The 72,089-nt window shown below is 35.2% G+C and overlaps 1 protein-coding gene across 3 annotated transcripts; it reads right to left on the bottom strand.

Annotated features, from left to right (window-relative positions):
- Positions 1-44,521: 44,521 nt before the first annotated feature.
- Positions 44,522-47,859, bottom strand: IZUMO3 (IZUMO family member 3). Of its 3 annotated transcripts, none has more exons than XM_034929774.3 (7): positions 47,277-47,744; positions 47,065-47,139; positions 46,825-46,914; positions 46,596-46,613; positions 46,056-46,136; positions 45,528-45,618; positions 44,522-45,247 (listed from the first exon to the last, which is right to left on the bottom strand). In XM_034929774.3, exons 1-7 carry the CDS (start codon positions 47,500-47,502, stop codon positions 45,109-45,111), a joined length of 720 nt encoding a protein of 239 aa, XP_034785665.1. In that variant the 5' UTR covers positions 47,503-47,744; the 3' UTR covers positions 44,522-45,108. The 3 variants fall into 3 exon arrangements, with proteins under 3 accessions (XP_034785665.1, XP_003830742.1, XP_054948052.1); XM_055092077.1 differs by having other exon boundaries at positions 45,095-45,247; positions 47,736-47,859; XM_003830694.4 differs by lacking the exon at positions 46,596-46,613.
- Between the last annotated feature and the right edge of the window lie 24,230 nt (positions 47,860-72,089).

Raw genomic sequence — 72,089 nt, 5'->3', positions numbered from 1 at the left:
CCATGTACAAAATTCAAGATCAATTTTTAAATTACTCACTCTGAGTGAATAAAGACCACTAGAAATCTGGGTAAAAATTACAATGTGGGAAATAGAGACAAAAACAAAAAGAAGCTCAGTGAAAATAGTCCACACTATGAAAGGGAGAAAGCATCATAAAGCCATGATTAATATTCTCAGGGAGATAAGGGAAAATGTCGCGCTCATCAAACAGAAACAGTATGCTATTAATCAAAGAAATTCTCAGGGAATAAGGAGGATTCATTTGAAATTGAAAATATAATAGTTAAAAAATCAAAGTGTTAAAAAGTTAATGTAATCTTCTAGACTGTAGAACAAAGAGACAAAGAGATGAAGTTCAGTACTCAACTAATAAGAGTTTCAGAAAGAGAAAAAGAAGGAAAAAAAATCAGGTGATGCCAACATCAAAGAAATGAGAAGAATTTTTCAGGAAGTGGGAGTTAGAAGTTCCTATAATGAAAGAGCCCGCCAAGCTCTCAGAAAAATGGGTGATAAAAACCCACTTCAAGGCAACATAACATGGTCAAATGTCAAAACTAATGAGTTTTAGATGTTTTCAGAGTTAAAAATGGGTTACACATGATGGATCATGCTACAGAGCATATAGATTATGATATGGATCATGATGTAAGCACAGAACTTCTCTACAGCAATACTGGAAGCTAGAAGATTGTTCTTCAAAATTTGGAATAAAACATTTTCCGTGAATAGTTCTATATGCAGCCAAACTTTCAACTAATTTGAGGACAGAATAAAGACATTTGCAGACATACGTGATGATAAACAGTTACTTTCCATGCACCCCTTCTTAGAAAGCTACTATCACAAAATATTAGTGGCATAACATCATCTTCTACCACCTGTATTTGAAAGAATAACTGCTTATTGAAATCAGAGGGTTGGTTTACAGATTACCTATTTTAAAAGTCCAGGATACCTCATATTTAATAAATACTGGGTGTTAATAGTGCTGAGTTACTTGTCAGTTCAAATTGTTAATTCGCCAGCCAGCAAGACCCTGAGAATTCAGCCTCTTACCTCTGTCAGAATTGCACTTAAATGTTCTAGACAAATTAAAATCTGCTTTTTCCAAGAAAATTCCTTCTTCCCTGTATGACCCATTCTAACACTTAACAATTTCCCACTGCTAAGAATTTCTTTGTCATGTCTCAGTTAAATCTCTTAAATTGCTACTTGAGTGCATTTATTATTTTTTCCATTTTGGTGCTTTGTTATGGATAGCAACTAACCAATGCCTGCATGTGTGTGCGCTCTCTCTGTCTCTCTGCCTGTCTCTGTTTCTCTCTCCCTTTCTAATCAAGCTTGCTTCAAATTCAAAGTGAAAATTTTTTGTTTGTTTTTTTTTACCTTTTTTAAATTTTATTTTATTATTATTATACTTTAAGTTTTAGGGTACATGTGCACAATGTGCAGGTTAGTTACATATGTATACATGTGCCATGCTGGTGTGCTGCTGTTTTGACATGGTGTCTTTAAAACAAAATGAAGGAGACTATACTCTGAAAGCTAATTTAGGGCAACTCATGGCTTTCACCAATTGTAGTCCTCTGATGCATAATTCTGTAGCATAATGTTTCTCTGAATATTGTAAATATGAAGAGAGTTTGACTATTTACTGACCTTTGGAAGTCTTACTAATTTAATTTAGCTTTCTATCCCTTGGAATGAACTACCTTCCTGGAACTTCCTATTGTGTTGTCATTGCCATGTATATGGGACTATATTGTTAACCACTCACTCAGTCAAACTGTAAGTTTAATGTTAAATGATTTTAATATTCACTGTTGATTTATTTTCTCTCCTATGTAAGTAGAAACAAAAGCATATATAGAAAGACTTAAAAGACCTGATTTTCTGAAAAAAATGGTTAACTTTTGAACACAGGTTCTTGTAGAAAATATTAACATAAAATTTAAATATATAGTAAAATATATACATATATTACACAAATATTAAATCACTTTCTATAATACAAGCAATTTATGAAGCATAGATAATGTGTATTTACCCTTTATATTAAATAATGAAACATTTTTGTTAATGTGTTAGCCTTCAAGGATAACTTTCCTGCTAGCAGTAGCTGATAATGATGCTACTGAGAAGACATCTTCAAGAGAGATTTATACTCTAAGTAGATCACAGACAAATCAATGCATAAAATGTAAATAGGCTGCGTGTTGTATCATTCGTGATTTCTGCTTTTCTTTAGACGATTTAGGTGACTACCTTTAAAGTCTTTGGCAGTGTGTGGGTGGTCAAAGAATTTCTAAGCTACTCCCTCTTGCTTTCAGATCATTGAACCAATTTAGCTCTAGTTAATAACTCTATTAACTGGATAATGGTTACTGTCCTTTTATCAGCTCAGTAACACTACATCCCCATTATAAACAACTGGTCAGTAACATAAATCTCTTTATATAGTAATACACAAAATGCTTTGTCTCTTAAGGGCAGTCTCACAAACAGTAACTAGCACTATATTTTTCATTGGGAAAAGCTGCCTCAGGCTTCTGTGGGGCTGCAACTGGGTAGCATCTTCTAATCTCTTCTCCAGAGTTGAACAGATGGCAGCTCCCTGATTGGAAACTTGATTCAATGCTGCATTTAGTGTGATTAAAACAAATGGTGAGCCTGGAGCTGGGTCTATACACGCCACAGAACAGGTGGCAAAATGGAAAGTGAAGGTAACCTGTTTATTTGTCTACACAACACTAAAGAAATGGCTTGATGAGTATTCTCCTTACTAGTGTGAATCTTTTTTTTTTTTTTCCTTCATCAAATGAATTGAATTGACCAGCTGTATTGGCGTCCTGTAGACACAGCCTGAAAAGTCTCCTGCTCTAACAGGCTTCAAGCTAGTAAGGGTCTGTAGTGACGCAGCAGGTGCAGAGAGATCTAAGCCCTTGAATGTAATGTATACACAGAGCTCTGCAGACAGCCCCATGGAGCTACCACATAAGATGGTTTTTCATGTGTAAATGAGAAGGTCTTTTCATTTTTCAAGCTATTGCATTATATCCCCTTCTGTTGAAAGACAAATACAGGAAATCAACCAACACTGAGTTAATTACAGAGTGACCAGTTCTATAATCAGGATTGCAGATTTCAGTCTTGAGGTTTAAGTGCACAAGCATATTTTGCACTTTGGTACTCATAGTTCAAGCCATCTTGGGAAGTCATGGTTTTCATGATTTTGCTCCCTAGGACATCAGTGCTGGGAGCCTATTGGCTTTGAATGAAATGACTACCAGAATGGGGGTTGAAAACAGGAAATACTTTTAGGGTGAAGAATTATGAAGAGCTCAATGGCTGATTTACAGTGTGAGAAATTACTTGGAGTGGTGTTTTAATAGAAATTTTTCTCCTTGAAAGTTGCTGCTAGAAAGCGATGTTGAAGTCTTCTAGAATGAAGAGAAGAAAATAAGCGAGGATAAGATATATCTTTAATGATTCTCAGTGATGTTTCTTAATTGTGGAATGAAAAACTCTATTTAAAATTATTGTAAAAAAACAAGTCTTTTTCTACTTTCAATATTTTGGCTGTGTAATTTAGCTGTTGAAAGAGTAATTGTGATTTTTAGTTACGTATCAGTAATTTTTTAATATATTTGATATTCCTGGTCCTATTATATAATGGAATCCTAAAATATTTAAAAAAGAAGTTGTCATGCTACTTGCTTATGTACATGCTTATGTATGTATGAGTATAGATGCATACACATATATCTTTTTGCTGTGTATGTATGTATCTATATATACATATATATATAGACACACACACATATATATACACATATGCAAAACACACTATGTACTATTCCCTCTGAAACATTCAACAATTTATTTCTAATGTGTTAAGTGAAGACTTAATAATGAATGCTAATACCTTTCCTATATGAAGGATTTTTCATGATAGACATTGAAATATGAAATTTTGATGGTACTATTATTCCCATTTTATAAGTGAAAAAGCTGACTCAGTAAGGTTTGGTAATTTCCCAAGGTCACACAGCTCATACATTACAGGGTCAACAATTTTAACTTAGGTCTTAAATCTTTTAATCTGACATGTACCTTTTCTTGTTAACATATATATTAATATAAAAGCTTAAAGTACATTGAAATATGTAGTAAAGTGAATATTACATATACATGTGCTAAAAAATTTGCATGTTTAACATTTCTTGAATGAATACATTTTTTTCTGGCAGACATCTAATGTAGGAATAGTTCATTACAATCCAGTTTTTGTAAACAAGGTAGAGATGATGTATATCTTTGTTTCCTTTAGTGACATACGTCGCCTAAAGTTGTTCTTCTATATATGGATCGCATTTATGGTTTTTTTTGGTAAGCTTAGCCTCAAAAGATTAATATCAGAAACATAATTTTAATGCCAGGTTTTTGTTTTCTTATTATTGTTAGTAGCCTCTGAAAATAGAATTTATCTCTTTTCCATATAGTACCTTCATATGATGTAGCTCTCTGTAATGACAGGTGGCATTTTTTTGTATGTTTGTTTGAACAAAAGAGCTCAAGAAAAATCTGAAACAGAAATATTTAATATGTATATACTCAAAGAAGGCATCAAGGACAAGCCTTAAAGACTCTTTGGCAAAAGCTCATTACTAAGCTCCATGTAGCCAGAAACTTACATCATTTGGGAACTTAATGTTTATAGAAGTACTGACAGAACTGTGCCAAATGTTCTGGATAATGTCTCTTGGGAGAGATCAGGTGGGTTCAGATTCTACTACTCCATGTATTTTGCAATAAGACTCGATTCCAGCCCTTGACTTCCTGAGTACAAAGGAGTAAAAGGAAAGGGTATCAGTTATTCCATAGCAGACAACTTCGGCACAATCCTGTTGGCTTTTCAACAAGTGTCTACTATTGGTCAGCTCTGTCATTGACAGCTGGGGGATCGATGCATGCAGAACAGCCACTAATGCTAATGGAGCTACACATGTTAAATCCCACTGCCCTGACAAAGGACAGATTCTGGTGTTGAATGTGAGACTTCTGTGAAAAGCAAGATGGGACTGATCTCACTAAAATAACTCTTCCTTCTTGCAAATCTATAGCTTTTTACAAGACAAATTGACCTTTTTTTCTCTCTGGTATTTGCTGGGAAAGGAAAAATGGAGGAAAAATATAACTGTTCTTCTTGGTGGTGCTTTACCAGTATGACTAGTTTTAGAAAATGCAGTTTTTAAAATACAGAAATATTCTTCGAATAGTTCTAGTCATTGTCTCTGCATAATCTCATTTATTCAGGTAAAAATGATGGAGCCAATAACTTCTCCAGATGTTTCTATTAATAAATATTTCGGTATTCCAGATCCTATAAACAAGGAAACAGGATGACTAGATTTTTTTCAATCTTTTCTTCTGAAATCATAAATTCTTTTCATGATTTGAATGTGGATACTGATAGGGAGTTATACATTTTAACTGTGAGGTTTGGATTATTTAACAACTTCTCCTAAGTATTATCATTGCTCTTGGATTTATTCTACTTGATACTACAATGATTCCTTAATAGAATTTTCTCACTTTAGAGGAAACATTGAGTTGATAAAGGAATTTCTTTCTTATAGAGACAAAGATTGGGTTCGTTTTCTCCTATTTCATGAAAGTGTTCATTAATGTCTAGATGTCTATTGAATGCCTACTTTTACTGTCCATCAGATGTACATCTGGGGACTGGGACTCGCCTTTTATTGTGGGAAGACATAAATTGAACCAAATTATTGCATAACATGTCTAGTGATAAGTGCCAGGAAGGAATACCAAGCAGCACAATGGAGACAGACTTGTGGGTAAGAGGGCTGCTATTTTATATGTGGTGATGAGAGCTTAGATGGTGTTAGAGGTAAGGAGCTTGATGCTAAATGTTTACTATTGGCTTATTTGGAAAGCCAGACCTAGAGGAATAACAAAATGGGTAACCTCTATTCGTTTTAGAGCACGACATTTTACAAAGTGGCATAATCTGACATTTTTCTCTCTCTAATATGGCATAATTTTGAGCGACGGAGCCTTGAGCAAAGAAATCTGTCACCAGTTCCTTGTCACATCAGTTACAGGCAACAATTGGGAATATTGAGATTCAGAATATTTCACAGCATTAAAGAAAGCCTGGAAGAATTTTGCCATCACTTTATTGAGCTCAGGAACAATATTGACTTCAGAGTCCTTGAGATACTTCAATCTCTACTTCTTTGCCTGTTCCCTGTGCTTTCTTCTCCTCCTCTCCACCCCCCACCCCTTACTCTCCAAGGTGGATGCAGTCATCAGTCTGCAGAATTCATCATGGCATGCTTCTCTTCGAGTTAAAACCTGAAATCTGTCAAGTCACAGTGTCGATTATTGTTTTGAATTCTATGCCTAATTGTGGAACTACCGAATTAGCATTCTGCACATTTTTTCCAAGGGTTTTCTCTAGTTTCCCTACCACCAAACCCTAGGGTTGCTTGCTGTATCTACCTGTAAAGAAATACACAATCTTCCATACAAATAGTTAAAAGTTTTGTGGTAATTTAATCTTCAGTTGGAACATGCTAGGTAGTCTTGCACCAGTTGCTTGTACTTGGTGAATAGGCAGGCGTGGAGCTAAAGCCTTCAAAAAGGTAAGGAAGAAGTCTAAGGACATGTATATGTGCATCAGCAATTATTTTTTAAGCCAGATTGAAAACTCTTACGAGAGGTAATACTTCCCTTAGTTCCCTGATGAAGCAATTGAGGCTCATTTGGCCAGTCTGCCTCTCAATGCAGGGTTCTGAAAGATTATCTGAGTTACTAAAATTCAAACATCAAACACATAATTTTACCTTTTTGTGTTTTTAGTGTGTATGTGTAGGGGGTAGGGTAGTGTAGCTGTAGGTATGTGTGTCATAATTATATAACAGATTTCACTGGCTTTTGCAGTAATATCTCTCTTAATACATTATAATATCCTTCAATTCTATTTTAAGTTCTCATTGAACTGATAGGATTTTGCTATTTTAATGATGTTTACTAAAATCGATAAAATGCTGAATCGTTTTTTAAAAAAGCTTTGTGCAACAACAAATAAAATTTATTTCATACTATCTATTAATCTTAATCTTGTAGTAGATTTATCATACATTTAAATTCTTCACATGCTTGCTAAGATTACCAGAAAAAAAATAACAAATTGTAGCTGGGCAGATGAGGAACGCATTTATCATTGCATTCTTCTCATTTTTTACTCAGAACTTACACAATGATTATTACTGTCCATACATTTAAAATATGATAGTAAAATATGTAATAATTACACCATATCCTAGGACATAGGCTAAAAGCTTTGTGTTCCTTATCTCATTTCCTCCTCTTTGCACTCCTATGTGGAAGATCCTATGATAATGCCTATTAGAGAGAAAATAAACACATGGTTGATCAGGTTGGAAAACTTGCCCAAAGTTACATAACCAGAGGTGGGCTTAAGATTAGGCAGGTGACTTGAGAACAGACACCAAACTTATGCCATTTCTAGAGATTAGTGGAGAAAACATGAAATTCAGAATTGGAAGTTCCTCATTTTAACAGCATTATAATTTTAGATATTGTTATTTGACTCACATATTAAGAAAAAAATAGACAAATATGTGCAAAAGTGCCTTGAAAATGTTCATACTAGCTAAATAGATATAGTTTCATTTATTATTTCCTTAAAAAACAATTTCTAGCCAAGCTTTTTTGTTGGACACAGTAGGCTATAATTTAAAAAGTAAATGAGAAACAGATAAAGTTATTTAAAAATTTTTAAAAATCAATGCATTGCTTTTTAAAAGTAGCATTGAAAATTTCACAGCTTTAATGCAAGGACCTTTATGTTATAATTTTCATCTAACACAGGTATATGTAGGAATGCAAGAGACTTGATCTTAAAAAATAATGTAGAATATCATAAATATTTATCATATGGGGCAAATATATTTTCTTTCTTAGAGCTTTCAATAGGTTAATATGATGTGAAAAACAGCAAAGAAATTTTAGCCAAACTTTGGAAGAACAGCAATGACTGAAACACTTCTATTCATATTTTAATAAAAATACCTATTAAACTATTAGAATGTAAACTTTTTAAATAGCTGTCCCTGAAAACCGAGAGTCCACTGAAAAAATATAAGAATTTATGTAAAATTCCAGCAAAATGGCAAATTTAAACATTGTTGGTTTATATAATCAGATGGAAACTGTCTTAAGAAACGTATTGTATTCAAATTAGCAATAAAATACATAAAAATGCTCAGAAATATACTAAATAAAAAAGAAGTAAAACTTTGCATGTGATATGAAACTTGACTTTCTGGATCAGTGTAGAAACAGACAAGTCACTGATATTAAGTATTATAAATACAATGATCATAAGCCAGTTTGAGAAGACTAATGAAATCACCATAGTATTTTGGTATTTTTCACTGGGTTCCCTACTCTTCTATGTTGTTGTAGCTTAACTTTTTAAAAAACAGCTTTCTTAGTGTATAATTGATATGAATAAATTGGCATGTTTAATATGTACAATTTTGTTTTCCAATATATACCAATAATGCTATCACTGGAGTCAAGATAAACACATTTATCCCTAAAAGTTTCCCCATGCCTTTTGTAATACTAGCAACCATTCCCTTCTTGACTGCTTCTACTTTCTTAAGCACCTTCTCATTTGTTTTCTGTCACTGCAGATTAGTTTTCCTTTTCTAGAATTTTATTGAAATGGAATCATACACTATGAACTCTTTTTTGATATGGCTTTTGCCAAGCACGGTGGCTCACACCTATAATCCCAGCAGTTTTGGAGGCCAAGGTGAGTGGATAACTTGAAGTCAGGAGTTTGAGACCAGCCTGGCCAATATGGTGAAACCCCGTTTGTACTAAAAATACAAAAATCAGCTGGGCACGAAGGTGTTCTCCTGTAGTCCCAGCTACTCGGGAGGCTAAGGCAGGAGAATCACTTGAACCTAGGAAGCAGAGGTTGTAGTGAGCCAAGATCATGCCATTGCACTCCAACCTGGGTGTCACAGTGAGACTCTATCTCAAGAAAAAGAAGAATATAGCTCTTATCACTATTCATAATTGAGATTAATCTATATTGTGTATATAAACAGTCATTTTTAAAATTGTTGATTTGTATTCCATTGTGGAAATATGCCACAATTTGTTTATCCAGTTACCTAATGGCCACTGGATTGTTTCCAGTTCTTGGCTATTACAAATAAACATCAATGAACATTCGTGTATAAGAAGTTAAGGCATGAATCGGATATACTCCTCCCTAGGTGGTAAGTTATATGGTTTGGCTGTGTTCCCACCCAAATCTCATCTTGAATTGAGGTTCCCATAATCCACACATATCATGGGAGGGACCTGGTGAAAGGTAATTTAATCATGGGGGTGGTTATCCCCATTCTGCTCTTCTCATGATAGTGAGTGAATTCTCATGAGATCTGATGGTTTTATAAAGGGCTTTTTTTCCCTTTTGCTCAACACTTCTTCCTGCCATTATGTAAAGAACGACAAGTTAGCTTCCACTTCTGCCATGAGTGTAAGTTTCCTGAGGCCTCCCGAGCCATGTGAAACTGTGGGTCAATTAAACCTCTTTCCTTTACAAATTACCCAGCTTTGGGCAGCATAAGAATAGACTAATACAGTAAATTGGTACTGCAGAGAGTAGGGAGCTGCTGTAAAGATTTCCAAAAATATGGAATTGACTTTGGAACAAGATAACAGGAAGAGGTTGGAACAGTTTGGAGGGCTCAAAAGAAGATAGGAAAATGTGGGAAAGTTTGGAACTTCCTAGAGACTTGTTGAATGACTGTGACCAAAATGCTGACAGTGATATGGATAGTGAAGTCCAGGCTGAGGTGGTCTCAGATGGAGATGAAGAAATTGTTGGGAACTAAAGTAAAGGTCACTCTTGCTATGCAAAGAGACTGGTGGCATTTTGTCCCTGCCCTAGAGTTCTGTGGAACTTTAAACTTGAGAGAGACGATGTAGGGTATCTGGCAGGAGAAATTTCTAAGCAGCACAGTATTCAAAAGGAAGCAGAGCATAAAAATTTGAAAAATTTGCAGCCTTATGATGGGGTAGAAAAGAAAAAACTCATTTTCAAGGGAGAAATGCAAGCTGGCTACAGAAATTTACATAAGTAACCGGGAGTCAAATGCTAATCAGCAAGACAATGGGGAAAATGTCTCCAGTGCATGTCAGAGACCTTATAGGCACCTCCTCCCATCACAGGCTCAGAGACTTACTGGGGAAAATTGGTTTCCTTGGCTTGGTCAGGGACTTTTTGCTGTGTGCATCCTCAGACTTGGTGCCCTGCATCCCAGCAGCTTCAGCTCCAGCCATGGCTAAGAGGGGCCAAGGTACAGCTCGGGCCATTGCTTGGCAGGGTGCAGGCCCCAAACCTTGTCAGCATACATGTAGTGTTGGCCCTGTGGGTGCACAGAAGTCAAGAACTGAGGTTTGGGAACTTCCACCTAGATTTCAGAGAGTGTATGGAAATGCCTGCATGTCCATGCAGAAGTTTGCTGTGGGGGTGGAGCCCTCATGGCGAACCTCTGCTAGGGCAGTGTAGAAGGGAAATGTGGGGTTGGAGCCCCCACACAGAGTCTTCACTGGGGCACTGCCTAGTGGAGCTGTGAGAAGAGGGCCATTGTCGTCCAGGCTCCAAAATGGTAGATTCACTAACAGCTTGTACTTTGCGCTTGGAGAAGTTGTAGACACTAAACGCCAGGCCATGAAAGCAGCTGGAAGGAGGACTGTATGCTGCAAAGCCACAGGGGTGGAGCTGCGTACAGCCATGAGAACTCGCTTCTTGCATCAGTGTGCCCTGGATGTGAGACATGGAGTCAAAGAAAATCATTTTGGAACTTTAAAGTTTAATGACTGCCCTATTGTATTACAGACTTGCATGGGGCCTGTAGTCCCTTGTTTTGTCCAATTTCTCCAATTTAGAATGAGTGTGTTTACCTAACACCTGTTCCCTCATTTTATCTAGGAAGTAACTAACTTGTTTTCAGTTTTACAAGCTTATAGGCAGAAGGGACTTGCCTTGTCTCAGATGAACCTTTGGACTTGGACTTTTGAGTTAATGCTGGAATGAGTTAAGACTTTGATGGATTATTGGAAAGGCACAATTGTGCTATGAAATGTGAGGACATGAGATTTTGGAGGGGCCAGGTGTGTGATGATATGGTTTGGCTTTGGCTATTCATGAATTTTAGTGCCCATAATCCCCATATGTCATGAAAGGGACCTAGTGGGAGGTAATTGAATCATGACGGCAGAATACCGTCGTGCTACTCTTCTCATGATAGTGAGTGAGTTATGAGATCTGATGGTTTCATAAGGGGCTTTTCCACTTTTGCTTGACACTTCTTCCTGCCATTATGTGAAGAAGGACGTGTTTCTTTCCCCTTCTGCAATGATTGTAAGTGTCCTGAGGTCTCCCTAGCCATGCAGAAGTGTCAATCAATAAATGTCTTTTGTTTGTAAATTACCCAGTCTTGGGCAGTCCTTTATAGCAGTGTGATAATGGACTAATACAGTAAGCATTATATTGATGATGATGATAATAATGGTAACTGTCATTAAGTAAGCTTTTGCTGTATCAGACTGTATCACATTCTATGTGTTAAATGTATTTTATATGTGTAATTGTAACAAGATAAATTTAAAGTTCAGCTCAGTCACTGAGACAACAAAATTGTCAGATCCTTAAGAGTGTGTGCATATCTTGGAATGGGATATCATGAAATGGGATATATGAGAATGGCTTTCATGGCTCTTGCATAGAGTTTTCTGTGAATGAAGCATTGATAGCACACCATTGTTTCATCTTGAAACGTAGAGAGCTTCAACTGGACTTACTAGAAGGCTTGCTATGCATTCCCTGCAGTTGAGGAACCCTGCTGTGATTCCTGAATGTACCACTGAAAACTAAAGCTGAATTTGGTGAAGAAAGATGTGAAAGTAGGAAGCTGCACTCAAGAAGTAAACACACTTACACTGAATGCAATACATAGTAATTTGAACAGGAGTTTAATCTAGTCAATGGGGACCCTATGGAGGGTCAGAGGACTCCAATAGCCAGTGTGAGTTGTAGACAACTAGAGAACTAAGGCTGAGGATGGAGGAGTGGCCAGGAGGCTGCAGTGCTAGAGGCTGAGCAAGAGACTACTGTGGAGCTCCTGGAAGGCGCATAAACATCTTCCTCACCCAGAGAACAAGCAAGTACTTTCCTCTCCTGACATCTCTTTCTTGTACTCTTTGACCTTGGTGAGATTTAAACAGTGGCAGATAATTTGAGGAAAAGGTGAAAAAGCTGAGCAGAGAAAGAGAGTAGGAGTTTACTACATCCGCTCCCTGAAGACCAGCAGGTTACCAAGTACAGGATTTGCTCCAGAAGAAGAAAATAAGAGCAAAGGGATTAAAGTGATGAATTAATAACTTTGATGGGATGTAGAAAATTACTGAATCAAGACAGGGCTTTGTAACATAAAGTTATTGTATAACTATTTATTATCAAAATGTAAAGGGAATTGCTTTTCCCACTAGATAGTTTTTGCTTCCCAATGTCCATTTAAAATTTAAGTTTCAATTTGATTGCATCCCAGGTGTCATTCTTGTGCAAGTTCTGAGTACATGTGAATTATTAGCTCACATAATGCATTGGTTTCGATGTTCACAGATGTTCATGTGAAAAGCAAAAAAAAAAAAAAAAAAAAAAGTAGCTAATAGACGAGGAATTCAGAAGAAAATAATTGTTGCCCTTCAGATTGCCATTTAAATCAGGATCGCAAACAGCTTAGTGTTGACCTGTTCTGGAAGATAATAACTGTTTGTACCTCAAAGAGCTAGATTTTAGAAAGCTCTTTGCAGAAAAAATATTTAAGGTGTGAATCCTTTCAGAATTGTTTACTTCATTTCTCAGCATTCCATTGTTCTAGTCTAGATTCATATCAGCTAAATGCATGTCTTTCTCTGAAGCACACTATTTGTTTTTAAGCAGGAGACATGAAAAATGAGAGTTCTATATTGAGATGTAACTTGGTCACAGCAGAATGATCTCCATCTAGTTATATCACAGAGCTAGCAGAGCCTTAAGAAACTAGAGACAGGGCTTTGAAATGACAGTTGCAAGTATAATGAAATAGTCACTCTCTTTACTCAAAGCTTATGAGTAAAGACTTTTTTTCCTGGCAGGTTTATCTTTTTTTTAAATATCAGCCACCAGTCAGACACACACACACACACACACACACACACACACACACACACACACACACACACACCCCACTCCCACAACACACACACAATCCCACTCACAATTTTTTATTGTGTATGGTACATTTAGCAGTTGGGGAAGAATGTAACTTTAAATAGAAGTCAATCTTGGCAGTTTAACTTTTAACTTTGTACTAGGATTTTGTATTGTCTTTTCTAAAAATGAACTGTGAGTGCTGAGAGAGAAATTCTAGAACATCTTTGATCTGAATAGCAATGCAAATCAAATTCTAGTAAACTTATTTACTTACACTTAAAATGTGTTCAGTTTTTAGTCCTGCACATATTTTAAGTAGAAAAATTTTCAGCATACATTTTCCATTCTAACTTTCAATGTTAGATAATCAAAAAGCAAATTTTAAGAAATCTTTTATATGAAGCATCTATGATTATAATCATTTAGAAAAAGGTTTCCTATTATATTTGGTTAGAAAATACTTCAACATAGGTAAATTGAATAATTATCTGGAAAAAAAATCTTATAGTGCTGTAGTTTCCAGTTTTAATTGCTCTTCTTGTATTTTTAATGAGTATTCACTAATTTTGTAATAAAATTTTTATGTGATTACTACCAGAAAAAATATTTTCAGTCCCAAAACATCACAATTAGTCAAAGTATTTGATTGAAATACTCTCCCATTTAACTAGACAAAAGTAATAAATTTACATTTTCATTGGCAAAATATTTAACACCTTGAGAAAAACAGTTATAATTCTAGTTAAAAATCTAAGAAGCTAACTTCGAGGTTCCAAACTCATCATTTTCCAAATGGTTGAATTGAGATCCAGAGCAGTAAACTGATGGAGCCTAAATTCTTTTGTGTCAACATATAGTTCATCAGACTGATGATAATATTTATTGTTTCATTCTTGAAGCAGTGCTTTAAAATCAGTGTGAAGGGGTTTGGGTGATGAATTTAGATAAGTATTTGTCTATATGCATAATCCTTTCATATTTGTGTGTGAAATAGTAGGGTGACTGTACAATTCTAAAGGACAGTTACTTGCAGTTAAGCAGAAAATGTTTTCCTATTTTTTCTTCATTCTTCAGCAGTTAGTACTATGTTGTGTAAAACTGATTCCCGTTTTATATTTACTGAGTAAAATTAAATCAGATTTAGAAAATATTTTTTGGATGGCAAAGTATGGATGAAAATCACTTATATTATGATATAGATTAAAGTGATATAGGTTAAAAACAAAGAGCCAAACTTAAAACTACATTTTCTAATGCATGTGTTACTTAATGTCGACATAGCTGTTGGATGCAATAACTTTTTCTACTCACTGTTTGACTTATGGTTAATGATTTTTGGATTCTATTAATTCATTTGGTATTTATGGACTTATTATTTTTTGTAATTTTACAGGTTGTATGTACCTTAGGGAAATAGAAGTTAATATATACATCTATAAATATATATATAATATTTATAAGTATCAATCATGTTATAGACATTGTCTCATTTGAGACAACAGCTGCATTAGGGAGGGAATATTAACATGTTAACATTAGAGAAATTGAGGCTCAGTGAGATTAAGAAAGTTGGATGTATTTCACACAAATATTAGAATCCAAAATTTTAACTGAAATCTGCACATTTCCAAAGCTCCATACTCTTTCTCATTGACTCTCTGCTGAAGAAATCGAGCAGTGAAGAGGAGTTCTAGTACATTCATTATCTATTGGCAAATGTTGACAGTTTCAAAATATAAATGATCTTAATCTATTCGTTTGAAAATTATGATCAGCCTTAGTCCATGGTAGAACCTGAGCTGTGTACATGAAGAACTAGCTTGTCTGTAGTAGCAGCTTGACAGGAAAAAAGGTATCCTTAAAGGACAACCTGCCTTAAGGAATTACCAGAGTATGGTGGTGAATTTTGATAAGAGTTTTGACAGTTGCTAACTTTAATATATAAATATGTAGCTCCTGCCTGGTAACTACAAAGCACACCAAAACTATTGTACTTTGAGTGTTAATTGTGGTGAGCAAATTGAAAAACACATTTCTTTGGGATACAATTTTTTCCTTACATACAAACAGTATCCTCCTCTATTCTCTCTGTTCTCTCTATGAGAACAGATGGATGAAGCCTCAATATACTTACTGCCCATAGCAAAGGATGCTTTTATGAGACTTTCAAATTAGGCTTAGACAAGAGTTATGACTTAGTAGATCTGCTTAGCTTGGTATTTTTATTCTGACAAATAATAAGAATTTCTATAAGGGTGAAGCTGAAAGGGCAACTGAGACTCCTTTGAGTGAATTAGTATTCCTATAGCATTACCTGTGTGGATAATATATTTTTTACCTCTGATGTGACCCTTATGAATTTAATTAAGTGTGATGGCTGGCCAGCATGTAGATAATTCCTTGTATGGACAAAATTTAAATGTTTTTTTCTCACTGTGGGCGAAATGTTTTTGGAAGTCCATGCCAATTTATGTCACTCAGGTAACTTTTCTAACTTTTAGGTATGTGAGTTGAGGAACAAATTATGTGTGTTGTCTTGCTGTTATGTTGCATGTCTGTTAACAATAATCAGATGTGGTAGTACAGCATGGTCAGGGTTACTGGAGATGTATTATAAAATGTACTTTTACAGATACTTCATTTTTAAGCAGGCTTGATATATAAAAATTATATGGGGTTTTATTTTTTAAAATGTATTTCTCTGTTTTTCTCTTTCTGTTGGTGCACATTTATGTGTCCAAAATTAGATATCATATTCTCTAAAGAAAATGTGAAAAAGAACCACATTCAGTCAATATAACAAGGTGGATTTTTGTTAAGATAGTAACACTGGAATGATTTCTAAAAATCTGTCTCTAGTAAAGTTTGTTTTCTCCTCTGAGAAAATCCTATTCTTAGCATCCTGATACATAGTACTTCATATGCCTTATATTTAATTGCACTTAGTGACATTGTGGTGTGACATCTTTATAAACCAAGGCTTCTCACTTTAACAGAAGATTCTAATTGGAGCTTTCATTCAAAGAACATGCTGAGAGGTGAGAGGTGTAGGAAAGGCCGCATGGTGCAACAGTACTGGGTTTTCAAAAATAACTGTTGTTTCCTGGTATCATGGCTCTGGATAAAGCATCCTGTGCTTCAGCATCTCTATTTCCTCACCTGTCAAATGTTACTGACAACACCTTCACTGTGATGGTGGACAAGTAATGTATTTGGAAGAATATGATAAACTTTGTAATTTATATAATTAGAATTGGAACACTGATAAAACCTACTGATGAATGGGTGAAAAGGAGAGTACTAGAAGAGTTCATATAATGAAAAAGGCAAACTACACTGATTGAGGAGCAGGATAGCAATGTGTTAAAAGCAAGGGACTGGGGGATGTTAAAAACTCTGACTCCCAACTCCGCTATTATGATGTCATCTTCATACCTTACCCTATGAAGGTGTGGCCACTGGCCTCCTTGCTCCTCTAGAACACACTGGTCATACTTGGAATGATCTACCGGATACCAGAATGCCTCACTCCCCTATTTCCTTCATATCTCTGAGTAAATATGACTTCATCACAGAGGCTCGCCCCCGTAATTGTATATAAAATGCCCTGCTGTTCTCAGTCACATTAATTTTTATCCCTTTACCCTGCTTTATTTTGCATTACTACCATATGATGCATTGAATTGTTTATGGTCTTTCAACCAAAACACAAGCTTCATGAGAACAGGAATTTTGTCTCTTTGTTTATTGCTACATCCTCAAGAGTTATGGTCTGCGGATTAAATGAGTGAGCAAATTGTGCTAGGAGCAGAATACTTGGGTTACAGTTTTTCCTCACTATATTAAAATGGACAAGTCAGTCAATCATTTTTGCATTTCATGTTTGTTACATGTAAGTAAAAGATGAGATGGCTATTGGTCCTCCCATTTTTACAGATTAAGAAACCACGGTTTAAAGAGTTTGCCAGAATGGCTCTTTTTATAAAGACAAAAAACAATAGATTTTGGCATAGGCAAGGAAAAAAGGAAACTCTTATACATTGTTGGTGGGAATGTAAGTTAGCACAACCTCTATTAAAAACATAATGGAGTTACCTCAAAAAGCTAAAAATACAACTACCATTTGATTCAGCAATCTCACTGTTTGGTATCTACCCAAAGGAAAAGAAGTCATTATATCAAAAAGATGTGAACACCTAAACGTTTACTGCAGCAATATTCACCATAGCACAGTTATGGAATCAACCTAAGTATCCATCAACAGATGACTGGATAAAGAGAATGTGGTATACATACAAAATAAAATACTATTCAGCCATAAAAAAGAGTGAAATAATGTGGATTTTTTGCAGTGACATGAATAGAGCTGGAGATTATTGTCTTAAGTGAAACAACTCAGAAACAAAGTCAAATACTATATGTTCTCAGTTATAAGTGGGAGCTAAATAATGTGTACACATGAGTATAAAGTGTAGAATGATAAATCATGGAGACTCAGAAGGAGGAGAGGCAGGTGGATAAAGATAAATTATTTAATGAGTAAAGTGTATGACATTTAGGTGATGTATAGCCTAAAAGCCCTGACTTTACCACTGCCCAATTTATGCATGTAATAAAATTAACCTTCGTACTCCATAAATATGTAAAATTCAAAATTTTAAAATTGTGACTCATAAAATCCAGTGCTATGAAATTGTAAGAAATATTAGAAATATAAAACTCTTTATAAACTCTTTAAAATATGTTATATTTTTATAATAAACTAGCAATAAATAAATAGCTATAAGCCAGTCTATAATTTGGTAGGTGGAAATAATGTATAGTTAGGTCACTTTGTTTATTTTTATGATAACTTTAGACATGGATAAGAGTTAAGTAAAACAATTCATTTGGGTACATTACCAATGGTACTATCTGATTGCTGAAAAGTTTATAGTGTCCACTTTCTATAGAGATCTGTTATAACTTGAGAGCAACAATTCCCTAAATATTTAAAGCTTTTTGTAATACAACTTTTTGTAGATCCACTTAATTTAATTTTTTTTTTTTAGAAAAAGAGTTATTAGGACCAGTTAGCACTATTTTGACTGTGCTTTCAAATTAATTTCTACTTTGTTCACTTGGTAAGCATATTGACTGATGGACCTATTATAATAACTCAAAGGTCGTCCAATGTTTGTAGCACAAGGTTTGACAAGTGTTCAAGAAACAAGATGGAGAATGATTCTCACACCCAAGACTTTTTGGCCAATTTAAGTACATAAATAAGAGGTCTCAACATTGTTTTTTCAAAGAAGAGATCCCAAAATCTGTTATGTAGAGAATTTTCATATGAAAATAAGAGACAAAACATGAAGTCTTCATAGAAAACCATTTAAATGAATGTCTAGATAGCTGAAGAAGCAGTCTTTGATTCACAAAGGCTTATAGGTGTGTCAACGTCAAATAAAATATATAGAGATGGATATCTAAATTTAATCTTTTACTTGGAAAGGCAGAATTACAATTTGGAGCATACACACAGACCTGGTGGTCTTTGGTTTATATGAAGAACACAGAAGGGTTGGAGGTTGTGTATATTGCTGTTTGAAAAAAGTTTATTGGCACTAGTAAAGTTTGCGGAGCTGGCAATCTTTGATTGGTGAGTGAAGACAGTGGGTAAAAACAATCTTAAAGATTCGGCAGGTTATTTCAGAAGCCATTGGATACAACTGGTTTTATGTTACACTAGGCACTTTTACCAGCTAGACTTCCGAGAGCTACCTTTGTGGAGCAATATTATATGTCCTAAGTGCTTTTTGTCCTTGATTTATTGACTCTGCTTTAGTTGGGTATGACGAGGATAACCCAATTCGTATTGTCAACTTTCAGAGTTGGAAAGGGAAAAATAGTGGTGTTAGTGGACTGGGGAAAAAAGAAACTATTTTTTATCCTAAGTGTTTTATACTTTGCATCTCCTTATTAAAATTTGGGAGAAATTACCTTAAGTGGGCCTAGGGCCATTTAGAAAAACTGATAATTAATTCCTGTTGCTGTTTATTTTCCTTCACCAGGTGAACATATTTTATTTTATTCACCTAAAGACTTTAGGCCAAACAGGCAATATGCCAAATGAAAAGTTTGTTATGTGGAAAGATCTTCAAAAATTAAGCAATTTTCTCATTCTTAATAATTAATTTTAAGATAAACAGAGATCTCATCTTAAGCGCATTGATAAAATTGAATTTCTTCTTAGGTTTTCTCTCTTTTTTTAAATAAGGTTTAGTTGGCTCATGCAACTTTAAAAATAAATCAAATGCTTCATTAGAAATGCACAAATAATTTCATCTGATTAAATAGAGGAAGATATTGAAATGCTTTTTAGTTTCTGTGTTACTGATTCTGCATAGCGGTTTATAGGTCTGTTACCTTGCACATGCTGTTTCAAATCCACTGGGGGCAGTTTAAATGAAATTGGCCAAGTAAATATGACAAGAAGAAATGCTTTTTATTCTCCTATAGAGTTAATAAAAAAAAAGAAAAATTTAGTGGGGACATAAGGTGAATGAGGGAAATGGGTATGAGACATCAGCCAAAAGGTTGGTACAAATACATTGTTTGATTTTTTTCTGATGGAACTGATGAGTCATATGAAAGATTTTTGACATCAGTCTATGTATGTTGCTTATTTGCTTGACAAAGACAGCATGAAATAATATTTAGTAAAGATTTCTGAAAAACTTCTCTATTGTGTGAACTGAAAAAAAAGTCAGGATTTACCAAATTGCCTCGTATTTATTGAAATCTTTTTTTTCTGATGCTCATTAGAAATACATGGTTCCAGCTACTGCCGAGCTGTAATTAAGAGGAAGCATAAAGTATAGAACAGGGCAAGATAGGATAGGTGTGTGTGTGTGTGGGCAGAGGTGGGTGTATGTAGAAAAATGTGATTTGAACAGTAGGTGTAGAAGATAGAAGAAATGAACTATATCCAGGTGCATGTGTAATGCATCTGTTTTGTTTCTAATAATAATGTATTAAAAGCTTAAATAAAGGAAACATATATTCTCAGAAGAAGACCATTTTAATGTACATCTGAGCTTCATCTGTGGACTAATCAATATGTTATTCTGATATAAAAGGAAAATACGCTTGGTCTGCAAGGATTCTTTAGAAAACAAAGCCAAATAAAAATGAAAGTTCAGATATTTTTTCTTATCATACATTGCTTTTTTCCATGAGCAGCAGTAACCTAGACGTTTTTATCTGAAACATTAGCCTGGCCCAGTAGGTGTCAGATTAGATATACATTACTCCATTATCTTGGTAGACTACTCTACATCAAAGGATCTATGGACTTGGAGAATGAAAGGGAAAGAGAATAAATACAGGATATCTCTTTTCAGTTTTAGAGTAGCGCTTTTAACATTAAGAAAAATCAATAACTGGATTGACTGCATTCAGTAGGGAGCATTATTGTTTCCCATAATGTATCTAATGCATATCATTACCAGAGTAATCACATTATTATCTGCCTCTGCCTTGCTGCTCGCTTGGCTAGATATGAAGCCAAAGCTATTTGTAAAGTAAGGTTTTTCCCCCTTTGCAAAATTGCTGCAAATTGTATTCTTCCCATTTTCTTTATTAGTTGTTTGAACTAGCCTGCACCTCTGAATTCAGATTAAGTGGCATGGTTTTTTGTGGTGGTTATTATTTTTCCCCTTCAGGATTCGTTTTTAGTCTATTCAAATTAAACTCACCTTTAGGAAATGGGACACATCATGGGTGGTTTGTTGTATTGGTTGGCATGGGAAATGGGGTAGTATAAACTGTAACTTAGGGTGGGTTTTGTGTTTCTGAGATACCTTTTGAAGTCAGCAACTGCAGTGATTGTGGAGTGTGTCTCAAATTGTGTTAAATTCCAACCCTCCTGTGCAGGGGGCTCAGTCTGAAACAATGAAGAGCACCTAGAGACTAGTACATTCCATTTATTTTCTCTCCTGATTACAAAAGGGGGTAAAAGATGTACTTATACTAAATTTTAGTGGCACATCTGACTAGGGTATAATGCTCATTTATGAGCTTCATGATCTTTAGCTCTTTAAATTGGATGAGACTTAGTTCTCACATGTAGAATTGGAGTAATAAACTCGATGGTACAGATTTTTGCTGGATATTCAAGACAATACATATAAGATATCTAGCCAAGAGCATTGTCGTGGTGCACTTCCAAGTGGCAGTGTAATAAAAGAGGAGTGGCAGAGAAGAAGTTCTTCCCAGAAGAGGGCTGAAATAAATACATATGGAACATGTTTCTCTAAAGAATTCATTATGCTTCTACATGCTAAGTTGTTGCTGATGATGTCTTATGAAAGGATTAACAGTGGGAAAGGAAAATGAATGTACAGGAAACAATTAGATTATTTGATTAGAGTTGCTTGCATTCATTTTTGTTCTGGGTTGAAAGATCACTTACTATCAACTTGCCAGAACATTTGTTGAAACATGTTCCCGAGGAAAACAGCAAACTAAATTAAATCAGTAAAAATACATACACACACAGAAAAATAGAAAGTATTTCTCCTATATTTTCCTTTTCACATATTTCTTGAACTTGCTTCCTTGTGCTGAGCAATGTAGTCAAACTGAGATCACTTAGCATTAAAGAGGAAATAAGGGGGACATGCAACTGGACTATTCATGGACCTGGCTGAAAGACTTCTGAGAATGAAAGGATGACATTTCTGGTAAAATAATTGTTCTAAGGAAACACTGGTTCTTCCATCCTTCATTTCTCATTTCACTTTCATTCTAAAGATGCCATTATTTAAGGAGAGATAGGAGTTTTCTAATCAGAAATGCAAATTGCCTGTCTGCCTTTCCTTCCTTCCTTCTTTCCTTTTCTTCCTTCCTCCCTTCCTTTTCTTCCTGCCTCCCTCCCCTCCCTCCCCTCCCTACCTCTTTCCCTTTCTCCCTCCCTCCCTTTCTCCCTCCTTCCTTAATTCCTTCTCTCCTTTTTTCCTTCCCTTGTTCCTTCATTTTTTGACGACCAATTCAAGAGTATGGGTAATAATTGATATAATAGCCCAATTTGACACAAATGTGAACTTTGGCAAGAAAACCACTTTATAAACTCACTTGAAAGTACTTATTTGCTTACAATCACTTGTTAAGGAGATAATACCAAAGAGCTGCCAATATGTTTCCATATTCAGTTCTATCTCTACATTATGGAAAGGAAACCAAAGTACTTGGGAACAAAAAACCTCTCTGAGTGCAGAATTCAAGAGCATTGTTCAATTGGGAACTTGCAAGAGGCAAAGCAGAAAATGGATGTTGTAGTTTTCCTTTTAGTCCAGATGGAGGCATTTAAAAGAATCATGCTTTCAGGATCTCTGGAACAAACCAGCGGAGCTTATAATATGAAGACCAGGCATTACTATATAATATGTAGGGAATGCTTTTGCTGTGATCTTTAACTTTTAAACTATGTTCTGATAGTTTTATAATATTACTCGCCTGGTGTTCAAGAATTCAAATTACATACACAAACACACATGACTGTAGAAAAAGAAGCACATTTTGCAATTTCCCAAGGAAACAAGTTTGAGAAATATGTGAAAAGGAAAGTATAGGAGAATTACTTTCTTTATGGGTGTTTTTATTATTGTTTAATTTAGTTCGTTATTTTCCTTAGGAATATGTTTCAACAGATGTTGTGCCAGGTTGATAGTAAGTGATCTTTCAACCCAGAGCAAAAGCGAATGCAAGTAACTCTAATCAAATAAACTCTTAATAGCCTCTGGTCAGTGAGACATGAATTGTCTAGTCAAGTTTAAAAAATCAATAGTGGCCACTCAAAATTCAACTATAGTTAGAAACCAACAAACTTGACCACATTCCGAAAGATCAGAAGTTATTTCAATCTGACTTCCTCTTTCCTAATTGAATACCTTTTATTTCTTTCTCCTGCCTGATTGCCCTGGCCAGAACTTACAACACTATGTTGAATAGGAGTAGGGAGAGAGGGCATCCCTGTCTTGTGCCAGTTTTCAAAGGGAATGCTTCCAGTTTTTGCCCATTCAGTATGATATTGGCTGTGGGTTTGTCATACATAGCTCTTATTATTTTGAGATACGTCCCATCAGTACCTAATTTGTTGAGAGTTTTTAGCATGAAGTGCTGTTGAATTTTGTCAAAGGCCTTTTCTGCATCTATTGAGATAATCATGTGGTTTTTGTCTTTGGTTCTATTTATATGCTGGGTTACGTTTATTGATTTGTGTATGTTGAACCAGCCTTGCATCCCAGGGATGAAGCCCACTTGATCGTGGTGGATAAGCTTTTTGATGTGCTGCTGGATTTAGTTTGCCAGTATTTTACTGAGGATTTTTGCATCAATGTTCATCAGTGATATTGGTCTAAAATTCTCTTTTTTTGTTGTGTCTCTACCAGGCTTTGGTATCAGGATGATGCTGGCCTCATAAAATGAGTTAGGGAGGATTCCGTCTTTTTCTATTGATTGGAATAGTTTCAGAAGGAATGGTACCAGCTCCTCCTTCTACCTCTGATAGAATTCGGCTGTGAATCTGTCTGGTCCTGGACTTTTTTTAGTTGGTAAGCTATTAATTATTGCCTCAATTTCAGAGCCTGTTATTGGTCTATTCAGAGATTTGACTTGTTCCTAGTTTAGTCTTGGGAAGGTGTATGTGTTGAGGTATTTATCCATTTCTTCTAGATTTTCTAGTTTATTTGCATAGAGGTGTTTATAGTATTCTCTGATGGTAGTTTGTATTTCTGTGGGATTGGTGGTGATATCCCCTTTATCATTTTTTATTGCATCTATTTGATTCTTCTCTTTTCTTCTTGATTAGTCTTGCTAGCAGTCTACCCAGGAGCTTCCTGGATTCCTTGATTTTTTTTGAAGGGTTTTTTATGTCTCTGTCTCCTTCAGTTCTGCTCTGATCTTAGTTATGTCTTGCCTTCTGCTAGTTTTCGAATGTGTTTGTTCTTGCTTCTCTAGTTCTTTTAATTGTGATGTTAGGGTGTCAATTTTAGATATTTCCTGCTTTCTTTTGTGGGCATTTAGTACTATAAATTTCCCTCTACACATTGATTTAAATGTGTCCCAGAGATTCTGGTATGTTGTGTCTTTGTTCTCGCTGGTTACAAAGAACATATTTATTTCTGCCTTCATTTCATTATGTACCCAGTGGTCATTCAGGAGCAGGTTGTTCAGTTTCCATGTAGTTGAGTGGTTTTGAGTGAGTTTCTTAATCCTAAGTTCTAGTTTGATTGCACTGTGGTCTGAGAGACAGTTTATTATAATTTCTGTTCTTTTACACTTGCTGAGGAGTGCTTTACTTCCAACAACGTGGTCAATTTTGGAATAAGTACAATGTGCTGAGAAGAATGCATATTCTGTTTATTTGGGGTGGACAGTTCTGTACATGTCTATTAGGTCTGCTTGGTGCAGAGCTGAGTTCAATTCCTGGATATCCTTGTTAACTTTCTGTCTCATTGATCTGTCTAATGTTGATAATGGGGAGTTAAAATCTCCCATTGTTATTGTGTGGGAGTCTAAGTCTCTTTGTAGGTCTCTAAGGACTTGCTTTATGAATCTGGGTGCTCCTGTATGGGGTGCACATATATTTAGGATAGTTAGCTCTTCTTGTTGAATTGATCCCTTTACCATTATGTAATGGCCTTGTCTCTTTTGATCTTTGTTGGTTTAAATTCTGTTTTATCAGAGACTAGGATTGCAACCCCTGCCTTTTTTTGTTTTCCATTTGGTTGGTAGATCTTCCTCCATCCCTTTATTTTGAGCCTATGTGTATCTCTGCACATGAGATGTGTTTCCTGAATACAGCACACTGAAGGGTCTTGACTCTTTATCCAATTTGCCAGTCTGTGTCTTTTAATTGGAGCATTTAGCCCATTTACATTTAAGGTTAATATTGTTATGTGTGAATTTGATCCTGTCATTATGATGTTAGCTGCTTATTTTGCTCATTAGTTGATGAAGTTTCTTCCTAGCATTGATGGTCTTTACAATTTGGCATGTTTTTGTAGTGGCTGGTACCAGTTGTTCCTTTCCATGTTTAGTGCTTCCTTCGGGAGCTCTTTTAGGGTACCTGGTGGTGACAAAATCTCTCAGGATTTGCTTGTCTGTAAAGGATTTTATTTCTCCTTCACTTATGAAGCTTAGCTTGGCTGGATATGAAATTCTGGATTGAAAATTCTTTTCTTTAAGAATGTTGAATATTGGCTCCGACCCTCTCCTGGCTTGTAGAGTTTCTGCCGAGATATCAGCTGTTAGTCTGATGGGCTTCCCTTTGTGGGTAACCCGACTCTTCTCTCTGGCTGCCCTTAACATTTTTTTCTTCATTTCAACTTTGGTGAATCTGAATTGTCCCTGTTTGCAGATGATATTATTGTATATCTAGAAAACCCCATTGTCTCAGCCCAAAATCTCCTTAAGCTGATAAGCAACTTCAGCAAAGTCTCAGGATACAAAATCAATGTGTCAAAATCACAAGCATTCTTATATACTAGTAACAGAAAAACAGAGAGCCAAATCATGAGTGAACTCCCACTCACAATTGCTTCAAAGAGAATAAAATACCTAGGAATCCAACGTACAAGGGATGTGAAGGACCTCTTCAAGGAGAGCTACAAACCACTGCTCAACAAAATAAAAGAGGCTACAAACAAATGGAAGAACATTCCATGCTCATGGATAGGAAGAATGAATATCATGAAAATGGCCATACTGCCCAAGGTAATTTATAGATTCAATGGCATCCCCATCAAGCTACCAATGACTTTCTTCACATAATTGAAAAAAACTACTTTAAAGTTCATAAGAAACCGAAAAAGAGCCTGCATTGCCAAGTCAATCCTAAGCCAAAAGAACAAAGCTGGAGGCATCATGCTACCTGACTTCAAACTATACTACAAGGTTATATTAACCAAAACAACATGATACTGGTACCAAAACAGAGATATAGACCCTTGGAATGGAACAGAGCCCTCAGAAAGAACACCACACATCTATAACCATCTGATCTTTGACAAACCTGACAAAAGCAAGAAATGGGGAAAGGATTCCCTGTTTAACAAATGTTGCTGGGAAAACTGGCTAGCCATATGTAGAAAGCTGAAACTGGATCCCTTCCTTACACCTTATACAAAAATTAATTCAAGATGGATTAAAGACTTAAATGTTAGACCTAAAACCATGAAAACCCCAGAAGAAATCCTAGGCAATACCATTCAGGACATAGGCATGGGCAAGGACTTCATGTCTGAAACACCAAAAGCAATGGCAACAGAAGCCAAAATTGACAAATGGGATCTAATTAAACTAAAGAGCTTCTGCACAGCAAAAGAAACTACCATCAGAGTGAAGAGGCAACCTACAGAATGGGAGAAAATTTTTGCAATCTATTCATCTGACAAAGGGCTAATATCCAGAATCTACTAAGAACTCAAATAAATTTACAAGAAAAAAAACCCCATCAACAAGTGGGTGAAAGATATGAACAGGTACTTCTCAAAAGAAGACATTAATGCAGCCAAAAGACACATGAAAAAATGCTCATCATCACTGGCCATCAGAGAAATGCAAATCAAAACCACAATGAGATACCATCTCACACCAGTTAGAATGGTGATCATTAAAAAGTCAGGAAACAAGAGGTGCTGGAGAGGATGTGGAGAAGTAGGAACACTTTTATGCTTTTGGTGGGACTGTAAACTAGTTCAACCATTGTGGAAGACAGTGTGGCGATTCCTCAAGGATCTGGAACTAGAAATACCATTTGACCCAGCCATCCCATTACTGGGTATATACCCAAAGGATTATAAGTCACGCTGCTATAAGGACACATGCACACATATGTTTATTTGTGGCACTATTCACAATAGCAAAGACTTGGAACCAACCCAAATGTGCATCAATGATAGACTTGACTAAGAAAATATGGCACATATACACCATGGAACACTATGCAGCTATAAAAAAGGATGAGTTCATGTCTTTTGTAGGGACATGGATGAAGCTGGAAGCCATCTTTCTCTGCAAACTATTGCAAGGACAAAAAACCAAACACCACATGTTCGCACTCATAGTTGGGAATTGTACAATGAGAAGAATTGGACACAGGAAGGGGAACATCACACACCGGGGACTGTTGTGGGGTGGGGAGACGGGGGAGGGATAGCATTAGGAGATATACCTAATGTAAATGACGAGTTAATGGGTGCAGCACACCAACATGGCACATGTATACATATGTAACAAACCTGTACATTGTGCACATGTACCCTTGAACTTAAAGTATAATAAAATTTCAAAGTTATTTCAATCAAAAGCAAATGTGTGAGAATCGAAAATAATAAATGAGTTAAAACCTCAAAGAGAAATAGAATGTTTTACAGTAGATACATAATATCTACTCAGAAAAAAATGACAGTGTTACTAAAAATGAGTGACAAAGTTACTGCTGAAGATAAGATTTCAGATATTTGCCATTAATGTTCTTACACTTATGAATGATATATGTTATTGTTTTATTTCCTTAGCATGTCTAATGCATATCATTTAGTGGAAGCATTCCCCAAATTAGGAGCTCCATTGTCAAAGGCATTCTCTTCTAAGATTTCCAGAACTGGAGGCCTCAGGATACAGTGCTGTACAGTAGTTCAAAACTCCAGTTTTGCTATCAGATAGACTCATTTCGTTTCTGAACTCTGACTTATCACTCTTTTCTCTGAAACAAGTATCTTTTTCTGTTGGAAACTCAGTTTCTTCATTTATGCAGCAGGGCTATTCACAGTGCTTAGCTAATGGCGTTTAATACTCTATACAGGAGAATTAAGTGAAACACTGCAGCTAATGTGTAAAATATCTAGAACAGAGTAACCACTGAATATTCCTATTGTAGTATAACATATAATAGCTGACATAGCTATTATAACTCTGTGTTTTGGTTTGGATTACTTACAGTGATTCATATACAAAGCCCACATATTTTATGAAGCATCTACTATGTAAGTTACTCTGCTAGTTTTTATAAAATATTAAAAATAGGTATAATGTCATTCTTTTTATTAAGTAGCTTATAATAAAGCAAGAGGTACACTGATAATACATAAGTGAATGCAATATGTTATAATTGTGATAGGTAAAATCAAGTAGGAAAAAATTCTGTAGTGGTAAGAAGAAAAGAGAGATACGTTTCGACTTAGTGGAAGATAATCAATAAACTGTAGTTATTATTTTTACCATTGTTGTTGCTAATTCCAAATACAAAGCACCCTAGTAGAGCTAAACCAATAGGTCTCTTAAAATACAGGGATATCATGAAATGATTTATTAAATCTATTAACAGCATTCACATGAAATCTCTTTTGTTAAAAACAAATAGGAAAGTAGACAAAAAGCTATTGTAAAAAGTTTAGTTTCTATGACTATATTGTGCTTAAGGCAAGTAGATCTCATTGAGAAGAAATCTATTGCTGATTAAAATATGAGCTATCTCATTAATCACACAATACATTAGATAATAAATTGTGGTTGTTAACTTGATATGCACCATTGAACATGGAGAAAAAATATCACATAGGCAGACAAGTGCTCTAGTGTATGACAGTGTAATAGCTTGTGGATATATTCTTTTTGTAAATATGTCTGCTGCATATCTTATGTCTTACTGAACTCTTCTGTAAAATATGGTTATTCTTTAAGTCACAGCGATTAATGCTGAAGATTTTTCAACACTGGAAAAAATCATGCATTTGAATAGAAGAAAGGGTGAGATAGAAATTAACATTTTTCACTCAGAGTATGTCATTCTAAATTTCATTCAGTTTTCTAAGGGAGCTTTGAAGATGTTAGATTTTAAAAAATGTTTTGGAAAAAAAAAGAAACTAATGACATAGTCCACTGATAGGTAATTATGTGAACTAGTTGCACGGACTGATTTAAACTGTGATCAAGGATATTTAACTGTCTGTTCTATATGGATCTAGTGAGCCGGACCTGAAAATTTGCTGATAGCAGAAGTAGAAAAGAATGGAAAAGTGTTATGTTCTGTAGACCAGGGAACACTTTTTTTTTTTTTAAAGAAAGAATTAAGATTTCTTTAAATTTTGTTTTCGTAAATGTACAATTTTAACATGCAGAGATAGTTGAAAATTAATTTTGACCTGGCCTTGTGTTCAATTTGCTTGACAAAGTACATATTCAGAAAACTGGACCAGTTTCACTATAAATATTGTTTCTGCTTCTCCTGTTCAATATGGCAGCCACTAGTCATGTGTGGCTACTAAGTACTTGAAATGTGGTTAATCTGAATTGATTTAGGCTATAAGTGTAAAATACAGGCCATATTTCCATATTATTTTTATGCTTTATCTTCTTTAAAAAAAGGTAAAATATTGTACTTGGATATATAAGTTTTAATGAGATGTGTCAATTTCACTGGTTTCTTTTTAACTTTTTAACAGAGAGAGGAAAATATTTATACTCATGTGGCTTCCATTTGTGATTTGTTATGTTTCTATCAAACAGTGCTGTTTTTTTGTGGTACATGAATAAAGTCACTGATGATGGAAAGAATATTCTGAAGAAATAATCTTGACCTCCTCAGAAACACATTAAAATTACTCACATTGTGGCCATAAAGCATGTTTGTTTTAGTTTATGTATAAATCATTGTAAAGAAATCATATAATTCAAAATATATTATGCATTTTAAAAACGATAAGAAAAATGATATAAAATCATAAATGTGTGGATAGATAACAGTGCAAAATCTGAAACACAGAATAGCCATTTGTTGGGTGAAACATGTATGTTCATGTTCTTATATAAAGCATGTGTTCCACCAGTAATTGCTGCATTATTCTTCTATTATATTATTAGAGGCATTGTGATTGTAAAGGAAACTCTTCCTCCTGTATGGTTTGAAAGTTTGTGGAAATTTATCTTCTCACTGATTAATTTTAAATGCAGAAATCAATACAAATCATTTATGCAAGAATCTTTGCCCAAGTCCCTTCCATCTATCCCTGCAAATTCAAAAGAAAACAGTACTCTGTCTGTTCCAACAAAGACTACATGGAACATCTCCTTTTCTCTCCTTCCGTTTTCTTTTCTTAGATGTGTTTTTCAAAGAGGGAATGAGTTAAAGACAGAAAAAGCCCCCAGTGCAGTCACAAGCAAGAAAAATACAATAAGTGACTCTCAGGATTTATTGCTTTGGAGTACTACAATAGACTATCTTTGGGTTCATAATAAATGAATCTTTAATACCTGATAGAATACATACATATCTCCAAGTAGGTCATTTATGTTTTCATTTACATTTTCTAAGATTCTTCTTTTATATTTTGAAAATACTGTGTTCTTCCAGGAATTATTCCATATAAATTCAAAGTACAATTGTTGTTCCCCTAGAAATGGAGCCATTATATACCAGGAATCACTGTCAGAAGGGAATGTATTCTGAAACGTTTTTCACATGCATATGTGTTGGATGTGGTTATTCTCTCATATATGTCCTTCGTAGAAGTCATCTGTAAGTCTGTAAGAGCCACTGCTGGGCTTGTATGTGGGGGCCAGATCTGAAGGTTAATTCCTATTAAAAATAAGTATCCTGCATATGAAGGTCTGAAGCAGAAACTAGCCTGTGAATTCTAAACCTCTGCTGTCCAATACAGTAGCCACTAGCCACATGTGGGTGTAGATCACTTGGACTGTAGTTAATGTGACAAACTAAATTTTAAATTTTATTTAACATTAATTAAGGTAAATTTAAAAACCATCACTGGATTCAGTGTTTGAAAAACGTTTAAGTATATTTGGAACAACTTTGGATTTACTTTTTCAGGAATACATTTTATGTTATCTAAATACAGATTGAGTATTTGCAGCCAAAAAATTTCAAATTGAGATGTGCTGAAAGTATAAAGCCCAAAGCAGATTTTGAAGACTTAGTGCTAAAATAAATAAACAAAATAACTCCTTAGTCATTTTACATAGATTGGATGTTGATATGGTTTGGATATTTGGGTTAAAATATATTAAAATTAGTTTTACCTGTTTTTATTTTCTTAATACAGCTACTAGAAAGTTTAAAATTATATATGTGGTTTAAGTTAAATTTCTATGGAAACATAAGAGGAAAATACATGGAAATATATTTGAGGTAACAAGGTTATAGATGGGATATAGTGACCAGAATGAGGAACTAGCGCCAGCAGAGTGAGAGTGGGTAGCAAATGGACCAAAAGAGAAGCAGCTCCTTGCTCTGTTGGCAGGTCAGTAGCTTGTGATTCCTGAACTGTCATAGGGCTCAGGATCAAGAACGTGACTTTTTAGCATTTAGTGTCTTATGATCAATGACAGACAAATACATTATTATGTTTCTTTAATAATAACACAATTATTTTTATAATTTAATTACATTTTTAATTCATTTTTTAATATATAGAGATGGAGTCTTGCTGTGCTGCCCAAATTTGTCTCAAACTGCTGGGCTTAAGTAATCTTCCTACCTCAGCCTCCCCAAAGTTCTGGGATTATAGGCCTGAGCCACTCAGTCTGGCCAATAATAACAAATTTAATTATTTTTTAAAAGTATTACTGTATTTCAGTCTTCTTTCAGCCTACAATATGGTATTAAATGCCTTACACAGAGACATATAAAGGATTTTACCATAATAACCTTTAAAACAAAAGCGATTTCCTAGAATTATAGGACAGAAAAAAGAATGTTAAAACAAATTTCATTTCCCAGGGTAGAAATCTAATGGAACATTAACTTGGGGCACTTTGTTATATCAAATCTAGTCCATAGCTAAGAACTGGATTAGATTAATCCTTTGGACAGTTTGGAACAAATTGTATTACATTGTGTTTGCCATGGAAGTCTTATTGCCCTCGTGTTGAATTAAGATAGCCTTTCTCTCTACATAAGTGAAATACAAGCTCACTGCAGAGAAATCAGAATACTAACAAGCAAAAAGAGGAAAACAATAATCACTTGTAACACATACCACCCAGAGATAATGACTGTAATTTTTCCTCGCATTTTCTTCAAGGAAACATTGTTGGTTTTTAGCCAGGGTTTGGTATGCCTTAATAAGCACTGCATCACAAACTCTGTATTTAATACTTTTCACCCTTTTCTTTGAACTCTCTTTGGGCTGTTTTCATAGCCCAGACTGCGGTTATCTGTTGTAGAACAACAACTTAATAAATGATGTCTTGTTGGCTTGAAAGTATTCTTCATATAGATTTCCAAAGCACCAAACATAAAGCCAGGAAGTTCTTTATTCACTAGAAAATCTTGTTGAACATTTTCTGACATTATTAGTACAAAATGGAGAGAGTGAAGATGAAAGAAGAATGAAGAATTCTGAATCTTGAAGAGCCTGTGCTTATTAGTACTTTCAGCAGAAATCATGAAGGGTCACCTCATCAGCAGATTCATGAAGCCTCATTAGGTAAAGGCTTTAAATGTTTCAAGAGTAATCCCTCATAGAAAGCCTTATAACCATCCTAAGCAAATGCTAGACAAACATGCCTACCTGCCCATGTTGACCTTTGATTGGCGAGAGTTTTTGTTTCCTCTTTAAGAGGAAGATGCACACCCAAGTGTGAAACTACACAGACAATTCAGCAGTGCTGTATCTGGGAATGCAAACCTGAGGACCTAAAGTTTGGCAGACCACTTGAGATGAAGTGGAGTGCAAAGTGTCCTTCGTCCATTCTTCAGATAGTTGCCTCCATTCTCTCTGATTTTCTTTCTCTCTATTGTCCTTTCACTCAGTCTTGATATTCAACTATTTTTTAGGACAGTTGAACAATAAAAACATGCATCCTGAAGTTAGGAAAAACAATGGCTTGGTGTCCTGTTCCAGAATCTTCTGTGTTTATTGATTTTGAGATAATTTGTTACATAAATACCAACGTCTCTACTGTCCCTTACCCAACTCCCACCCTATCCCTATAATAAGGGTAACTTTGGGGAATATGCTGCAGATTCTTTATCTCCGAGTTAATCTCCAGGTGTAGATCAATGCCAAAAGTTCTTAGAACTCCTAGGAAGTTCTCAGCTTCTTTGAGTTTCTGGTCCATTTGGCAGGAAGGCAGGCTGAAGGGGAAGAGTCAACCAAGCTTCCTTGAGAAGCAAGTGGAGGTGCTGAAAACTTCATTTGCGCGCCCCTGAACTAGGTTAAACACTAGAAATCTGTGTGCTTGATTTGCGAATTTGGTACATATAGCCTTTATTTCATGGCAATGTTGGCCATCAAGCTGCAAAGGATTTTTAACATCCTTTAAATAAAGGACATAAAATGAAATACCGCCACATTGTCTACTGTGGGACTGCTACAGTGGACAATGTGGCAGACAAGATATATACGATGCTATTAAGAATATTTGGGTTATACTCAATTTCAAGTGATAGAATTCATCAATATTTTATTTGTATATTCATAATTTTATTCATCCAATATTCATCTTTTCTGTGCCAGGTATTTTAACGAGCTCTGGGGATAGGTACATCTATGAACAAACAGCAGATGTGATTTCTGACCTCTTGAAGTAGGACATTAATTTATAGTTATATAATATTCCTTAATTCCTATGGAGCGAGAAAAGTAAGCAATGACACAGTGTAATTGGAAGTGCTAGCATAATATGAAGATTCAGGAAAAATTCTTCCTTGAGTAGGTGACATTTAAGCTGATGAAATGTTCCCTGATACATTGCTAGATGCTGTGACTATAAAGATAAGCATAGCATAGTCCCTATCCCTGAGAATTTCATGTCTAGGAAAGAGACTTGAAAACCAATCACAGTCATTTATTAAAAAGGCTCTACAAAAGCATGTGAATTGTAGTGGATTCCAAAGGTTGTGGGTGATCAATTCTAACCATCTCAGAAAAGACCTTATGAAAAGAGATTACTTTAAATGTGAGTTTTGAAAGACAATAATGTTGAAGGCTGACAAAGATTACCAGGCAATGAAGACAAGGAAGAATATAGCAAGTATTGTCTATAAGATAAAAAAAAAATGCCTAATATGTTTGGCAAACTCTAAGTAGAGATTAAGGTTTGGGAAGGCAATTGACCAAAGGTGAAACTATATTTAAAGCATGTTGGTAAAATATAAAACATGTGAAATGTTGTATGAAAGAGTTTACACTTCTCTTTTTGAAGTAGAAGAGGCAATGGAGTATTTTAATCAAGGATTTGACATTGATTTGTGATTTAAGATTGATATTTCTGAGTGCAAAAGGAACGATGAATTTGGCTCCTAGATAGGCTGGGCTCAGGGAAACTGAGTAGGAGACCATTGTAATGGCCATGAGAGAAGAATGAAGGACCTCAAATTTGACAGTAGCTGGGGAGATTCAAGAGATTTTTAGGAGTGAAAAATCAATGCTAATTGAAGAGTGACTGGCTAGGACAGATGAAGGAGAGAGAGGACTCTACAAAATACTGACATTTCTACCTTCTGGATTATTTATATTATCCATGAGACCTCTGCTAGCTAGTGAAAAGGTTAAGATTTGGGGTTTGAATCCTGCCTCTACAACTTGTGAATTATGGGGCTTGGAAGGAGTTACTTAAATGTGACAAGCCTCAGTTTTCTTATCTGTACAAAAGTGGCTTAAAATAATTTTGAGAGATTCTTGGGAAGATAACTAAAAATCCTTCAAGAACCCTCAATTAAGATAAATTATATAGAATCAAATGGTTTATGGTAAGTTCAGTGTTAGGCATGCCAATTTTTAAATTACCATTGTCTTTCTGGATGGATATATCCAGTTAGGTATTCAGAAATAAGGACTGAGGACTTGAGAAGGGGGTGCAAACAGAAGCCTAAGAATTTGGAGATATTATTATTATGTGGTCTTGGAAATCACACCAGTGGGTGAGATTGCTCCAGGTAAAACGCAGGAAAAGGTTTGAAATGAGTTCTCTTATTGCAATATCTAATAAGTATGCAGAAGAAGAGGAAGAGCTCAAAAAATCAACTAAAACATGGTTTAAACATAGAAAAATCTAAAAAACAAGAACAAAAGTAAGAGCATGTGCCTAGTGTACCACAAGGGGTATTTTAAGAAGGAACCATTAGCACTCTGGCAAATCTTATAGCTGACAAGTAGCTTGAGGAATGAAGAGAACTCTGAATATAACAACAAAGAGATCACTGTCAGCCTTGGAGAGAGAAATCTCCATATGATGGTTAGGAGAAGAATGCAGATTGGGGTGATTTGAGGGGAGAACAGAAATACAGAAACAGTCATGAGAAATAGAGTGCTCCTGTACGAAGTTAGTCATACAGGGCTGGGTACAGGATAAAGAGGCTTGAATTCCTAGTAACAGATAATAATAATAATAAGGACTTAGGATCGAGAAAAGGGGGTAATGATTGGAGATAAATGATGAAGGAATGCTCTAGAAGTGACTGCAGTTCAGGATGTAAAAAACATGTAAGGAGGCAGGGCGCAGTGGCTCACGCTTGTAATCCCAGCACTTTGGGAGGAAGAGGCAGATCATGAGGTTAGGAGTTTGAGACCAGCCTGGCCAACATGGTAAAACCCGGTCTCTACTAAAAACACAAAAAATTAGCTGGGCGTGGTGGCAGGCGCTTGTATTCCCAGCTATTCAGGAGGATGAAGCAGGAGAATCGCTTGAACCCCGGGGGCGGAGGTTGCAGTGAGCTGAGACCTCGCCACTGCACTCCAGCCTGGGACAGAGCGAGACTCCGTCTAAAAACAAACAAACAAACAAAACAGGAAGCATTAATCTAAGATGGAAGAAGGTGAAACCTTCTTTTGAGTCAAAATGTAAGGGAGCAAGTTTAGAAAGAATATTAGTAAATGGAAATTAAGAAGCTTCCAGTATTAATTCACCTGTTGTTTGATACTATTCACTTTTATTTTTATGTTTTATCTGATACTTTATGTGTTGATATTTTATCTAATAACATATGAGTACCTTAATTGCTATCATGTTTTAATGTTATCTTTAGATAAAATAAATTATTATGTTATCACCCAATAAAAGCTAAGTGAAACCTCATCTCTGCTGCCTCCTACAGACACACACACACACACACACACACACACATATATACATATATACATGGAAAATACTGAATGTTAATAAAGTAGCCCCAAGAAAAATAGGATCTCAGAGTCTATACCATCAGTGCTAGGGTTGAATGTTATCAGATAAATATCTTTCCCTAATGATTTGTAGCTCTTCAAGAAACCTTGGAACTAAGCTTCATGAAGGACTGACATCAGGACATTGGAGTATGTGTTAAATATAGTTGTTTCAGAATAAAATGATTTGTATTATTTATTGATATAAATGAGGTTTTGCTTGAGCATTTGCTTGTTGGAAGGATGTTTTTACATAGCCATGCTTTGTTATGTTAACTGTTAGCTCAAGCTGAAATTAGAATTGTAAGCAATTAATTTTGTATCATGTTTACATTTAAAAAACAGAAGCACCACAAGACCTTTCCTAGTGAATGAACACATAGTTTAATTAGATCATCTTGACTTTATTGTATGATAAGCACATAAACATAAAAGGCTTCTTCTAATTCTGGTGATTTTTGAAATAATAAAGTCCAGATTCTGGATTTATATGATGAAGCAATTGCAGTAGATTGTGTAGATAGAAGAGCACCCATTTGAAAAAAAGAGTCCATTATTTTTTGAGTTTTTGATTATGGCCATTCTTGCAGGAGTAAGTTGGTATTGCATTGTAGTTTTGATTTGCATTTCACTGATCATTAGTGATGTTGGACATTTTTTCATGTTTGTTGACCATTTGTATGTCTTCTTGTAATAATTGTCTATCCATGTCCCTAGCCCACTTTTTGATGGGATTATTTGGTTTTTTTCTTTCTAATTTGTTTGAGTTCCTTCTAGATTGTGGATATTAGTCCTTTGTTGGACGTATAGATTGTGAATAATTTCTCCCACTCTGTGGATCGTTGGTTTATTCTGCTGACTGTTACTTTAGCTCTGCAGAAGCTCTTTAGTTTAATTAAGTCCCACCTATTTATCTTTGCTTTTGTTGTATTTGATTTTGGATTCTTGGTCATGAAGTCATTGCCTAAGCCAATGTCTGGAAGGGTTTTTCTGATGTTAACCTCTGGAATTTTTATAGTTTCAGGTCTTAGATTTAAGTTCTTGATCCATTTTGAATTGACTTTTGTATAAGCAGAGAGAAGAGGATCCAGTTTCATTCTCCTACCTGTGGCCTGCCAATTATCCCAGCACCATTTGTTGAATAGGGTGTACTTTCTCCACTTTGTTTTTGTTTGCTTTGTCAAAGATCAGTTCTGGGTTCTCTCTTCTGTCCCATTGGTCTATGTGCCTACTTTTATATCAGTCCCATGCTGTTTTGGTGACTGTGCCCTTATAGTATAGTTTGAAGTCAGGTAATGTGATGCCTCCAGATTTGTTGTTTTTGCTTAGTCTTGCTTTGACTATGCAGGCTCTTCTTTGGGGGTTCCATATTAATTGTAGGATTACTTTGTCTAGTTCTTTAAAGAATGATGGTGGTATTTGGATGAGAATTGCCTTGAATTTGTGATTGCTTTTGGCAATATGGTCATTTTCACAATATTCTACCCATCCATGAGCATGGGATATATTTCCATGTGTTTTTGTTGTCTATGATTTCCTTCAGCAGTGTTTTGTAGTTTTCCTGGTAGAGGTCTTTCACCTCCCTGGTTTGGTATATTCCAAAAGTATTTTATTTTTAAATTTTGGCAGCTATTGTAAAAGGGGTTGAGTTCTTGATTTGATTCTCAGGTTGGTCGCTGTTGGTGTATAGCAGAGATACTGACTTGGGTACATTAATTTTCTATACTGAAACTTGGCTGAATTCATTTATCAGTTCTAAAGCTTTTTGGAGGAGTCTTTTGGGTTTTCTAAGTATAGCATCATATCCTGTTGGCATGGATGCGGTGTAAAGGGAACACTTCTACACTGCTTGTGCGAATGTAAACTAATACAACCACTATGGAAAACATTGTGAAGATTCCTTAAATAACTAAAAGTAGAACTACAATTTGATCCAGGAATCCCACTACTGGGTGTCTACCCAGAGGAAAAGAAGTCATTATATGAAAAAGATACTTTGAACATGCATATTTATAGCAGCACAATTCACAAATGCAAAAATATGAAACCAGCACAAATCTCCATCAGAGTGGATAAAGAAAATGTGATATATATATGAAGGAACACTGCTCAGCCATTAAAAGGAATAAATTAATGGCATTCATAACAACTTGGATGGAACTTGAGATTATTATTCTAAGTGAAGTAACTCGGGAATGGAAAAACCAAACATTGTATGTTCCCACTTATAAGTGGGAGCTAAACTATGAAGATGCAAAGGCATACTAATGATACAATGGACTTTGGGGACTTGAGGTAAAGAGTGGGAGGGGGGTGAGGGATAAAAGACTACAAATTGGGTTTAGTTTATTCTGCATGGGTGATGGGTACACCAAAACCTGACAAATCACCACTGAAGAACTTACTAATGTAACCAAATACCAACTGTTTCCCCCAAACTTATGGAAATGAAAAATTTTAAAAAACCACATAGTCCAAAGCTGATTGGAATTCTTCATTATTCTAACTCAAAGTCAGCATTATCTCAAAGTCATTGAAAGGAATAAGTTTGCATAGAACAGGTTGGATTTTGGGTTATCTTAATATTATAAGTATCTTAGTGGTTATTATCTTGCTCGCTTTGCCTTACAGTTCACTTAGAGTTTTATTTTGATTTTACCATAATGTAACGATCTTTAGTATTCTGTCCTTGGTCTGTATCTCTTCTTCACCAGCCTCTAGCTAGGTGGCCTCAGTCATATTTTCAGCTTTGCTATTTATTGTGTTCTAGTGCCTTTGAAATGTGTTTCACTAGCTATGTTCATGTATGTAAGTCCAAACGCTGAAGGCATATCTTTTTAAATATCCCAGCAGGATTCATACTTAATATTTCAAAACTGAACTTGAACCTTTTCTGTGAAACTTACTTGTCCTCCTGTATTTTCTACTGAAGGACACAACCAAATTAAAAGAGTTAAACTGGAAGAAAACCATAGTTCCACCATCAAGGTAAAATCAGTCAACATGTTTTATTTTACTCTGGGCTTTTCTCTAAGCATGGCATTTGTTTTCAGTTGTGTTAATACAATTTTTAAATTTTTATTTTTATTATTATTTTTGTAGATATGGGGTCTCACTATGTTGCCTGGGCTTGTCTTGAATTCCTGAGCTCAAGCAATCCTCCCATCTCAGTCTCCCAAAGTTCTAGGACTGCAGGTGTAAGCCACTGTGCCTGACTCATTTTAAAATTTATTTAAAGAATATTGACATTTTTTTGGTGGGGGGGTTCTTTTATCTTACAATGTCGATATTGGTAATTTATACTTTTATTTTAAATAGCCCTTTCACCCAAGTTTTAAATATTTTTGCAATTTAGCTTAAAAGAGTCTGTTAAGATATAAAAACAAATCTATCTGAAGTTTTGCTACTTTCAAATTTCTGTTTTATAAAAATTATCTTTTAAAAATTTTGTTCAGTGTGGATGAAAACTTTTTTATTAGCATTCAGTGTTAGTTACCTTTTTATGCTTAATATTTCATTTTGATATAGTCTAATGTTCCCTTTTTTACATGCTTTGAGTTTAGTTTGTTCTTTTTCTACCTGCTTAATTATTATTATTTTTTTTTTGTCGGAGTTTTGCTCTTGTTGCCCAGGCTGGAGTGCAGTGGTGCAACCTCAGCTCACTGCAACCTCCTCTGCCTGGGTTCAAGCAATTCTCCTGCCTCAGTGTCCCAGGTAGCTGGGGTTACAGGTGTGTGCCACCACCCCCAACTAATTTTGTATTTTTAGTAGAGACAGGTTTTCACCATGTTGGTCAGGCTGGTCTCGAACTCCTGACCACAAGTGATTCACCCACCTCGGCCTCCCAAAGTGCTGGGATTATAGACGTGAGCCATTGCACCCAGCCGTTCTATCTGCTTAATTTAAACACCCTGTTCAATACATATACATATATATATATATATAAATACATAAATATGTATGTATTTTAAAATCTTTTTGCTATATATGATTAGAATGTTATATTGTTAAATGCATAGTTAGCACATTTCACAAGATTCAATAGGTAATATTTTTATTGTTATTTAGCTGTAAGTATTTTATAATTTGCTTTATAGATTCATTTTTAATTCAGGAATTATTTAGAGATAGAATTTTTCAGTTTCCAATATATATAATAAGGGAATATCCTTTGTGGTTTTAATTTTGTTGCTCATGGTCTGAATGATTGTTCTTTATGAGTTCTTTGGAATTTGTTAAAATTTCCTTTTTGGCCTACGTATTAGATCAGTTAATGCTAGTTCTAAAAATATCAGAAGCTTAATCAAATAAATATTTTTCACTCATGAAATCTAAAACACATGCTCCAACTAAGAGGCATCTTCAGGATTCTAAGATATTGCTGTATATTGGCATCCTACCACTAATCAGGGAAGAAAGAGGCTGGAGGATTGTCCCTTAAGTTTAGATGCTCCTGAAAATGTTTAATACACTTTTACCCACAGTCCATTGGCCAGAATTCAGCTTCATAGCCCATCGAACAGTAGGGATGACTGAGAAATGTAGTTTAACCATGTGTCCAAAAGGAAAGGGATGTAGTTAGGAGAAAACCAGCTGGTGTCTTTCAAGCCATACATGTTGTTAATTTTTATATATGTTCCTTCTTCACTAGAAAGAAGAAAAATCTATTTACTAGTTGATTATGGGGTTTAATGCATCATGTCATTTAAAGTTGTTCATTGTGTTCTACGAATTATAGTCTTATTAATATTTTTTCTTTCGATTTATCAGATTCTAAATGAGAGGACTACACTTTCCCATCATGAATGTGAAAATCTTTTTCCTTTTTTAAAATCAGAAGACTATATTGTTAGGCTCATATGATTTCATATTATATTATCACATTATTCTTGTTAATGTTCTTTGGCTTAAATTCTCTTCTGGCTAATATCAATAAACACCTGCTTTATTTTGGGTAAGTTTTGCTAGGTATTCTTTCATTTCACATTTAGCTTCTCATGTTGTTTTAGGTTGCTATCTTACAAGTAGCCTATAATTAGATTTTAAAATATCCAATCTAATAGTTGATCTTCTGATTAATATATTTACTTCGTTTACGTTTGTTATGCTTATTGTGTTACATTTTGCCCTGTTGATTTGTTTCTTCTTTCTTGTTTTTGTTGAATCAGTAGGATTTATCCCCTCCTTTTCTTCTTGAAATTGTGGATGTCATATATTGTATTTTCATCCCTAAAGAGTCACACTCCAATATTTCATAACAAAGAATAAAGGTATCATATGTATGCATGTACATGTATGTATGACGAGGACCTTGGCATCTACTGCTTTTGTCTAAAGTCCCTTACTTATCCTTCATCCACTTTTAGTTTCCTTTTTCTTAAGGCATGTAATTATTTCCCCTTAATTTTTGGACACAAAACTTGTTTGATTTTATAGTCAATATTTAATCATAATATGGTTTGTTTTATTTTGGCAATTTTGCTTCTCTTTCTGTTCTTTTACATAAAATCACATGTCACGAAAAGAGATAACGAGATTATTAACAGAGCTAAGAAAGATTGAGGGAGAGAACATTTTTCTTCCTTGTGACAGTTTCCTAGGTACTTTCTTATTTTCTAAGGTATTTCTTTTTCTGGTTCCTGGAAAATCTTTTGTATATTCGGAGATGAAGAAGACAAAGAAATGATATTACTGATAAGGACTGAACTAATTTATTATAAAATATAACCAGTTCATGAAGGGTTTTAATATTCAACCATCTCAAGGCAGTGATATTATATAAAGAAACTTGAACATTAAAATTCTTCTCCATAGGACTAGAATTTTTTAACCTCAAAGTAACCATAATGGGTGTTCTAATATAATTTTAGGTTTTATGAAATAATCCCAATATAACAATTTACAGTTTGCTTAAGAGTTAATGTTTTAACTTTCTCTGCATTTGCTGTTTATAGACTTACAGTTACATAATGATTGAGTTCTCATTCTTTTTAAAATAATAACTATGTTATTATTCAGGACTGACTTCAGATTCTTACAAATACACTATAATTTAAAAAGTAAAATGATTGGTACTCATAGAAAAGACAATAGAAAACATTTGTTTTGGATAGAAATATGACTGAATATCTAAAAAATGCAAGAGACTTTAAAAGAAAATTTAAAAACAAATTTAACAAGTTGGTTATAGAATGAATATGTGAAAATAAATGGGTTTTTATTTTACGTAATATGGGTAAAAAGACCTGGAGTGGTTAGATGTATAGATAGATAAAATAACACTTTAAATATTAAACTGTCCAGTGATAGCTTTGGGGAAAAATACATCTGCAAAAGAGATGCTAGAGTTAATATTTATGTTATGGAAGAACCTCTTTTAAATTGACAAAAATTTTTCAGATTAAAATTAGCAGAGTGTATGAATAGGTAACTCACTGTGGGACTAATTCTAATGGCACTGAATCCTATGTAAAGATGCTGACACACTAGAGAATATAAGTAAATTGATTATCATATTTATCAGACTGCAAAATTTAAAAGAGCTGTATTATCTGTTGCTGGTGGGGATGTGGCAAACATGAACAATTGGTTGTTACTGATATACATGCACATTATTACATCATTTCTGTCACAGTCATCAGATTTCAAAGTACATATAACTTTCATTTTGATATCCCAATTCTGTAACATTATTTCTTATAAATAAAATTATTAGTAAGTAAAGATATATGTACACAGATATTTACTGCAGCATTATTCATAGTAATAAAAAGGAACAGTAAGAGATTTCCTATCAGTAGGGGAATATTGGAATAATTATGGTGCCCCCACACTATGGTGTTGTACATAATTACCAAAACAGTGAATTAGACTTACATCACTTAAATAATTTCCACAAAGTACTTAAGTATGAAAATCAACATATGAAAAAGTGTTTATAATTGTTTTAATTGCAAAAAAAATCATCCATAAATGTTTTCATATGTATGTATGTCTATTTACTTTTAATTATTTAGGCTTTAACAAAAACCATGAAAGATCTATCCTAATTTGTTATCCAATATTTGCTAGAAAGGAGTGAGGAGTGTGGAGTAGCAGCAGGGGGGAAAAGGAACAACAAGCCAATATGTTAATACCTTAAGTATATAAAATGAAATATATGTATAACAAAGTAATAAAATTAGATATAAAATAAAGTATACAAGTAAAAATCCAGGGAACAAAAATATCTTAAAAATCTAGAACGTATGTTACTCCATTTACATATAGTTATAATGAAAAAAACAATATAAAGGCAATAATTAAGATTGTGAAAGAAGTTAATATATCTCAACAAGATATTTGAGGAGATTAAAGTTAAATCACTGGGAAATGGTAGATGCCTGACAAACACTCTTATCTGGGAATTTTACATGAATTTTAAATTTAGCACTTGAGAGATATTTGGGTTCAGGTCCTCATCATATGCATTCTCATTTACCTCATTATTATAACGGCAACTGTAAGCAAGCACTCAGAGATCTATGTGTGAAAGATTTACAAATACCTGTACCCACCCCTGAAGCAGGACTCTCGAAACTATTTCCTGCTGCTAAATGATGGTTTTTATCTTCTAAAATAAGTTCCGGAATAAAAGGAAACAACATAGGGTGAAAAGGTCATGAATTTTACAGTTAACTAGGCGTCAGCTTTATTTCAGGCTTTGCCACATACCAACTGTGTAATGAAGGGTATATAAAGACAATAAAGCCACAATTATCTCTCCATTAATGTGTCATAACTATATGCTGATAGCTGTCAATACCAATCAAATGGTTTGGATGATCAGAGGTCAGCCACTAGAGGAGAGGAGTTTGTCATAGCTTAGATTACTTGCCTGTGTGACCTTGAGTTAGAGATTCTTCTGTTTATTCATCCCCAAAGCAGATATAATAGCAATGTTATCCATAGGGCTGTTGTGAGAATTCAGATGGATAACACACGTAAAGCACTATTTAGAGTGCTACACATACTAAAAAAGTATTCAGTGGAAACAACCAAAAATAATTAAAAAAAATCGTATCCAACGTGGCCTTGGAACATAGATCCAGGGGGAAATAATTGGGGCAAACCTCAGCTACCCAGGACTAATACTTTGGGCCTTTTTTTTTTCTGCCTGTGTGTGTGTGTAATAATGAAGATTAAGTGTTGTGTATTATCAAGGAAAATTGTCCACCTTGAACCTAATGATAAATATGAAAACAGTAACAAAACAATAAAATAAAAAGCAGCCTTAGAAATGTGAAAGTTATCCTAGTTACAGCCATTAATCAGAGTTACTAACGATGCATTATTTATTACTATCCAGCATATTATCTTTCCTGTGCATTGCAACATACCAGCATTACTTTCTGTACAACTCTGGCCAAATTATTTGCTCTCTGATTACTTCCGTTGTCTCAGGATATCAATAAGCATTTTCATTAGAGAAACTCTAAGTTCTATTTCAGTTTTAAAATACTATGACTTTATGACCAAGAAAGGGTTTACCTCCCAGTTTTGTACTTAGAGTCAACACTTAAAAGAATCATGAAAGACTTCTTGTCCATGTTTATGTGTTTATTTTCTGAGTCTAAAGTCTTTCTCCTCCTTCTCATCTATCTTCCCCATTAATTCTTCAAGTTTCTTCTCCACATATTCCTTTAGTGACCTTCGTATTGCCTTCATTTTCCTCCGATGAAAGATGCAAAAATGGAATCTAGAGTAGGAAAAGAAAATAATTCCAACTTCAATATCAGTAGCCCCATTCTTTAAGCAAGTTATACATTGTTTTTTTTTTTTTCCTTTGCTGGATACTTCTCTATTTCCTTTTGTTCCAACTATTATCCCATCAAACTTTGCATTTTATTCCTTTCAGTATCCCAGAATTTAAAATGACTTCTTTTGCCTTATTTCCATTTGGAGGAAGAGGGAATTTGGGCAGTCTCTTGGCAAAAGGAATATTTGACCCAGTGTTTATTTGGAGAGAAGAAACTCACAGTAACACAGCACTTCCCAGTATTACAGCTGTTGCCAGCAATATGAGAAATAGAGCAATCTCTCGATTCTCAGCCTTTCTTGGATCCTCGTCTGGAAGGAGAAACAGGAAAATATGAAAGAGAGTTTTGGAGAAGAGAAATAGCTTGTGACATTTATTCAGAATAGAAAACTCTTTTAACCTCAGTTTGCCCTGTTTACTACTTCATCACTGTTCCATGCTTATTTTGACCTTTATTACTTTTAGTCTCCTAGGTTCTACAAAACTGTTGCTGATAGCTGTCAGCAAAATTCTTCCCAGCCTAATTTCTTCATTCCAAGCCTAGCCTCTTCATTTCTCAGCCTTTCAGTTGATTCAGTGCCAAATTATTTATACTGGTCAAAATTTCACCCAACACCCTAGCTCCATTTTGTAACACTACCATGACCTCCATTAAAGATGCTCAACAAATACGTGTAGAATAAATCAGTGAGCAACCCTGCTCCTTGATCCCTGTCCCTTGAAAATTCCATACCACGATCTTTGTTACCTCCACAATATTCTCCTTTGAAGCACCTGTTAGTCATGCGAAGACACGTCCAGCAATCAAGAATGGGACCTTCAACCACAACTGATAAAGAGGAGAAGAAAGATAATCAGAAAGAGGGCATGGCACGAGGGTTCCTTAGTCATACATCAAGTGTGGAGGATTTGATCTCAAGCATTCCCAGGACTCTCAAGTTTGCATTGCTGTGAATTTCTTCTTCTCCTAGAAATCAAGTTTCTTGATGGATCAAAATCTGTAACTCTGATCTCTAGGAAAAAGCGGGAAAAGGATGCCTCAGCTTATACTGGGGCAATGGGTTGTAAACCATGTTAGAAGGCCTCCTAGTACCTCAAAAATATGTGGGGTGTCTGAGATTTCATGAGCTAGGTTTCGTTATCAGGTATTGTTGACGTTACCCCTTGTAACCACAGCTCTAGGAATTGGTTTCCCAGTGTAACAGGTGGGAGAGATAGGGCCATATAGAGCAAAGGAGATGGGAAAATATGGGCTGAAACCTCAAGGCGTCACATGTACTGTACTCACTGCAATCTTCAGAACAAGCTAGAAGAGAATCAGAAAGTTCTAATGAGTTTAAAACCAGCTACAGTTTGCCATATTTATACCCAAGTAGTCTTTGTTTACCCTTTAAGTTCCAGTTACCTCTCCACCCATTCTAAATAACTCTATTATGAACTTGCATTTCTTCCCTCATCCCGCATTTTCTATTCCCTTCATATAACTTCAGTGCTGTTATATAGAAAGTTTTACTTACCAACTTCAGAGAAGTTCTTTAGTAATTCTTTCAGTTTGGATTCCAGGTTTTGGCAGACCTCGAGAAGCTTGCCTTGATAGATAAAGACACCTAAGAGGGAGTGGAAGGGGTGTCAAAAAGTAGAAGTAGCTCTTCCCTTCAGAAGTTAATTATGTCTGTTTTTATCTTTGTTTTCCCCAGCCAAATTTTCTGAGGCTTGCTTGAGCAATACAAACTTTTAACATTGAAACAGTACCTCACCTTTCCATGTTTCATTGCCCAGTTTATAAAATTCGTTCTTCAACCATGTTCTCAACTTAACAACCTGCTGAACAGCTAGAGAGGGAGAGTAAAGGTACATGTAGGGGAATAATTATATCTATGCAGCAAGTTATGTAGACCCAGGTGTTCTCTTCCTTGCCTCCCTTCTCCCTTTAAGCCTCTGGACTCTCAGGAACTCAAGCTTCCCTCACCCAACACCCGAAGCCTCTTGTCACTGTGGGAGACCTTGAAGCTTAAATGAATCATCTCCTTAATCTGCCGTTCAAGCAGCTGAGTTCGGCCAGGGACTTCTGAAGGTATCAGATTTTCCAGCAAGGAGCCAACATCCTCTATAAATTTGGGGTCACATTCTAAACAGCCTTTGACTCCATGGAAGGCTGAGAGGGGCAGGAGCAGGAATAACCACAGGTCACCCATTTCTTTCTTCACCCCCGCTCCCCAACAGCAGGTTGTCCTGGCAACTAGTTCACTTAGTTCCTTTTCCTTCAAAAATCCAGGAATGAGAGCCTGGTCCTGGATAGTCTGACTCCACTTTTCCCCCTGTTTCCATCCCACTATCAGGCAATCTCATTTCCTTAAGGATCTTTAGTTGTTTACTGACTGTTATCCTTCATTCTAGGAGAGGGAACTGCCAGCTGGGGAGCGGATACCTGAGTTCTGAGTGTAGAACACCAAGAGATAGAGAAGCCTTGAGCTCACACAAGCAGAGTTCTGTGCAGGGAGATGTCTCAGAAAAAGTGTTTCTTTAGCCCTCTCCCTGACTTGCATCCTCATGAGACTCTTAAACCCCCTCCTGACCTTCAGAGATGTTTATCACCAGAGATGGGTTATGGAAGTGATCCTATAGAACCTGAGAGATTGCTTAACTCAAACTCTGCTTCTACATTAGAGGTAAGAAAAGCCAAGAATATTGAGTTTCTTGCGGGTCTCAGTCCCTACTGGGGCAGTATTGTTGACAAATACTGGTGGCAGTATTGTTGAGAATAAAGGAGTGAGCATTTATCTAGAATAATATTTGGCAATTTTAATAGACAGTAACATATTTCAGGCTACATTTATCACTAGGATGATTTTCTAGACATGATTTGTAATCTTTTCCTTTTCTTCTCTTTCTCTCTTTCTTCTCTTTCTCTTCTTTCCTTCCTTCCTTCTTTCCTTCCTTCTTTCTTTCTTTCTTCTTTCTTTCTTTTCTCCTTTCCTTTCCTTTCCTTTTTCCTTTCCTTTCCTTTCCTTTCCTTTCCTTTCCTCTCCTTTCCTTTCTCCTTTCCTTTCTCCTTTCCTTTCTCCTTTCCTTTTTCCTTTCCTCTTTCTTCTTTTGAGATGGAATTTCACTCTTGTTGCCCGGGCTGGAGTGCAATGGCATGATCTCGGCTGACTTCAACCTCCGCTCCCGGGTTCCAGTGTTTCTCCTGCATCAGCCTCCTGAGTAGCTGGGATTACAGGCATGTGCCATCATGCCTGGCTAATTTTGTATTTTTAGTAGAGATGAGGTTTCTCCATGTTAGTCAGGCTGGTCTCGAACTCCCGACCTCAGGTGATCCACCCGCCTCGGCCTCCCAAAGTGCTGGGATTACAGGCATGAGCCACTGTGCCTGGTGATTTCTAATCTTTTTATAGCATTCTTCTTGTAGAGAGTGTGGAGTCACATACTAGAGACAATAGTTGAGGAATACTGAGTGATGAATCCAGTAAAGTTCAGATCCTTTAACAAGTGCATTCTAAAATACTGGCAAAGTATGTAACATACAAAAACATAGTGGTTATCATGGGCTTCCCTCTCAGACCACCTACAAGGAAGATGTCCAAATAAACATGTTCTCCTTTCAATGGCCCTTTGAATAAAAATATTCTGTGTTATTTGAATAAATTGAGGTTGCTTTTCAGACTCTTAAGAGCGCTGGTTACCTCTTTTCTAATACATTGCCTGTATGGCTGTGACCTCCTGGAAACCAGGAAACACTGGCAATCTACAGGGTTAGTGGTAGAATTTATATTTAAGATATGGGGTGATCACAGTGGAATGTTGTGCGAGAAGTTAAAAGAATTACCATTACTTATACGTCTACCAAGTCCATGTGACAGACATTGTGCTAAACATTTCAGGTAGTCACAAATTCTCATGGCGCAGCAATCCTTTGGAGATTGTCATTTCTATGTTACTGGTAAGAAATTGAGGCTCAGAGATGTAAAAGAATCCTCGCTGGAAGAATAATTTAAGAGTATGAGTTCAGGGTTCAAGCTCATGTCTGTCTGGTTCCAAACCCTATACACTTTACTGCCTCTCAACAACAGCTTGCTGGGATAACACAGAAAATTATCTCTTGGAATTTGATAAGTCAAAATATGAAGGCCAATACAGATTTCTTGATTTATGGTTTAAATTAGCATATCTCTGCTCAGATTTTTTTTTTTATTCCCTTGGCTAGATGATCTCATTTTTAGAGGATTTCCCAAAAGATTTTCACATGCTGAGGTCTGAAGGCAACTGAGCTAATGGGATTAAATTAACTCTAGATAGTAAAGTTGAAAACTAAAGGGGCTAAAAAATTTGGCAGAGAAGTGGCAAGGTATGAGAACAAACTGTGCTTCAAGAAAAGATAGGCATTATAGATATTTTCCAGTCAATGATCCATACCTTCACTTAGACAGTTCAAAGAGTATCCTCTGACACATTACTGAATAATTCAATGGCACATTACTTTAACCCAGACTTAGAGGTCCATCTATCATTTTTATCATTGTCTCACCCTTCCAGCTTAAATTTCAATCAGGTTTTTAGAATGAGAGAAAAAAATGGCTTTTGGATAGTCTTAGAAAGGCTGGAAAAAGGCAAGTCACTTATTAAGACAGATAGAACTTGTAATTGAAAGAATACATATATCCCATGTAAAAGGAATAACAAGGAAGGAAATCTCAGTCTCATGGAGTAAACAGTGGAAAGATAACACAATGTGCTAATGGTAAACGCAGAGGTACACATCGAGGTTTATGAGAAAACAGAGCAGTACTAGCTAAGTTTAGAGAAATTTTTATAGAAAGGCTGGATCCAGGAGATTAGAGACAGTAATTAATATATCATGATGAGTGAGAATCCAATAGTGTTCAGGAACCTTTAGGGGGAACACTCTAAAAGTACTGATGGTGAAATGTATAACATAAGAAAATAACCACAATTATCATGGGATAGCACTTTGAATTTTGTAAATGTAAAATATTTGAGCTTTGGGAAAGAAGAGCTGTCTGGAAATTGATTAATAATGTAATGATCACATTACTTAATTAAAATAATAATACCTGTGTCTGGAAGGCAAAAGGCTAACACCCGAACCCTAGAATAATTAAGTTAGTATATGGTTTGGCTTGGCAGGAAGAGTTGTGATTTATAGTCAGCACAAATCTGCAGACGAGCTAGCTAAACTCTGTTTAAAATAGTATGAGACAAATAATGGCACATACATTCATAATATTTTTATGAACTACATAATGACTCATTTGTAGTTGTAACATAGATATTCATGGGTAGTTGTTTTTATACTAAAACACTAGCAATTAGAGAGTCCCTCCTTTAAGGGCTAGAATCAGTTGTTTGGTACCATTCGGCCTTTGTTACAAATCACATAAGGTACTGAGGTTTGAAATTTGAAGAGCAAGTTTCATAAAGAGCAAGATTTTTACAGAAATTCTCCCTCATCCCATGGTAGATCTGATTTCTCAGATTTATTAACAAAAATAATGAATCCTTATCCTCAAGCTTCTTACAGCCATTTTTCTGATGGATTATTTATGCCATTGAGCTCTGCTCTATTTCCTATCCCTACCTATCACTTCACAGGATTCCTTAAAAGTTTGGCAAATAATCTAGATACCTTTTATAGTCACATGCAGTTAACTACATTCCTGACTGTAATCTGAGATCAAGAAGCCATTACTTGACATTTGGCCATGTTATAAGCTATATTTCTAGGTAGCGTAATAATCGTATTTGAAATAATTACTATATACCAGACATTCCACATATAGAATAAGTTTAATTTTCTATATACCTCCCCATTTATATTCCATTGTCATTAAGCTATTTTATCTCCTCATATTTCACTTATCCTTTAGGAGTAGTCATAAGGGTGGGTAAATTATAGGGTAGACTAGAAGATTTACAATGAATCTTTAACAGGAAATGAACTAAAAAGCTAAACACATCAAGGCGATTGTGGGAAGAATGAGGGGAGAAGGGTAGCGGAAGCAGAAGATATGTGTCACAGCTTGTTTGCTCTCTATACTAGAAATGTTGAGTTAAATCCTCATATTCCATGAGCTTTTGCCCTGTTCCCTTTAAGGGCTTTTACAGAATAGGTTAATAGAAAGTGCTCCTGAGACGATGTCAGTTCCTATGTGGCATGGAATGTCTAAGATGCTTTCACTGGCTGCTGGGGAAGAATGTACAACTCAACTCAGGATCTGACTGGCACCTTTGCTGGCATATCACCAAGGCTTCAGGTAAAGGGACCCTGTGTAACAGCCGGAGAGCGGACCTGGTACCAGGGTCAGGAAAGGAAGTGGAGTCTGCAGCAAGCTTCAGGGCCTTGATGGGCCAAATCATTAGGAAAGATCACCAGTTAGTGATGCAACTGAGAGAAAACAGGTCCAAAGTGCCCCATGTGCAGAGTTTCTCAACAAACACTATAAATAGATTTAGGAATGGTATTAGGTAAAGTTATATCTTCACCTTGGAAGATACCAACACACTGTCACAAACTAAAACACACATTAGTGGAGAAATTTACTGCACAATTTACTGAGAGGAAAAAAAATCAGGAGTTTTTAAACCCCTCTCTAGAAGGAGAGGGAGTCCATGGTGGTTATATTTACTACATTTTAACACGCTAGATAGGAAGGATTGAGTCCATGACTGGACTTGTAGTTGGTTAAAACAAGCCTGGATTTTGGTGATTATGAATTTGTTTTAACCTGGCTCAAGAAGGTCTAGGATCCCAGAGTTACTCAGACTTCATAGTTTCTTACCAATTTCAGGAGGTTAAAGCTAGCTGGCATGAAACATAACAGTTTTGATATATTGTAGGCAAACGCTACTGTAAGTGAAAAACTTTCTTCTACATGAGACACATCCAAAGCAATGACCCCTCAACCACACAGTGCCATGAGGTAACATCAGCTCCTACCTCCCCATTCTTACATCCTGTTTGGAAAGAAACAAGAGGAAAAATGTGAAAGAATGATTCTTCCAAAAGAAATGTAGTTATCTAAAAAAAGTGTTTAAATTATTTGGTGAGATTAGGCTTATTATATTATGCTAATATTGCTTTTTATTTTTTACCCAAGGAGGTGAAAAGATGTTCAGAGAAAGCTAAGACCAATAGACTATGAGGAAGCTATGTCTCTTTCGTGTATCTGAGAGCAGTGTGAAAAAATGTGTGACCTTGCAACATAAATGTCATATTTTATTCTCAAGACAAGCTTGCATGACTATTTCCATTTTATAAAATACAAGCCTGATGTTTGGAGCCATTAAAGGACTTGTCCAAGGTCACACACTTAGTAGGATAAAGATTTGGGGGTTGTAACACAAATTTGTCTGCCTTCAAATCCATGTTCTTTCTAAAACACCAAAATTTCTTTTCTGAAGAGAGTTAATCCAAGATCACATCATCATTGCCTCAGAGTAGCAAGAATAGGTACTCTTATGAAATTATATTTGGAAAAAATAGAAAGATGTTGTGTTCTTTTCATTCAATTATTTAAAAATTATGGAGTCTGTAATTCAACCATCTTTTAGTTTTCTCCCCATAGCCAATTCTTTTTTCCATTGCTCCCAATTATTTCTATAGAGGAATTGCCTGTTGATTAAAGTACATAATTTCTTTAATAACACGTATAAAAGATACAGATGTTAACCTAGTTTGCCATAAATAAATACCAGGTACATGCAGAATTTCTCCTTTCCTACCTTCAAAAGGAATAAAAATACAATAATAAAACCAATAATGAGAACCCAGTAGCCAATAAGAAGTAATTTCATTGAACAAAAAGTCTTTGTCAAATAGTGTTTTATAATTCTTACATGCATGATCTTATAAAAATCCCTATTCTAAAAGGCTGGTCCTATTATGCCGATTTAGAGACGAGAGAACTGAGACTGAGTGGTTAAGTATTTTCAACCAGACCATAGAGCTCTCTGGCAGCAGAGCATGGATTTGTATGGTTTTGAATGATTCCCTATTTATTTTCTTTAAACCACAAAATTCTCAGTTTTTGGTAGCCAAGAGGAAAAAAAGTACCCTTTCCCTGTACGTAATGAACTGGCTTATTTCTGATAAATTTATACTTAGTAGGTGAGACATTGTGGACTAATAAATGGCACTAGATTCAATTTTAATTCTGATCCTTGTAGGAAAAGATCTCTTTGCAATGTGTAGAGCCAAGGGGTTGAACTCTTAGTGGAATTTGAACTTAATGGTTACTACTGTTCAAAAACTAATTTTATTGTTAACTTTTTTTTTACATTATACAACTTTTCTTTAGTATAAAATTTTGCATTTGGACCTTTCTTTATTTGCGGACTTGTATTTGTCATCTTGTTTTGCAGTATTAATTAGGATAGTTTTCTCTTGATTCTTTCTAATATGCTAAGTAAGTATTTTCTGTGTAATACAACCTGTCTTCAAACTACACCTGTAGGTGTTGGCTTATCTATAAGATCATTGGAAATTTAATCAAATTTCATTATATCTTGCAGTGTCTTCTGAAAAATGACCTCAACAAAATTTGCTATCTACCTATTTACTACCATAAATGAGGAAACCAAAAAGGTCAACGGTGAGGCAGGAAGGTTTCAGTTCAGTGGAGAAAAGAAAATCTTGATGAAATGTCATTAACTTCCATATTTGGAATAAGCTATAAAAGGTGTGGAATCTCCATTCTTTCAATCCACAGTCAGTGTTGGGCAGTCCTCCCTCAAGGTTTGGGCTTTACTGAATTGGAAGTCCTCCTAGCTGACATAGCTGTTACAATATTTAGAGTATTTAGAGAATGATACCATGAAAGTTTCTGATTTATATTATTTTTTAAATTTAATGAAAGTATAACAGCAGATATTATATATATATGTATAATTTTTTTGAAAAATGAAAATTCTGGTACTACATACACTAGATGAAAAAGGAATTTGTCTAGTTCTACACATTATCAAGTCATTTTTTGCCTAAACACATTCACCAAGATGGATTCTAAAAAACACTACAAATCAGTTTTTTTAAGTGGTAAGAGGCATATTTTCTAGAAAAATATAAAATGGTTTCCAATTGTAGCTATTTAAGAATTTCACCATAAATACTTCATCAAATTCTTTTGCTCTGTGATGACTTAAGACCTTGACAAAGTATACATTGACCACTTTTTATTTTTGCCAAGTTTAGCTCAATGTCTGAAGGGCAGATGCGATAAATTGGTCATACATTATCTCATTTGCAGTCTGAGTTTTATGAGCTCCCATAAAACAATTACCATATACACGTTTTACAATAAATGGGCAAACAAAGCGGCTGCAAACAATATGGAAAAGTCAATAATTAATTTCAGATTTCCAAATGTAACAGAGACAAGGTAGCTTTCTCTTCTTTTCAAAAGGGAAGGTTTCTTTGTTAGGAATATGCAAGCATGTTAATTCATTACTGTGTGGTTTCTGTTTTTCCAAAGCTTGTCGAAGGTCTAATTTATGTGCAAGACCGAAAGCTGTTTAAACGGATAATATGCCTCCTTCATGAGAAATACCACCCCTTTATGCTCCATTAAGTTCAGACGTTGACTCTATAAGCTACGTACCAATTATTTCTTTCCAGAAACAGCAACGTAGTTTTTTTCTGCAAGGGACAACAGATTATTGTAGGCTGCTATTAATCTCCACATAGTTCACAAAATACACAGGACACTAGGGAGAAAACAATCACGTTGCTATTTTAACATTTGCAAAATGCTATGTGGAGAGGAAATAAAAAGAAGATGCTTGTCTGATTGCAACACTCCTTTATTATTTCAAATCTCCCAAAGATAGAAAAACTCTTAATAATGACCTGCTGATGTTGAAGCATCTCTGTGATAGACACAGAAATGAGTCTTTATCTGGTTGATCTTTGTTTTCTCCAACATGTATGGCTGACAACTGCACAATCCAACTGCATGAGACGGTTGGATGTGAGAGTGAGCAAAAATGCCTATTAAAATGCTAAAATAAATTCTTATACAACAACAGCATTGTTGAGTGCAATGATAATGGAACAATTCTCATAGTAAAAACCAGAAAAATATGCCACTACTTCAGTATAACCTGCTATAGGTTAGAATTTAATATGATGGCACTGAATTATTTTTAGGGGAGTGAATTACCCTAAGTAGCAGAGCTGTTTACAAAACTATTGACACTGATACTAGCCCATGTATCAAAATCCAAGAATTATTTTAATAATGAGAAGTCAATATCTTATTGTTAAAAATGAATGACTTTATCCAGTCAAAAGTATGTAAGTGCCTACATTTAACTTACATCCAACAAGTATTTATTGAGCACTTATTATTTGTCAGAAACCATGCTAAGTAGCAACAATAGAAAGAAGATGGGAGAGAAATACCTCTGCTACAGCATGCAATCAAGTGGAAGGCTGATATTTTAATCTAAACTTTTTTTAATGTGTTGAGGTGGCTTTTTTCCCCAAGCATTCATTTTTGTTACACACACACACACACACACACACACACACACGCACACACAGATTATGTATATGCATATATATGCATATATTTATTTTAAAAAATTAACAGTCTTTATGTTTCTGAATGGAAATTTTGCTCCATTGCAAACAAATCTGGAAAGTTTTGGCTGAGTTGGTCCACAGATCAAAGGGTGACTTAAGTCAGTTAATACATTCTATTTCTCCAGAAACTGCATCAAGAATGGGTATGTAAGCCAATCACAGCCCATGAGATACTGGCAAATATTAATGGAAGCTTTCGGGAAAACAAACAAAAATCCACACTGTCTCCTTTGTAGGAGTTACCAGAGAAAACTCTGACTGTTTTCCCAAACCTCCTTATGTGAAAATGTGAACACTAAAGCCGCCACTGCCAGAGGCATGTTGGGGCTCCCCTTATCTGTGGTTTATGACAGCTGATTTGACAATCAATTCTGCACGTGGTAGCTTGAAACTGACCATGGTGGAAGAATTTACATCTCAGAAATTGCAGATGATACAAATAAAGGGTCTTTAAGTTTTTTCTTTCCTTTTTTTAAGGGAGGTGCAGATAGCCAGCTTACTCTGAGTCCATAGTGTGGAGTCATATGGAAACTTAGTGTGAGACCAGCAGAGAGTCATGAGAAATTAGGTCTTGATACTGTAAGTTGAACTACCAGATCAAGCTTTAGTAGAAACCTGCCCTAGGTCTGGAGTTTTCATTTAATGTGAGCATATAACTTCTTCAAAAAATAAACAGTTTCATGAACAATGTACATTATTTTTTGAAGGTAGAATACTAAAATTGGCGTTACTTCAGGAGAATTCTTAAAAGCAAATTGAGGTTACAGAAAAAGACAGTATGTGTACTGGGAAACTTAAGAGAACAATTGACAGTTTTGAAAATGTAAATCTGCCTCTCAAGATACATCTGGTGGACAGGCACTTAGGGGGTTGATAATTTGGAAAAAGCAGTTTAGTTGTTGAAGGCATGTGTTGCCTACAGTGGTAAAGGTTAAGTTGTTAAAATGTGGTATTGACCTGTGCACTGATTCCAATTATAAAATTTACTCCAGTCAAATTTGCAGTGTACATTCCAGTAAAATTAAGTGTTGCCCCAGTAAAATTTGTAAATCCACATATGCCATTCTACAGGAATAACTAGCTAACTAGCCACTGAGCTTATGAACGGAGACAAAACAGAAGAAAATTCCAAAATAACAGTGTGGTCAAATTAGAATTTCTGTTTTAATATAACGGGGAAGTAGTGGAGGCATATAATTCTACTGAGGCAGAAATAAAAATGTAGTGGGTCTTAACACCAAAGAAATAAATTCTACAATATTTTATCTAATGTATTCAATGTCAAAAGGAAAGGAATTATACTTAAATTATGATACAACAATAAATTATTAATGGAGAAACATTGGTCCACATTTTAAAGCTAATTTTTATACAAATTTACTGACAATATTAAGAAAGCTTGATCTTAATAATTTAATAAACTCCTGACATGTTTTGAGCACCTTTGTAAGTACTATGCTTTCTAATTTTCATGAAATCTCCATGGACAAGGGTCTGATCTACTCCATTTATTAAGTAAGAAACTGAACTTCCAAAAGGAAATGTTACTTTTTCAAGCTTATGTGTCCTATGAGGGCAAGAGTTTGGGTCCAACTCTAATGCCCATACTTTGCTGAATTAGATCACATCAATTAGACATTTTGATGCATATTTCATCTTAGCCCAATCAAATCAAAGTGAGATAAAAATTAGAGAAAAAACATATTTTAAGTTTTGTTTAGATAAAAGAAAACATGAAACAGTGGGCAAGCCATGGGACAGTTGAACTAACTCTCACACATATCGAAGTTGAGTTCTAAAACAGCATTTGATGATAATGGTTAGCATAAATCTGGAAGCTGTTCCTCTGACCTGAATAGGTGCTTAGAGAATATTAGCAAGCTAGAGAAAGGCCTAAATATGTGTCCAGACTCATCCAATCTTTCATGTGTGGGAAAATTGAGTTTTTTATTCAGGTGAAATAACCAATGTCTATCTCACAGCATCAAACAAATGACTTAGAGAGACAAAGGAATTTGGAAAAACAGCTTTGTCTGTCCCATCAAAATAGCTAGTCTTTTAAAGTAATAACTGTGTAACCTTGGGGAAGTTAGTTACCCTTTAGAAACCTAAGGTTTTGCAACTGAGACATGGGAAAAAATATATACACATACACATTATAAGGTTCTTGTGAGGGTTAAACGAGATGATAATATGTTACCAAAAAGTACCTTATATTTATTAAATGTAAGCATTCATTAAATGTTAGTTGTTATTGATGTTATTTTTGTTACAAATAAAAGTGTTCTTCCTTTCTCATTTAGTAATTATAAAACATTGCACAATTCACTGGATCTCTTTAAGCCTTAGTTTATTTATAAAGATGGCTCTCGTATAGTATCATGTTAATCTTTTAACGTTGCTTTGAGGGTTAAACTGTAAAATGCATATAAAAGTACAATAAGTCCTCACTTGATATTGTCAACAAGTTCTTAGAAAATGACTTTAAAATCTTTGAATAATATTATTTGTTTCAAAATTGTTTCATTCTAAACTTGAGCAGAAAAAATACTGGTTTTATTATGCTTCTTTTGCTTAAAGTCAGTTTCTAAGAACCTATCAACAAAGATAAGTGAGGACTTACTGTATTTTAGAAAATATAATAAATTAAAAGAAGTGATATATTAACATCCTCACTAGAAAAATCCACTGGGTCATCTCACTCCACATCTCGTTAGCCTCTGTAGCATTAGAGAGGAAGACTACCTTTTGCAAAATAGTATCATTCACTTTTTTCTCAATGCCATTTCTGCACTTCTCTCTGTTCCTGTCTGACCAGCTCTTTTTCATTTTCTTTACAGAATGCAATTTCTCTTTTTACCTCATAATTGTTAAATGTTCCACAGGGCTCCTCTTAATCCTCTTCTCATTCTACTGAATCTTAACTACTCCTATGACTTTAACGTCTAAATCCCTATCTATCGCCTAGCCCTAGAACTACAACTATTCTAATCTTAAAATGAGTTTTCCCAAATGGGGCTTGACAATGACAAAATGATTAGTGATCTTCAAAGTATATTGGATAAACTTTATAAAGCTATATGAAACACTATTATTCCACTAGATGTTGATATAGAAGTAATTGAGCTGCAATATCAGATGACATTAAAATAAGTGTTTATCACCATTCTTGGCTGAAGGTTTCTGGTAAGAAATAAGTAGCCTCTAAGGACAAACTAAGCAAATCCAGCCCAGTTAAGTTATGATAGAGATCATTCTGGAATTTATAGCATCTTTCTCTTCCTCATTCATTTGCTTCTTCAAAAAATATTTATTTAGCACTAATTATGTCCAGAATACTAAGATTTTTTATAAGGAAAGAGGAGAAATGATAATAGGGCATGAAGAAGATTATTGAAACTCTTCCTTGAACTAGCTTTAAATTTGGGGTTTACTATAGTGAGAATTACACTAGAAAACTGAGTCCCTTTGTAAGTACTCCATTTGATAATCTTGCTTCTAATTTTAAATCAATCTGAAAGAAAAAAGAAAAAATTAACTCCATCAGGTGGAAATTATATATAAACCTGAATTGAAGAACAGATTTTCTTTTAAATTGGAAAATAATTCTTCTTTGGAAGTTAATTCCTTTCTACTTAGAAACTGGTAGTTTTATGTAAGATAAGAAATGCAGAAAAATTAGATTGATATACAAATAACTGGCCAGTCTTTGTTTTCTGAGACACTAGATAAGTATTTTATGTATTTAAGGAATTAAAAGGTGGTTTACAAATAAGAAAAACGTGCCTCATATTAGGCTGTAAAACTCCCCAGCCAGAAAAGACAATAGAAATCACTTCACAGAAACCAGACAACCTGATTTATTCAAATTATGAATTCCAAATGAATGAGAATGCTTATTCTTGAGAAAATACAAACGTGGAATTTCTATATTTTCGATATGAATATGACATTGAGACTGCTTGTAATTTCTGTTAGCAATGGGTAATATACTGCAAAGAAAGAGAAATAGGTTATTTTTTTAAAAAGAACCCACTGAAAAAAAATATGAACAAAAAACCTAGGGAAATTAAAGATAGAGAATAAGCTTTATTGCTTAAGGAATAAGCATGGGAGACTGGGAAATTATTAGTATGGGGAAAAATTGAGGATAAGAGATAAAGCCAAGGTCATAGCTAATTATTAGTTGATTTGGAATCAATAAAATTTCCATGTGTAATTTTTTGGTTGCTGAAAACCTTAGTTATAACATTTGGTCTTATATTTAATTTAATCTTCATAATTCTGTGAAGATAGTATTTCTAATTCTCGTATATGAAGATAAAAAGCCAGGTTTATGAATGTTACAATGTTTGCTCATGTCACAGTGTTGGTCAGCAGCAGAAGTGAGATATAAACCCAGATCTGTCTGAGCCCCAAGCCTGTGTTCTTTCCACTTTCCTATGCTCATCTATTCCCTCTCTACAGAGTGAAGCAACATTATTATAAGGTTCTATATAATGCAATGTGATTTAACACTAACCAGTGATTTTCAACTTATGGAAGTTAATTTTGTGCTAATCCATTTAAAGTGACTCACTCCATCTTCCCCATGGCCCACACCACGTGTTAGTGGGACAGATGGTGTGAACTGAGGTCATTGAAGAATAATACTGATTGATTCATGTGGGGATTATCAAGATGTTATGACCTAAAAGAAAAATCAGTCTATGTTTAACAAATTTTATGAGCATAATAAAATATAACTTGTATACTCAGATATTTTTCTTAAATGCATTTATGAAAATGTATAATTTTTATCTTTATAATTAGCATGCTGAGATAATACTAGGATCATTTTAAAGATAGGTTTTTCATATATAGAATATTAGCATACTAATAGGCTTTATAGCATAAAAAGCATATTAACATAGTTAATTCACACACTGGACGAGCATATTCATTTAGTTTCTGTAATATGGTAAGCATTGAGTTAGGTAGGGTATATCAGTTAATGAAACAAAGCCCCTGTTCTGGCAGAGCTCAGAGTCTAATTACACAAGAAAATGAATTATTATAACTGAGAGAAAGGCCATAAGTTACAAGAAGCTGGTTTTAGAACAGCGCAAGAACTTCGCTTATACTGGAAACAGAAGGAAGTTTCTCATTATAGAAATAAATTTTAGCTGAGATCTGAAAAATTAGGCATAACTAAGGTAAAGAATTGTGACAGAACATTCCAGATAAAGGAGGAAGTATGTGCAAAGGCCAAGAGGGTATACAGTTAATTCAAGAAACTGAAAGAAACTTGATTGAGTGGAGGCAGAGAACAAAAAGTAACCCTAGACTACACAGGAGAGGTTAAAGATTTTGATCTTTGGCCTAAGAATAGAGAGAGTTGATTGAAAGAGTTTTTGCAGCAGCTGATATTATCAGATGTAGGTTTGAAAAATATTCTCAAATTTCAGGCTACAAGACATTTAAGGGTACCAGAGTGTATATAGAAAAACCAGTAGGCTTTTGAGCAGTAGTCAAGGCCAGAGAATGGTATATGGGACCCAAGGTATGGAAGTGGTGGCCATGAGACTAGATGAATAAAATTTGGATTTTGAACTATTACATGGGCCTTTGTACTTTAACTAGTGAAATTAGGCTCTTCTGTGTCTGAAGTGAGTTGATGAAGTACGGATTACACTGAAGATTTTTCCAGGAAAGCAAGGAAAAAAATGCCTCCACTGCGTATATTTGACTGGCAGTCAAATGGGATGGAGAAAGAAGGAAGCTGCTTCTCATTGTACTCTATGACAGGTGACCAGTAAAGGGCCACACACAGAGATAAATAACACGGAAAGAGGACCAGGTTTAGGAAGGCAGACTCAGCAGCACTGTAATATAGTGGTTCATAAATGAGTCTTTGGACCCAGCATGCATGGGTTTAACTACTGTGTCTGAGATGTATTAACTGTATGAACGTGGACAATTTATTTATACCTATTATTCCCCATTTCTCTCATCTATAAAAATGGAGAAGATTGTGATGGTAACTACTTACCTGAAACATTATATAGCCCATGGCAAGAAATTAGTAAGTTGCTATTATAAGCCATTTCTGGATATGTTGAATTTTAGGTCATTTTAATTATCCAAAAAGGCATGGTGAGTAAATTTTTAGATATATACATCTGAGTTCAGAGGAAAGGTCTGGACTGCAGATAAATTGAGGAGTCAATAGTGTTTAGATGGTAATTGAAATGGGACTAAATGAGATTGACTCCCTGAGAAAACATAGTGAAAACAGAAAAGGAAATAAAACCGCTTTGAAGAACACTATTGTTTAATAGCTGGGTAGGAGAAGGTGAGCTTTTTAAGAAGATTGAGAAAAAGTGGCCAGATGGATAGTAAGAAAACCAAAGAAGCTTGTATCATGCGCACTAGGAGAAAGAAGATTGTGAATAAAAGAGAAATGGTTACTACTGTCCAGTGTAAGATCATGTAAGACAAACATTGCAATATGACTATTGATTTTAGTTACTTGATGATCATCATTTAAGGTCAATAATGACCTTAGCAATGGTTGTTCATATGGAGTTATAGGATCAGATGCCAGAACATAGGAAACTGAAAAATACTATGGAGGTAAATAAATGAAAACAAAAAGATATTGCTCTTTTAAGCTTAATTGAAGGGAGAGGAGGGAAGTAGAATGGTTATTTAGGTGGGATTGAGGAAGAACTTTACTAATGAAAAAAACTGATAGTTTCTTTTAAGACAATGGGGAAAACCTCAAATTGATTCTATTTGGTTAATGGGCCACATATAGTTCCAATGAGACAAATTAAGGATTGACAGTCAGGAAGGAGTAAAATAGGTCTTCAGAGTGTCCATATCGAAAAGACAGAATCTAAATAGTGATCTTACATTATCAATTTGGTCAGATGGTGATCCCTTTGGATATTATACAGTAGGACAAGATACACACATCTGTCACATTCCAACATCTTCATAGGTCAAGATCCCAGTCACCAGAAGTACATTAGACTACCCTTATTCCTTACACAAAAGTATACATGACAACCCTGATTCCTTGCTTTCTTCATAAATTTCCACTTTCTTCTACCCCTTCCTTTATTGGTTAATCGTGACCTCATACCCTATTGTTAACAATGACTCAGTCTTCATTTCTTTTGGCCTTCAGGACCTCCGGTCCTTTAGTAATTTATTTCTAAATTACTAAACTAAATTATTTAGTAATTTAGTTTCATACTTTGGCATTTCCTGAAAGATGGGCAATCTATTGTTATATATTTACAGAGTGCCTACTGTGTACTCAATGTCTTCTAGGCACTAGGATACAGCAGTGAACAACAACAACAACAGCAAAACAAAATCCAAGCCCTCAAGAAACTTACTCCTTGGTGAGACAGAAAGATAAATGTATGTCTGTATGTCTAAGTGCTTGAATAAATAATTAAAGATCACACAGTAGGTCAAATTTGTACACTTTTATGAGTGATTCTATGTCACTCTATATAGGAACTTTAGAAAAATTTTCCCCAGAATTTGCCCAGCAGCAATTATGCTATATTTTGAATATGAATGTGTTAAATTCCTCAAATTACATAGCACATTATCAAATGTTTACAGATAAGTGATACCTAATTTCACAGGTGACATTGGAGCATCTTGCATGGTGTTTGGAATATACTTATGATTGATTTGTATCATTTGTTATACTTCCAGGACTACGTGTCTTTCCCCAGGACTATATGCCGTTCCCTTTCCAGGACTATGTGTCTTTCCCCAGGACTATATTGCCATTCCCCAAGTGCCATTCATGTAGTCTGACCTCTTACCAGTCTTGGGTTAATCAGCTTTGAGATGGGCATAATGATAAATCCTGAAAAAATATTTTTAATAGTTTTTGTTTGTCTGCTGCTACTCTGTAAATAGTAATGGGTAAGTTTCTGTTGTAAGTCATGTGTTATCCTGAAGCCAGTGTATAGTGGAGTCCATCTCATGCTACTAGGACTGATAATGTATTTTTAGATCTTCAGCAACCTTAAACGATTGTGAGTGGAGAATGGGAAGAGATTGGGGGTGATAACTGTGTAAGCATAAATCCAACGTGTGAGTTGCTTGAGTGTACCAGTACATCAGCGTATAATTACAGAATGATGAGCACAAAGGAAACACTAAATATTGATTTTCTACATATGAGTCTTGATGCTGGATCTTGCTGCCTTTTACCTAAGTTCTTCTCATTTGTTCTCACCACCTCCCTCTAGCACTTAGTAATGGGTTGGTTGAAGCCATAGGTATCTCCAGAAATAGAGTATGATTTATTCATCTACTCTTTCATTTCACACATTTTAACGGTCACCTATTGGGCAAGGTGTAATTCTCATGCTATTCGGAATTCACATATCGAAGGCACATTTCATGTATTCAAGTTTATTACAATTTAGTACATACAGGAAAATAAAAGGTTTTAATACATAGTGATAAATGAGAATGTAGCATATTAGTTGACAGTCTAAGCTCTGGAGTCCAACACAGCTAGGCTGGGAGTCTAAATCCCATCACTTTTGACTACATAGCCTTGGGTAGTCATTTAACATCTGTGGGATACCAATAGTAATTGAGACCCAAAGATGCTGTAAATAGTAGATAAAATGACTCAGCTGTTTTTCACAGTACCTGGCATATAACAGGTCAGCCTGCATTTTTGTTGACATTGGTGTTTATTTTTGTATAAGAATGGCATACACGTAGTGATACTGGACAAGGGAAAGAGCACTGGAGGTGAAACATCCCAGAAGACTTTCTGAAATATTAACAGGACATGTCTTGACACTTGAAAGATGAATATGGATTAGGAAAGGCAGAAAAGGCAGACCAGGAAAGGACAAAGGTTAGTGCAAAGGCTGGAAGTACATAATGAGCATTTGCAGGCTTCAAGAAATTCCAGGTATCTGGAGAAAAAGTGTGACTGTGGAAAAGTAAGACTGTGAAGGGCCTTGCGTGTCTTACGGTACTAAAAAGCAATTCAAATTTCTTCTTTTCATGGATCTTAGTTTTGTGTGAAAACCCATTGTCCTTCCAATGAATTAATATGTTCCGTTCCTAATGTCAACAATCCAGTGATTATGCTGCTTTGTAGTAAAAATAAAAACAACCCAAAATATTTAAGTGAAATACATTTGAAATCATTATATATATATCATTGTGCTAATGAAAAGAGTTGTAATTCAGCTCATATATAAGTCTAGCTTTTCTCATGCTTTTGTTTTAAGACCTGTGTTTTAGGTTCGGGGCTACATGTGCAGGTTTGTTACATAGGTAAACTCATGTCACAGGGGTTTGATGTATGAATTATTTTCTCACCCAGGTACAAAGCCTTGTATTCAATGGTTATTTTTTCTGCTCCTCTTCCTCCTCCCACTCTCCACCCTCTGTTAGGCTCCAGTGCCTGTTGTTCCTCTCTTTGTGTCTATGGGTTGTCATCATTTAGCTCCCACATATAAGTGAGAGCATGCAGTATTTAGTTGCTGCGTTAGTTTGCTGAGGATAATGGCCTCTAGCTCACTCTGTGTTCCTGCAAAGGACATGATCTCATGCTTTATTATGGCTGATTATCCCATAGTGTATATGTGCCACATATTCGTTATATAGTCTTCCATCAATGGACATTTAGGTTGATTCCATGTCTTTGCTATATAATGCTTTTTTTTTTTTAATGAAGCTGGAGGTAAGAGATGTCTCTCTCTCTCTTAGAAATGACACAATCATTACCCTCTTCATTGATGCTCTACTTAATTCTGTGAAGGTAGAGAAGTGAGCAAGATCTTGCTTGAGAAGTGGGCAATAAATTCTTGTTCACTTCTTTAGCTGAGCCATCTTTATCTGTCTTTGTATCTTTTCATGCCTCATCCTTTCTAAATATGTAGGTAAGGCAACTGGTGCTGCTCTAAAAATGTGGGAGTGGAGGGAAATCCAGTTATGACCCATGTGTATAGAGCTTTCCTTCTGGCTTGCTCTTCTCCTGCACCTACTCTAAGCAAAAGGGCTTCCTCCATGGATCTAGTTTAGCTCACCCCTGGGAATATTCTGGAGTGTGGAGCTAAAGTGTAGATAGAAATACCATGTTCTTTTATTGTCCATTTAACTGTATGCTATGTTTTTCCGGTGGCAACAGCAGGGGATTCTGCCTGGGGCTCTGTTTCAGGGCCCCTGCTTCAGGGTTCCTGTGTCTGTACCATCTGTCTCCTTATCAAATATCAGGTTGGTGCAGAAGAAGTAATTGCTGCACCAACCTAATGTAACAGTGGGCACCACTGTTTTGACTTGATCTCTAAATGATTACCTCAGTGCTTATTGTGAGGTGTGGATGAGTTACCATATATGAAATGGCCTAGGAAATTGTCTTGGATATGGTTGGTAATGTGCATTCATTCTGACCTAGCCCATTGTGAAAGATAAAGGGAAAGAATAAACAGAGATTGAGGGTTTCCCTCTCTTTTAACCATTGTGAATACAGAGGAAAAATGAATGCCCGGATGTACTTTTTTACACCATCTTCATTGGATTTATATGAAAAGTACAAGCCCATCAATAAATAATAAAACACACATTCTCAACTAAAAATGTTGGTATTTTAGGTCTAAGATAACAATTTATTTTTTCAAGATGAAAAGGTCCCATTCTAAGGTCTTTTTTTTTTTTTTTTTTTTTTTAGATTTATTCAGGGAGAAATAAACATCTCTTTACTGAAAGCAAACAACAACAAAAACTTATCTTGGGGTCAATAAGGTTAATTTTTTTTTGGTAGAATTTTTTTTTCTTGAGGGATACACAATGGAGGTGATTATGTTTGGAAGCAAAGAGCAGGAGAGGCTGAGTTCAGTAAGTTCAACAAGCAATAGCTATTGCTTATTCTACAACGTTGGGAAATTTGGGGACTTTACCTTTTTCTCAGATTTTGATTATCTCTTTGTCAAGAAGTGAAGTTATGTCTGGAATGAATGTTAACAATATCAGTTGAGGCTAAAGAAAGCATCTATTATTACCAGCCTGTTTCAAAACAGGATTTTATCCATCACTTTTGGCATAAGTGGCATTCTGTTGTAGTCTTTTTCCTCCAGAATTCACTGAAAACAAGTAATTCCATGAATCTGTGTGCTTGCTTCTCTTGTTTTTAAAAGCTTCCTTCAGTGAATCACTTGGTAACTACTTTTTAAAATTAATGTACACTCAAAATATTTTTTTCTGTATTAATTAAACAAGATAAAAAACCTAGGCTTGATAGGATATGGCTCTCCAAAGGTTCTCTTTAAGGATAAAAGAATAAATAAAATAACAAAGAACAAAATAGTTGGGCAAATTCATTTTCAGTCAACAACTATCATCACTTATGCTATAAATCTGTGTGTCTGTTTCTGGGTATTCCCCAGAAAATCTAAGCCACAGAGTTGACTGTCTTCTGTGTGACATCTCCACCAGCGCTTATCCTCTCTATATCTCACAGTCAGCAGGATCAAAATTGAAGCCCTTATCAATGACCAAACTTCCTCCTCTTCTAGGATCTGACCTATTGGATAGCAGAACATTTACCCTAACTTCCGTTTAAAAAATCAATTTTTTCTCACTTATGCATTAATTCCAGTAATATTTATTGTGCAACTACAGTGTGCTAGACATGGTCTAGGTGCTGATGCTATTTTAGAGAATATGTCTGACAACATTTTTTCCCTTATTCTAATGAGGGACAGCAATAAAATGAACAAATATGCAAATAATATTATGTCAGGTAATAATAGATGCTATAAATAAAATGACTAGAATAAAATAAACTCCTTTGGTCTTATAGTCAGTGACATTTTGTAACTTGTTTCTTCTTCCAGTATAGTCTTCTGAAATTAATCTTTAGTGAGTCTTCAGAGATATTTTAGTGAGCTGAAAGACAGAAACTAGTTAAGGTCATCAAACTGGAATTCATTAATTGTTCCCTTTCTATCAGTGATACTGTCCTCCTCTCAGTGTTGTTGAGTATTTTGTTCAGTCTCTTATTCTTAATTCTCTTTCAGCCTCTGTTTCTTTTATCTTCTCTCACATACTGCAGATAGAATTTTTCTTCTGCTTAGCCTATGTGGTAGCTGCCTTCCAGTAGCCTCAGACTCATTATAACATCAGTCACCTCAAGTGAGATGGATCTTGGCAGTGGTGTGTTGATGAAAAAAAAAAAGCCTGATTTTTGGCATTTCTAAATTTCCATGTGTAAATACTTCTATCATGGCCAATCTTCAGGCTACCAGAATGACAGCACAGAACATGGAGCTGGGAAAATTTTATGCCATACACTCTCACAAGCCTGCATCTACACTCTGAGCTAGCACGCCACTGGATCTTGGGCAAAAGATAAATTGACCAAGTTTTAGTCAAGGTTTCCTATCTTAACAAAATAAATGTACTAGGGCAGTATAATCATTTTATATAAAATACCTTCCTAGGAAATCTAATGTGCTGTTCTCAGATCTGGGCAGTGATGGTTGAGGATGGGAAGGGACTTCCTGTGAACGTGTAAAACCATAGGACTACCTCTCCAGGTCATGTGATTTGTCCATTATGGCCTTATTACATGGAATTTCTTTCCTCTTTCTCCTATCAATTTTCCTAGTGTCTATGGGGTTTTTAAAACACGGACACAAATGCTCTGAACTGCTGTCACAAAGTGGTACATTATGTGTTGGAATCAGGACGTGCTTGTGACTACTTTGACAATGACCAGTAGAGTTCAGTGGAAGTGACAATATGTGGCTTCTGAGTCCGGGTCATAAAAGACCTAGACTGAAGTCCTGCCCTCTGCTGCATTCTTGCAAACCTGAGAATCATATGAGAAGTCTGACTACCCTGAGATTGTCATGTTGTGAAGAAGTCCTCCTCACGCGGAATGGTCAGATATAGAAACTCTGGTTGGTAATCCTAGATGAGTCCCTCACTCTCAACCCCCAACCACAGAGAAAGTTTCAGGCACATGAGTGAAGAAGACACCTGATGGATGTAACACAGAGCTCTTTATGAATCACTTCCAGACATGAATTTTCCTAGCTAAGGCCACAGACCTTGTAGAGCAGAAATGGAAAATCTCTCCTATGCCCTATTTTGGATTCCTGAACCATAGAATTCATGAACTTAATAAAATGATTGTTGTTTTATTTCACTACATTTGACATGGTTCGTTCCAAAGCAAAAGATAACTGGAAGACTCAATTTTTCCAGGCTCAGGTTGCCATAATGGAGATGTGTTCATGAATAAAGTTCCTGGCACTCCACTCATAAAGCTGGTGAAAAATACAAGATTGTACTGCTGAGGTTAGGACAAAAAACTCATAGTGATGCCTCCCAGGAAGTTATGAAAAATCAAATACAACATTCCTAAAGAGTTTGAAAAATTCATTTGGGACAGGGTCTCTTGCAAAAGTATTTATTGGGGAAGATAAGATCTTACAAGTGAGAATCCAGGAAGTAGGTGATTTTAGAATAAAAATAGATAATTGTGTGATGGAAATGGAGGTCACTTCACAAAAACTTTACGGATAGCACGTCAAAAATGGGACCCATGTATATCCATACTCTGGTCAGTTTAAACCAACAAAGCTCAGAGTTTTAGGTGCTCAGTTTCCTGGATCATGTATCATCCCTCTGTATTTGAATTTAGCTTATAGAATAGGGGAAAGATGATGTATATTTCCATTTTTTCAGCAGATGGGCATAAGTGCTGTATGCATTATTCTGAGGAAGAATATTTCAGTTAACTATTGCAGCAATATTTCTGCATAACAGACCACTCTAAAACTAAGTGATTTTAAATGACAATAATTTATTATCATGGGTCTGCTTTAGGCTGTGGAGGCTGGAGGGTAGCTCACCTGGCTGGTCTCTGCTTGGCAACTTTGCTCCATGTATTTCTTACTCCTCACATGGAATTTGCTGCATTGTTGGGGCATATTTTTAGGGTGATGAGAAAAGTGCATAAAGTTAAGCAGAAACCTGCAAGGTTTCTTAAGGCCATATCTCAAAGGTGTCATGCTGTCCCTTCTACTCTACTCCATTGACAAGTTACATGGCCAAGCCCAATAATGTGCCATGGAAAGGGTGCATATGATCACAGGGATTAAGAATCAGGGCTACTAATTTGATCTACCACAGAAGAATTGCAATGTCTAACAGAGATCTAGTTTAGCAGATTAAATTCCAAAAACTGACAAGATGGTTCGGTACGGGCATTTAGATAAAAGCTCAGCCATGTGGACATAAGCTGTGTTGTAGCTGTTTACATTGCCTAAATCTCAGGAATATTTAGGTTAAGCTTATTGCTGACTCTATTCTAGATGGTCTGGTTCAGGGTTCAGATGCAAAACATTTTATTAAAGGAGCAGGTCAACAGTTAGGTGAAGAAACGGCTGTTGGTGTGCACCCCTGATGCCACAACCGCCTCTGCAAAAGACAGATGTTCACCTAGCAATTTTCAACCATTTTTATTCCACTAGATTTTACATTGAATCTTCTTCAGATAAATAATGTATTTTTCAACAAACAAACTGATAAAGTAATCTACCATAGTTAAAGTGAGTGTTGGACATCTATTTTTATTGTTTGTGCAGTAAAAATAGATTTGTGTCCATACCGTACTCTAGTGTGGCTTTTTAAAACTTCTAGGTCTTATAAGTATGCTTGAAAAACATAGTTCCTCTCGCTCATTGAATCGTTCCTAATTATATTAGCACTTACTATTGAATTCCTATTTCTCTTATAGTACATATCACATATTTTGGTATTTCAGTGTCTTTTTGAAATATTGAGGTAAAATTTACGTAGAAATGCACAGATCTTAAGTGTGCAATTCTATGATTTTTGACAAATGTGTATAGATTTGTAACTATGCGTCAGTGAAGACATAGAACATTTGAACTTACCTACTTGGAAATTTTCTTTGCACCCCTTCCAATCTTCATTCCCACACCAAGGCAGCACTGGTCTGACTTCCATCACCATAGGTTGGTTTTGCCTGTTAACTGAACTTTATTTAAATTCAATCATGGATTACATGCTCTTCTATGCCTAGTTTCTTTTGTGGATCAAAATATTTTTGAGATTCATACATGTTAATGTGTATGTCAGTTGTTTATTTTTTGGCCTGTTTATTTTTTAAAAATTCTGAGTAGTATTTAATGGCATGAATGTACCACAAGTTGAATATTCATACTATTGATGGGCATTTGGATGATTGATAGTTTGTAGCTATTAGGAATGAAGCTGATATAAATATTTTTGTATATGTATTTTTCTGGACATACATTTTTACTTATGTTGGGTCAATATCTAAATAAGCAGATTTCTGGGTCATGGGATACATTCATGACACCAGCTGCAAATTTTATTCTAGAGCTTTTGTATAATTGTGCACATCTATCAGGAAAATATCCTATTTGTATCAGTTTCTTAACAGATCTGATGTTGGCATTAATGATCTTTTAAATATTAACCATTCTAGTAAAGTAGTGTCTCATTGTGGTTTTAATTTTTCATTTCACTGGAATTAATGATGTTGAGCACCTTTTCTAGTACTCATTGGACTTTCACATATTTTCTTTTATGAAGTGTCTATACAAGCCATCTGTTTTCTTCTATTCTTTATCTCCATCTGTTTTCTTATTGAGTTGTTTGTCTTTTACTTAGTGAATTGTAAGAGTTCCTTATATTATCTGGATAAAACTCCCTTGTCAGATGTACATATTGAAAGTATTTTTCCCAGTTCCATGCACCACATTTTTAGTTTTACTAATGCTCATAATTTCTTAACAGAAGTCTTAGTATCAATAGAATCCAATCCAGCATTCTCCACATGTGTTTTGTTACCCATTTAAGAAATATTTGTCTATTTCAAGGTGGCAAGGAAAACCTAGCTAGGTCTTTTTCTAGAAGCTATGCATTTAGCTTTATGTTTGGTTTTCTTCTTCTTAAATAAATTTTTGGGTGTGTTGTGAGGTAGTCAAAGGTATTTCTTTCCACATATTTATTTTGATGCATCAGCATCATTTATTGAAAAGATTTTCTCAGCGTATTGTCTTGGCAACTGAGGGACGTCATTTGACAATATATATGTGAGTGCATTTCTGAATTTTCTATTATGCTTTATTGATCTAT

The sequence above is a fragment of the Pan paniscus genome, chromosome 11 (assembly GCF_029289425.2).
Source record: "Pan paniscus chromosome 11, NHGRI_mPanPan1-v2.0_pri, whole genome shotgun sequence".
Lineage (NCBI taxonomy): Eukaryota > Metazoa > Chordata > Mammalia > Primates > Hominidae > Pan > Pan paniscus.
Note: the sequence above shows the minus strand (reverse complement) of the source record. Positions and strands in the feature narration are given on the sequence as shown.

Coding starts and splice junctions, on each gene's coding strand:
- IZUMO3 (XM_034929774.3), bottom strand. CDS start 47,502: ATGGGTGACCTGTGGTTATTCCTGCTCCTGCCCCTCTCAGCCTTCCAT. Junction 46,915..47,064: donor GGGCAATGAAACATGGAAAG/GTGAGGTACTGT, acceptor ACTCCCTCTTAG/GTGTCTTTATCTATCAAGGC. Junction 45,248..45,527: donor CTGGGAAGTGCTGTGTTACT/GTGAGTTTCTTC, acceptor TTCCTACTCTAG/ATTCCATTTTTGCATCTTTC.